Genomic DNA, 60948 nt, shown 5'->3' with positions numbered 1-60948 from the left:
TGTAGCCATTAACCTACTTTGAGTCCCCATGGGATTTCCAGCCCCAGCTTAGACACGGGGTTTATTTGTTAACCTCATAGCATTAAAATCAATATGAAGCCAGTAGGAAGGTTCATCAAATGGATTAGCAGCATGTCATTGAGGTGCGTGGCTGTGTTGGTTTAGAGATAACCTGAATAATAGAGTGGAAATTCAAGTTGTCTGTCCAGCACTGATAAAGACTTTATGGTGTTTCTCTGTCCAAAAGGACATTTTGGTTCTTTGCTGTAACCCTAAATTCAATATGTATGCTAGATAATATCAGATTAATAGGGAGCCAGCGACATACTGCGAAAAACGTATTAAAACGTGTCCTTTGTAAATCAGTGCACAGTTGATAATCTGCATCTGTATGTGATGCTCATGAACACTTTTTGGTGCTTGGAGTTTTCTGAGAAGTGATGACAAAAAGACACAAAAACAATGCGTAATATATTTCGATGCTTTGTATAACACATGGGAACGTCTTTTTGGAGAAAAAAAAACAACACAATTCCAAAGAGGCGCAAAGTGTCAAGATGAACCCTCAGTGTCTCTGGGTAAGAATCTGCTCAAGGAAGGATTTGACATGTTGCTTGTCTTGAGGCAGTGAACACCTGATGAGAGCATTTATGACTCCTTTTCCTGCTGCTCTCTGAGGGGGCTGCCATGAGGAAATCCACTTTCACAGTTCCAGAGTGAGGCTCTGGGAAGAGTCTGGTGTTTGTGTTATAAGGGAATAATTTTTTTTTTTACCCTTTGATAAATTTAACTGTTTACAGTTGAGATGATTGAATAAAGCATCATGAAGAGACTGTGAAAAATGACACACTTCCTTCACTGCAACTGACAGGCACAGAATCCATGCCTTCTTTGCTAGACTGTCTGGCACATAAGCTGCACTTTATTTACTGAGACTGACGTAACAAGGCCACACCTCTTTCAGTAAGACTTAAAGACACAAAGGCCCATCTCCATTTCTGAAAGTGAAAGGCACAAAGGCCAGGCCTCCTTTACTGGGGCTCCTTTACAAGCACAGAGGACATGTCTCCTTCCTGGAGTGACAGGCAAACTTTAATTGGACTTTGCCATGAATATTACATAAAATCTAACATTATCACTTTTAATTGCTGTTAATTAAGTATTATTTCAGTGACAGTCATATAAAACACTTTCTTATACTTATGGTGAACACAAAACACCTGCATACTCCCACCTGCATAATCCTTTTGATTAGTCATTTTTCCAGCAGCTATGTTTATTGCCCTAGTCTTTTTTCCCAAGTTGTGTGTGTAATATTTATGGGGCCAGTTGGTATAAATGGGCTAGCAGAGCTAAATGCCTTTTTTCAACAATCTTAAATAAAAGATACAGAATAATATGAAGTAGACGGTGAGTTTCCTTTCTGTAGATTCACAGACTATAGATTCACACAGCCTATTGCTGACAGTCATGTCAAGTGATTATACTTGGTGAAACACCCTCTGGATTGTTCCTGTATTAGGGCACATTCTGTTTCACCTTCCCATCCATAACACATTATCAGAAGTGATTCAGATGGCACAAGTGCAATACAATAGCACAGGCCCGGATTGGCCACTGGGAGAGTCGGGAGAAACTGGCCTGGCCAGTTTTGTGACTTATTTTAGCCTGTGCACTTTTTTGCCTTTGATGACACCAAGTGGCTGGGAAATCCTGCACCTCAGAGACCCCACTAGTAATGCAACGCTATTGGTTATCTCTGTTTGGCTCCTGTAAATAAAAGCAATGTGAAACAGAAATAACACAGCAAAATAAACAAACAGACAAAATGTAGCAAAGGTGATGAAATTTGGCTGCATTAGCCACAATATCCATATCTAACAAGTTAAACCACAACTGGCTACATAAATGACATTATTAGGCGATACAGTTGCATATTTTTTTGTTACAATTCATTCTGAAAGTCACTGAATATTTTCATGAAACCTCACTATAAAACTGAAGCTTTTCATAAGCAGTAAGCGCTGTCATGCCCCCATTTAGCCTCAGGCTATCTAGCTAGCAGCTATAACTTAATGTAAGCTGTAAGTAGTAGCCACTGATAGTCAGTGACTAGTACTGAAAGTGAAAGACTAGTAGCTGGTTTGCATTTAGCTAGCCATGACAGAAAGTGAGCCTATACAGCAGAGAACAAGGAGTGAAATGGCATCTTTTGTAAAGAATGGTTAATTAAGTTACTGTAACCTTCCTGTCTGACCATTCTCCACTAATTAACAAGGTTTTTCCACTTATAGAACTGACAGAACTGACAGTTAATTGGTTTTTGTTTTCCCCCACCATTCTGCATAAATGCTTGAGTCTTTTGTGCATGAAAATCCAAGGAAATCATCAGTTTCTGAACTACTCAAATCACCCTGTCTGGCACCAACAACCATGCCATGGTCAAAGTCACTGAGATCATATTTTCCCCCATCCTGATGTTTGATGTGAGCATTAACTACATGATTTTATGCATGTTTCATTACTGATTGAATAGATACATATTTGCATGAATGAGCAGATGTACTAGGGTCCCTAATAAATTGGTTGGTGAGTGTACATTACTGTAAGTGGTCGGTGGTCTCGAAATTTGTTTTCGGTGTATATGGTGGAATTTGAATGTTATTTAATATTACATCATTTGACCTTAAATACCATTGTTTTTTGGTACCATGGAGTACAGAAATGTCCCTGTACAGCAGTATTTACCAATGCAATATATGTATGCTATCATTTTATCCCCAGAAATATCAAACAATATTTGTTGATGAACCTAATTCATGGTCTCCTGTAGGAGCAAAGGTGGAGGAGCTATCAGAAGACCTAAGAAACTCTTCACCAGAACTCACCTACCAGATCATCAATGCAGATCATTTCTTTCTGAAAGACACCAGTCAGGCCTTGATGGCAAACTTTACCCAACAGTCACAGAAACAACCCTTCATCATCACTGGGCTCACTGGGAAGCCTACCATCAAGATCAGTTTTGGGCCTATATCTGTAGAACAGGCTATCCCTCTAGAGTTGATTAACACTGGTCCCAGGGTCAGAGCTTTCATAATGGCTCGTCAGGTGCGTTCTGCATCCCCCATTATACAATTGTTGTTTTATGCGACAAACAAGATAGATGACATGATGGATTTGCCAGGTCAAGTCAGTCCAGGGCAGAGTGACAAGGGGTACATATGTGTTACAGCACACGCCTTCTGGAAATCTCAAGAGATCAGAGGTACCTGCTCCATTTCTGAAAATGGAGGCTTCTGTTTAGCCCAGTTAAGGCCTGAGCCAACGTGGTTCAGCCCAAGGAGTGCCAGATCCATCAAGGAGCACAGAGCTTCTTCACAAGGGACTGTTGTGGAGCTTTACTATCAGACCACGCCCAGTCCCACCAACCAGTGTATCCCTCAAGACAGCAAGCAGTGGCATAGTCCAACTCAGGAGGAGATCAGTGGACAGCAATCTGGATCCATCCTGAAGAAAGTTGGCTACATAAATCTCTTGCGGTCACCTCCAGGGAACCCTATGTTCATGCGCCTGCGTCTGGGTGGTGCTGTGATCATCCAGACCTCTTCTAAACCTCTGAAGACCACAGACACAGCCACATTCTATGTCTTTTTGTCCAGTACTTCCCAGGTAGATCGTTTCATTCTCAGGTGAGAACTTTTTACTACAAGACAGCTGTTGGTTGATACTGCTGGCTGGTTGGGGAATGTTTTTCAACTCAGCGGTGACACTGAGGTGCTTACAAACCTCAAATAGTTGTTCAAACACCACACAAACTATTATATCAGTGCCACTGCTGTGCTGAGAATGGTGCACCCTCCAGAGCTGGCCTGACGTGCTCCTATCATGGTCACTTTTCATTGATGTTCTGGGTAGGATGGGGACAATACACTGAGCATAGAAACCAAGGTAAAAAAAAAAGAAGCTCTATATAGATAGTGGACCTGATACCTGCTTTAGCAATGTAGTACAGAATCAAGGAAATATGTGGATTCTTTTAGTTCAAGTTTGTCCATATGCTGCACAGTGATGATCTTAAATCCGTTACAATTAAACAATTGTCACGAATGATGGAAAAGAGTGGCAGATCTGGTCGGGAGCAGCAGTGTTGTGGTCACTGTACCGGTCTGTGGTGGAGAAGCAGAAGCTTAGTTTTCAGATTAATCACTCGGTTTAACAATCAATCTATGTCCTTATCCTCACCTTTGGTCATGCCCTAATGAATTGTACAGGTGGCAAAAACTAGATTCCTCTGCAAGGTTGCTGGGTTAACTCAATGTGGTAGGGTGAGCACTAAAACAACCTGGGAGAGCCTCAGAGTAGAGGCTCTGTTCCTCTGAATTGAGATGAGCCAGTTGACATGGTTATAAAAGGGGCATTTTGGAGCCCATAAAACTCTCCAGGCATTTCCCACTGGACAGAGACCCTGAGGGAGACCCAGTACCTGCTGTAAATCTTTATGTCTCACATTTGGCTTGGGAATGTCTGGGGACCCCTCAGAAATCTGGGCTGAATTTCTCAGCCGGTTGGCATGGTAACCCCTACCAGTGGAATGACACTACTGGTTCCCATGGTGATAAAAGCTATGTGCTTGTGTTTTGGTCTCTACCCCTGTCCCGCCATTCATTTGGTCTTCTATTATGTACACTTGTTCTAGCTCATTTATTACTTTGTCTATATATACCCCACTGTTTCATTATTTCCATGGAAAGTCTTGTTCATTGTTGTTGTGCATTTCTTTGCCTTGTTTTCTGAGCTCTGTTTGTCTACAGTACATACTTCCTGGTTTTGACCATCACCTATTTCTCTCATTTGCATTATGGATAATCCCTGTTCAGCTCTGCCTGTATTCTGACCTCTACTATGGCACTGATAATCCATGGATTGCCCTTAATAAAACATTCGCCGGTCACCCGCACTTGTGTTCTGCCTAATTCACCTGCACATTACATAATGATTAATTAATTAGAATATTTTATCAAATAGAACATACCATGTGTAGTATTTCTGAAAGTGTTACTAGCTGTATTTTGGGAAAGGTTTGGTCAGGCCTGAATGATATTATTAAGTAGTAATAGTGATTTACAATCCCCTCCGAAAGTACTGGAACACCAAGGTCAATTCTTTTGTTTTGCTATACACTGAAGTCATTTGGGTTTGAGATCAAAAAGGCACCTTTTGTTTGACCCCACCCATTTTTCAAGTGATCAGAAATATTGTAACATGGGACTGACAGGTGTTTCTTGTTGCCCAGGTGTGCCATATTAAATTGATCGTTTAAACTTTAATAGCTCTGAATGTCTACTCTTGATTTGAACCAGGGGTTTTATCTGTGAATAATGCATTTGTTGTTAAAAATGATAAATCAACATCAAGATCAGAGAGCTGTCCATGGGAGAAAGGCAAGCAATTTTGAAGCTGAGAAAAGAGGGAAAATCAATCAGAGCCATTCCACAAGCATTGGGCATATACAACAATTTGGAATGTCCTGAAAAAGAAAGAAACCACTGGTATACTAACAACCAAACACTGAACAGATCAGCTAAGGAAAACAACAGCAGTGGATGACAGAAATATTGTGAGAGCGGTGAAGAAAAACCCAAAAACAAAAATCATTGGTATCATCAAAAGCCTCCATAGTGCATTGGTGATGGTATCACAATCCACCATTTGAAGAAGACTTCAAAGAGCAGAAATATAGATGACATACCACCAGATGCAAACCACTCATCAGCAGTAAGAATCGGAAAGCCAGACTGGGATTCACAAAGAAATACAGAGATGAGCCACAGAAGTTCTGTAAGATTAGCTTCTAGCAAAGTGTGGAGAAAGAAAGAATCTGCTCATGATCCAAAACATACAAGTTCATCAGTCAAGCATGGTGGAGGTTGTGTGATAGCTTAGGCTTGCATGGATGTTTCTGGTACAGGCTCACTAAACTTTATTGATGACATAACTCATGATGGTAGCAGCATAATGAATTCATAAGTCTATAGAAACATTCTGTCTGCCAGTTTACAGAGAAATGCATCCAATCTTATTGGGAGGAACTTTCCATTGGGAAGGAACTTTTGGGAGGAACTTCATCATGCAGCAAGACAATGACCTAAACACACTGCTAATACAACAAACTTCATTGGGGGGAAAAGTGGAAGGTTTTAGACTAGCCAAGTCCTTAACCGAGGAGACTGAAGACAGAAACCCTTCAAAACAAACAACAACTGAAAGAAGCTGTGGTACAAGCCTGGAAAAGCATTTTGGTGATTGGTCAGTGGGTCAACAGCTTTACATAGTTATTGCAAGCAAGGGATATTCAACCAAATATTAATTGTTTTTTGCTTTAATTTACTTTAAGACTATTGGTTCCAATACTTTTGCTCACCAAAGGCGCCATGTTCTAAGCACTGTACATGTAAATATCAAGAAATGAAAGCTGAAATGCCGATCTATCGTCGCATAGAAGTTTTCCTGTTCGACGTGATGATGTTTAATGTACCCGACAAACTCTGTAGTCTCATTTAGCCACTTGTTAGCGACTATCTTTTTCAAGACATGTGAATACTTAACAAAATCATGAGTGGGATATTACTGATGTATTTTATGTCATAGTATAAAATGTGAACATATCTTGAGATTGTGTTAACCACAGACCTTATTTCAGTCATTTAACCAAAAACCCATTCAATAAGGACATTGACTTTGGGATGATGGATGTCGAGTACATGGAAAAATTCGAGATCACAAGAACACAACTTTTGTTATGTCGAGATCATGAGAAAATGAAGTCGAGATCACGAGAAAATAAGAAAGAAAAAATTAATAATGCATGGCCGCTTAGGGCTTCCATAATTCCGATACTTTCAGAGGGGACTGTATGTCCTAAATATGGCTTCTACAGCCACTCCACTTTATAACAGAGAGCATCTTTTGTTTCCATCCTAAACACAAATCTCAACACATTAATTCCGGCCCAATTAATTTTTATAACAAAAAATTTTAAAAGTCACCATTCCATACAAAGGAAAATAATGGAGAAAATTATTTGGCAGCACTTTATTTCATAACATTTCATTAATCTCGCTGTGTGGGTGTGGGTTGTGTGCATAAATAATGCATTAACTTAATGGAGCAAGGAAACAAATAGCCAATAATTGCTCGACTCCTTTGGGCAGAGATGACTTGGGGCAGAGATTGGGTTCTGTTCCCTGAACCCCAGCACACAGACACTGATGAGTGCAAACCGTTTTATTTTTATGGATTAAAACAAATAAAAACAGTTGTTGGTTTATGAGGATCTTTCTAGTCTATTTAATAACAAGAACTTGTAATTAATTTCCATGTTCTACCTCACGTCCCATAATGTCCCTTATTCCTCAAATGCAGTTGATCAGCCAAAGCATATTTGGTAACTGAAGTGCTTCTTAAGTTTTGCCCCGGAGCTATGAGGTTAATGTATATAAATTCTGTAATCTAATTTTTAATTACACCCCAGTGTTGTTGAATTCTCTAGTCTGATTGGTCAGAAGGTGTTTAATTTTCTATAACAGCAGCTCTGACATAATGCGTTAATAATGCATTACCATTTTTAATAGCAGTGACTTACACAGGGACTTGTATGACAGATGCTCCATTTAAATGATGAATTGTTTTTAATTGTAATTAATTGTAGAGGTTGATATGGTGAAGCTTTCAGTAAGTAATCAGCATCGGGGTGGTAACAGTAACTCCACTTCATCACGACACCCCGTCACTCAGTATTTTACTACAACAGCAGCAAACAGAGTAGTTTATTACTTACATGGGACTGTGTTATAATCACTTAAAAGAGAAAAAAGAAGCAGAGAGGCTTTTAAAGTCAATGTAGAAGTTTGTCCATGGACTGATCTTCCAAAACAGTACAGGAATAATCCAAGTTTGCACTCTCTTCCTAAAAACACTTGACTGATTTGAGGCACTGTTTGTTACCAACAGTGTTATAAAGTTACCAACAGTGTTATAAAGCTATGAAGCCCACTTATTTGCCAGATATGAATCTGAGAAGGACTGAAACTCTAGCCTCAATATCCCTCTTCCCTCTTCAATGGACATCAATGTTCAGAGTGGGGTTAAGCATGAGTGCAACCCAGTTTCTCACCAAGATTGATTTGATCCTGGGAAAACTCTCTGGTCCACTTCACTCCTCTCTCCAAGATTGAGTCCAGACCTCCGGGGTTATGATGGATAATCTGAGGGCTGGTTGAAAATTTGTTGAGCTCTTAATACTTGCCGAACTTTTTCTCCTCAGCTGGGACTAAGGCAAGATGCTGCGAGATGGCAGTTGTAGACTTGTGACCGTTTAAAAATATACCAAAAATGCAACAAAATATAGTGGTTACTTTAGTAGTTGATCATATTAGACTTGAGCATACCTATTTGAATATCTTCAGCATGGTAAATGTAGTCATGTCAGTAAAGAAATGCACACAACCTGAGCATTTCTAGAAATAGAACTCACCTTTAGAAGACAGTTTTTAGATGGCGCTTTAACACCACAGAGATCCGGAATTTGATAGCTTTATCAAGGATGCCCATTCTCTCCATCCCTGTTTGCCATTTTTATAGAATCATTAGCCACAGCAATAAGACAAAATGTAAACATCCATGGGATCCAGACAGCAAACAAAGGACACAAAATCAGCTTAAATGCTTATATGCTATACTCTTCTTACAAAAACCTATAACCTAGAATCAGTACAAGAAACTATTCACACAATCGAAAAATATTCCAAACTTTCAAATTACTCAATTAACTGGAACAAATCATCGATGCTCCCTCTCAACATGAAACTCCCCGAAACTACAATACAATCTCTACCTATCCCCTTAAGCACAAAATATCCACCAAGCAGTCAGACTGGCATGAACTCAATTATAACCCTTTATTGAACACCATAAATAATGATATCCAATGCTGGATAAACCTCCCCCTTTCTCTCATTGTCAGAATAGTATCCATAAAAATGACGATACTACCCAAAATTAATTACTTATTTTCAGTTCAACCTCCCCCCTCTTGGTTCAAATCCCTCAACTCCTGTGGCACTAAATTTTACTGGAAAAACAAACCTCAAAGAATCAAACTAACCCCTTTGCAACGACGCAAATATCAGGGAGGACTTGATGCACCGAACTTTCAACAATATTACCTCACTAACGTACACCAACATATAATCAAAGGGATAAAGCCCAGTCAGATAAATGAGATTTGGCTAGATACGGAACAGGCACTGTGCAATAAAATCTCAGGCATAACCTTCATCAGTACAACTCTCAAATGCCATCCCTACTTCAAAAGTCCAACAACTGCAGCAATTTTAACAGCTTAATAATCTCTCCATGTTCTGCACCCACCACTCACCTGTACTAACCTTTAAATACAAAGTACAACACATCTAAAAACATGAATAAAATATAATAAATAAAGTCTTAATTCTTCCCCAAAGTGGCAGGTGGTTTATTTTTAATACAGCTTTTAATTTAAATTTTTAATAACAGGTTATTATTATTATTATTATTAATAATAATAATAATAATAATAATAATAATAATAATAATAATAATAATAATACACAGAGAAGCTGTACAACCAAGTAGTAAAGTAAATGAATAAATAGTAATATAATACCATAAACTGAAGAATTAGAGCAAAATGTATTTTATTAAAATGATCATTTATCAATATTTTTCAACAGCTATCCTCAGACTTCATGCGTTTGGTGTAAACAGGATTTCTGTGTTTTTTTTCTCATTGCAGGAAAACAAGTTAAAATTCTAATCTGTGGTAATCACACACTACATATTCAGTAGGGAGAAATTAGGTGGAAAAAAACACCGGAGTACAACTTTAAACAGTGTGTGCATCACCATGTTAAGATGGTGAATATGTATGCAAATTAACTAAATAAGAAACACACCTACTACACAAAGTGCATTGGGAAACAAATGTATGTTTAATTTGGTTAAGATCATCCTGGTTGCTTGGGAACAGTGTGAGGTCCTGAATAGATCGTGTAAGTGACTTTACTCCTACACAAATCACAGCAGAGAAAGCAGACTGTATATTTATAAAGCTATAATTACACCACAACTCTGTTGAATTCTGGATTCTGATTGGTCAGTAGATGTTGATTCATTTTCTGTAACTGGAATTCAGTTACAGTTCTGAGAGTAATTCTGAGAGTAATTTTCCTTGATGCAGACTTTATTGTGTTGTGGATTTGATTTTGAATGGATATAATTGTAATTTTTAAACATCACACTACATTTAATCGCCCATAATGACGATTCAGGCCCCTTATTCAAAACATTTTAGAAACCCCTTTGGCAGCAATTACAGCTACAAGTATTCTTGGATACGTCTCCACAAGCTTTGCACACCTGTATATGTGCAGCTTATCTCATTCTTGATTGCAGATCCTCTCAAGCTCTGTCAGATTGGATAGCGAGCATCTGTGAACTGCCATCATCAGGTCTTTTCACAGATGTTCGATGGGCTTTAAGTCTCAGCTTTTCCTGGGCCACTCAAGGACATTCAGAGATTTGCCCCAAAGCCACTCCAGTGTTGTTTTGGCTGCATGCTTAGCGTCATTGTCGTGTTGTAAGGTGAACTATTGCCCCAATCTGCATTTACGTGCACTCTGGAGGAGGTTTTTTTTCTCAAGGATGTTCCTGTATTTGGCTGCATTCATCCATCCCTCACTTGTTACCAGTCTCCCTGTATGGAGTGCTGCAGAGAAATGAATGAAAGCTGAAATTCTGATCTGTCGTCTCATATTCATTTTTTCATCTCAAGCCCATATATCTTCAGTGTATAGAAAAAAACAAAAGAATTGGCCTTACTGTTCCAATACTTGTATGATTGTATGATAACAGGAACTTATTTCCTGGACGTTCCACAAAATCTAATATAACTATAAACACATAAAATGTATGACATATAAATAATAAATTGTAATTCTTGGCAAATTGCTGTGGTGTACGACAAATAAAACACTTGGGAACATGATGTTATGGGAAAATAATCTTAAACTTAAAATAATCTTAAACCTCAAGGTGGTAACAATATCTCTGCTTCATCAAACCACAACATTACTCAGTATTTTACTAGAACAGCAACACACACAATGGTCTATTACTTACAAGGAATGATGTTATCATCGGCATCAATTCCACCTTGTGTGTAATACCATCCCTCCATTTATGCTTTCTTGGACTCCCAGTCACAAACAGCTGTGTCATCTTTGGGATTTGAACTCACAATCTACTGACAATAATGAAATGGTTTTTGATTGCATCACTCTGGAGCCCCAATGCAATAATGATAACCCTGTTTAGTCAAGCATACAAAATGTATAAATTACTATTTTCCCTGATAATGCCTAGTATACTTTAGTGCAGAATTACAGCGTAATAAGGAAATAATGGAATTAAAAACTCATTGAAAGTATTAAGAATTAAACTCACACAAAGCTCAAGTGGTGGCGGTGACTGAATAAAAAATTTTTTTTTTATTATTTATAAATTATATACTTTTTGATTGAAAGCAGCTCAATAGTTAGGTTTAAACAGGAGAATTGATTTCTTTCTCTCCCCCCCCCTCTCCCCCCCAAAGACTGCAATGACGTCCTTGGATTTCCCGCTTGAGTTCAATTAGAAAAGTACAAAGTCTTAATTTTATTTAAATTATGCAAGTAAATGTACAAGAAAGATTAACAAAAGAAAAAGACATCTGCCTCAATTAGTGCTGCTTTCACCAACATTAAATAAAGCTAACTAACAACAATTTTAATACTAATAACTCAAAGGTTAGCTAGCAAAGTGGATTTTTTTTTGCAACATAAACACCAATTTTCTGTTTTGTTCAGTATTTATTGATTTATTTTTACTTCTTTTCAGTGCCGGAGTAGGGTTTGTGATGATACAGAATGTTATCCCTTAATGTAAATACACATAATATAATACTTAATCAAAATGAATGTATCCGTTATGAATTCTTTTCTAGTTTATTCTAGTCTAGATCCACCAGCAGTACCATCACGGTTCCACTGTAATTGTAGTAGTTGTTGATTTATATTGGGGATTTCTTCCATCACGATCCTCATTTCCCATTCAGCCAAAGCCTCACTCGACTTATCATCCGAGGCTTGTTCTTTGGGCTGAAAATAAGCCACACGTACAGATGCACTCCCTCACTCTTTCTCCCTCTCTCTCTCTTTGTCTCTAGTCCTCCCGGCTTCCCTTGCTCTATTCCGGCTTGTCTAACTGAGTAACTCATCAGTGTGACTGCAAAAAAATTCACTCTATAGCAGAATGTGTGCGTGTACAGACTGCAAAGTGAACACATGCTGAGTGTGGCGACGTGACCATTTGGATGATGTTGCAATTATAAGCTCTTTTGATTCCGATCTGTTGCTGAGAAACAGTGGATAGGTCCTTATCCTCTGACAGCATGTTGAAGTTCAGAATCTTGATTTATAATCTATAAGCTTTATAAAATAATGCTTTATTACTTTAAAGTCAGAAACTGAATATTCACATTAAAAAGTTGACATGATTTCTTCATTTCTCTCATAGAGTGTGTGATTGTTCCAATTGAACATAAATTTGCTTGTAAGTCAGGATGTAAAGTCAGTCCTAAATCACTGATGAGAGGAGTTTAAAACTAGCACAGTGTAGAATTTCGGTAGCACCACAGACACAGAAGGTATTTCGTAACTTGTAGTGCGTAAAGCGATCACTGATCAAATCTCTGTTGCACAGAGTGATTTATTTCACCATCACCAGGCAATCAGAAACATGATATGACATCTACATTCATGATTAAGACATAAAATTGACATTTTGTGGTAATTTTCACAATTTAAATGAACAAAAAAACAGATCAGTCACATGGAAAAAGTAAGTACACCCCCACATTCATCACACATTCAAATCCATAAAATTAGAATCAGATGTTGAAGATTGGGTACCAGTGATTAGAACCTGCTTAGGGAGTGCAGGTGGAGCCTGTGTTATTTACACCCCTCTCATTCGCCTCACACCTCCAGGGTCGGGGGTTCGATTCCCGCCGGGGCCCTGTGTGTGCGGAGTTTGCATGTTCTCCCCGTGCTGCGGGGGGTTTCCTCCGGGTACTCCGGTTTCCTCCCCCAGTCCAAAGACATGCATGGTAGGTTGATCGGAGAGTCTAAAGTGTCCGTAGTGTATGAATGGGTGTGTGAGTGTGTACGTGATTGTGGACTGGCACCCTGTCCAGGGTGTACCCCGCCTTGTGCCCGATGCTCCCTGGGATTGGCTCCAGGTTCCCACGCGACCCTGAAGAAGGAGTAAGCGGTAGAAGATGAATGGATGGATGGATGGTATCATCATGCCAAAATCTAAAGAGTTCTGTAAGGCCTTCAGAAAAGAGGTTGTGGATGCCTATGAGTCTGTCAAGGGGTTTTAAAAGATCCCCAAATGATTTGAAATACATCATTCCACTGTAAGGAAAATAATCTACAAATGGCGCAGATTTAAAATGACTGTCAATTTGTCAAGGACTGGCTGTCCCAGCAAATTCAGCCCAAGAGCAGACTGTCTGATGCAAAAAGAAGTCTCCAAGAACCCCAAAATTTCATCACAGGATCTGCTAGTAAGTCTTGCAACTGTTTGTGTCAAAGTGCATGCTTCTACATTCAGAAAGAGATTGCACAAATTTGACCTGCATGGGAGGCGTGCCAGGAAAAAGACTTTGCTATCTAAAAAGAACATTAGAGCAAGACTACAGTTTACCAATGAGCATATAGGCAAAGACCCGGCCTTTTGGAATAATGTGCTCTGGACAGACGAATCAAAGATAGAGTCGTTTGGCCACAGTGACAGCAGACATGTTTGGCATAGACCAAAGACAGCTTTTTAGGAGAAACACCTCATACCTCATGCGAAGGACGGTGGTGGAATGGTTATGGTTTGGGGTTGCTTCACTGCCTCAGGGACTGGACAGCGTGCGTTCATTGATTCAACTATGAATTCTGCATGATATCAAAGAGTGCTTGAAGATAATGTGAGGCCATCAACCGAAAGCAGACATTTAAACATTATAATGATCCTAAGCACACTAGCACATCCACAAGGAATAGCTCAAAAAGAAGAAATGGAAGGTTATGAAATGGCCTACTCAAAGTCCAGAATTGAATCCCATTGTGGGGGATTTGAAATGGGCAGTACATGCAAGAAAACCCTCAGATATCTTGTAGATGAAAGAATATTGCATGGTCAACAATTATTTCTGACTAAGGGGGCAATAATAGCTTCTGAGGCCAAGGGTGTATTTAATTTTTCCACAGAAGAATATCACATCTATTGATAGTTCTTTTAAATGCACAATTTTAAAAAAGCTATTTTTCATTGTATTTTTTGTTCATGTATATAAACTCCATTAATAGGCACTGTTTCAAAGATGATCAAATGTTTGCATGTCCAAATATGACAAAAATTTCCACAGGGTGTACTTATTTTTTCACCTGACTGTATATAATAAAAATTTCGTTTTAGCCTAAATTCACTGCCCAGATGAAGAGCTGGTATTCTGAATGCAGAACATAAATGGAATGCTTATAAAGAGATCTAAATCTTCCCAAATCAGATTACCAAACCAATCTCACATTATATCGCATTATAAAACCAAAATCATCAGCTTCTGCTTCACTCCAAAAATCTGCAGTCTTTACAGGAAGCATAATCTTGACTGCAAGCTTTCTTTCAGGAAGGTGTGGCCTGTGATCACCAATTCCTTTTGAATCAAAAACATCTCCTCTGCCTTCCTGACATTCAAAGTAAGATGGCTTGTGTCGCACCATTCAACAAACCTTTTCTATCTCAGAATAGTCACTGGACAGACAGCAGTTTCAGTGGAAGATTTTATCACATAATTGTCAGAATGCATTGTACGTTTCTGCCAAAACGCTGAACAGTGGAGACTTGAACAGATAATTTCTGTAGGTCTTGTCCTGTTTCTCTTGGGGCCTATAATTCTCCTTCTAAGGCCCTCTGTAGATTGTATTTACTCCTGTTCACATCTCATTAACTGGAACACCAGTTGGCCAATGATTCATTAACAAGAGGTTAATATAAATGTTATATTCAGTTTTAACAAGAACAAGTTTGTCAATACTTTAAGCATATAGTGTTTGTCTCTAATTGTATCTTAAAATTAAGATCGGATCACATTTAATCCTGTTAGTATTGCTCACCTTGTGCGTCCAGAACAGTATCAGCGAGCAGAGCTATAAGAAATGAGCACAAGGTCCCATGAAATACACACACAAAGGCATTCACAAGTGAAGCGTACCAGTGAAGAAAGCATGCAGAGAAACTGTATCACGTGAGAGCACTTCAGTTCTCTGAGCACCGAGCACTCAGACACATGCACTTCCTTTCCCACTGCTCGTCAACGTCTACACCTGGGGTTCCCAGACTTCTTGGGCAAACAACCTCAAATCGACATTTCAAATTTTCTAACACAGCAAGCTTTGCCTATTTATTAGTCAGGCATGTAAATCCATATTCAATATTTTGGCAAATTTTGGCAAATATTTCTGTGCATTTTCTGATGCTCCAGTGAGTCAGAGTCATTGTGTTGTCTAGGAACTAGCAGAAGCAGTAAATGAATGGAGAAATGTGTATATTTTTCTCCTACATTAGTGTAGCTTATCAGGATAGCAAAAAAGACTAAAATAACACGTACACTCTATATTTAACATTTACATTTACAGCATTTAGCAGACTTAACCAAAGTGACTTGCAGAAAAACATATCCTTATGTTAGTTTACTAAGTCAGGGACTAAGAGTACCATTGGGGGGGCGGTGGTGACTTGGTGTTTAAAGCTCTGGGTTACTGATTGGAAGGTCAAGGGTTCAAGCCTGAGCACTGCCAAGCTGCCACTCTTGGGCCATTGAGAAAGGCCCTTAACCCTCTCTGCTCAAGGGGGCGCTGTATCATGGCTGACCCTGCGCTCTCACCCCAGCTCCCTGACATGCTGGGGTGTGTGAAGAAAAGAATTTCACTGTGCTGAAATGTATGTGATTAATAAAGACTCATTATCATTATTAGTCTAAAAACTTGAGGACGTTCGTACAGTATGAACACAAAACAGGAATGATTTTTAGATATAGCTTAGCAAAATGCTCATTACAAATGTGGTTTCTTCACAGTAACATTTCAAAATAGTAACACACAAAATAAATAAATGAATAAAACGTAACCTTTTCTCGCAGTACATAGGCCTTCCATTCTGCCAGTGGAATGGAAACTGACTTATCAGACAATTTCAATCAGTATAAACAAATTAATTTTTTTATAGCCGCAAGTCTATTTTAACAGACTTGATACTCACCGATACTGCTCTGCTGTACTACTCCCTATTATAAATACTGTTTAAATGCCATAACATCTTAGACGTAAAACTCAGCACGAGGAGTTCATTGCTAGCAGCACATGGCAGCAATCAATACACTGTACACAGCGCTAAATAAAATGATCTGTGACTGTTGTGATTGCTCAATAATAAGTAGGTTACTCATTTTGGTATCAGAACCAGCATCAAGTCCCAAAAAAAAAACCATACACTAATACTCGGCCTGAAAGAAGTGGTTTTGATCATTTTTTTTGTTTAATAGCTGAACATCGAATTTGGTGCAAGTATAAACAAAATGGGAAGGTTATAAAAGGAAAACATACGAGTCGACCAAGGAAGACGTCAAAGCGGCAGGATAGAAAACAAACGCAATATGCATTGAAAATAGAAAATGCACAACAAAAGAAAAGAAAATCAGATGGGTGGAAACAGGAGTCAATGTTTGTGATAGTAACTGTAAGAAATCGCCGAATGAAATGGGATTTACGTTTAGAAAAGCCAAACAAAAAGCAGCACTAACAGCTAAACAGAAGAAAAGAAGGTTCGAGTAGGCTAAAAAGAGGCAATCATGGAGTATGGGTGATTGGATAAAAGTGATATCCAGTGATGAATCACGAAGCTTCATTGGCCAAGGAGATGATACTGGAACTTTTTTCTGGTGCTGTTCTAATGAAACATATAAAGATGACTGCGTGAAGAAAACAATCACTCACTCATTTATGATATTCAATTCAATTCATTTTTATTTGTATAGCACTTTTTACAATGGTCATTGTCTCAAAGCAGCTTTACAGAAATATATAAACACGGGATACAGATTTTAAATGTGTGAATTTATCCCAATTGCCAGTGGCGACTGTGGCGAGGAAAAACTCCCAAGATGTTAAGAGGAAGAAACCTTGAGAGGAACCAGACTCAGAAGGGAACCCGTCCTCATCTGGGCAACAACGGATCGTGTAAAAGTAAAAGAAAGTTCATTATGGTTTTATATGAAGTCTGTTTGTTGAACTAGGAGATCCAAGTACAAAACTGCATATGGGTTTTATGTGATGTAAAGGACCAGGAGAGACCTCAACAGTCAATGAACAGGTGTACGTTGAAATTTTGGACACTTTTCTCATTCTATCAACAGAAAATAGGTTTGGAGATGATGAAGTCATTGTTCAGGATGATAATGTATCTTGCCACAGAGCAAAAAGTTTTAAAGCTTATCTTCAGGACAGGCAGATCAACTCAGTGACATGGCCAGCAAACAGTCCGGATAGAAATCCATGACAAGGCTCCATACTGCAAAGCAGATCTGTCAACCGCTAGTCGAGAAAGTTGGAACCAGCTTGATGGAGAATTTTGTTTTTCATTAGTGCATACATCAGTGAGTTCAAGCCATCATAAAAGCCTGAAGAGAAGCAACAAAGTTCTAATTGTGATTTTTGTTGTTGTTGATGATTCCATCATTTTTTCCTCTATTTTATCTGGAAAAAAAATAATTAAAACAATTTACTTTAATTTGTTTGAGGTATTTTTCATGAAGCCAGAATGTTCAGCTATTAAACACAAATTGTTTTGTGTCATATCTGTGATTTGTTTATCTGCTACGAAGTAAAAAAGCCGGGTGAGCAATCTCTAAGTGTGCTGATTCCATAATGGTTGCCAGGGGTTATATTTGTTGCTCATCAATGTGTGTAGAGCCACATTGCAAAAAATAAAGAAAGAAAGAAATAAACAGCATGACTGTGTAGATGATTTTAATGAAGTGGTATGGACAGAGAGAGAGACAGAGCGGAAGAGAGATGATAGCAGAGCTTGTCAGAGTGCTGTTGGCTGTGCTCGTTCCTCCTTCCCACTTTAGCCGTTTCGCTGTCTGCTCTCCTGCTGCACTCCATAAGTTCCGGAGGAGTTTTCATGCTGGCACACGTCTCACTTTCCATTTCTGTGCACTGGACAGCGGGTACAGGCAAAGTGTCTGGCTGGTTGGTGGATAAAGCTAAAAAAAGTGCATGTTAAGACTGGAGAGGAGGCTGAGGCTGTGAGGCACAGTCAGATTAATGCTCCTCTGAGCTGCACGGCCCACAGCGATTACGGCTCTGAGTGAAATGGTGCATGAACACAATCTCATTCTCTCACTACCACACGCTGAGAGGAGAAACTCAGTGTACCCATGAGCACCCAGTGCTCAAAAACGCTGGGGAAACAGATGTGTTTGACTAAACTTCTAGAAAACTCTGGATTCCTGAGTGTGTGTGTGTGTGTGTGTGTGTGTGTGTGTGTATATGTGGATGTGTCTAAAGCAGCCGAGTAAATGGTAAAGGTTTCTCAGAGTCATGATACACTGATGGAAATAAATAAGACACGTCAACTGTCGGAGGCTAACATCTTTCACTTGTCTCTGAGACATCATCCTTACCTCACCGAACTCACTATAACACTACACACGTTTTTCACGCTGTCAATAAACACTCTCATCAATATAAATCAAAAGTGTACGTTCATTTACAAAGACGTCTGAAACTAATCAAAGTTTTCTGCAAATATATTTATGTGTGGATTCAGAAAACAAACGCTTCTGGTGGCAAGAAACAGAATTAGACACGCCCCCAACATGGAGAACTAAATATAAATATAAATATAACATGAGAGGGTGTGTTGTTACAGTAAATGAATAAGTAATCTGATTATTTCCCTATAGCACATCCCCAAATGATTTATTCCTTTTAAACAACAGCAATTTTATCAGCATTTACAATTGTTATTATGAAAGATCGAATGTATGATGTATTTATAGTTCCTTTTAATGTTGTGGAATGTCTGCAATACAAGTTAATTCCTGTTATCTATTATGTTATAGCAGCTATAAACAGTCGTTCCTTCACCAGCTTCCCTTTGTTTCTCTCTCTTGAAGTTACTCATCCTGAAGACTTTCCTATGTAGGGAAACGTATACATTCGGGATTCTGATTAGTCCGAATTTGTTGATTGATTACGTTATAGCTGTACCTCTGGCTGTTACAAAGCGCTGACACTGGAGATTCCTTCCATAAGTGATCAATAAATTGCTTCATAGAAAATGTCACTATATCAAAGATTACACACAATTTTGAATTAGTTTTGTGGTGCATCAACCCTACAAGCCCCTTTGAATGAACTGTACTATGCAGCTGTACTATAGTCTGAACTTCTGTTGTGGAAAATGAATCAACATCTTTGGGCCAGAATCCAACATGATGCGTGATAATGCATAATATACTGTATATAATGTATTGTATTCTGTGGTGTGTATAATACACCAGGACAAAAGATGAATTAAATAGAACAAATAAGAAAATAAAATCAATCAATAAAATAATAAGTTTGAAGGTTCAATCTAGTTTAAAACAAACAAACAAACAAACAAACAAACAAACAAACGACAAAGCATAGAGAAGAAGCTAAAGGCCAAGTCCGATGGGGGGGGGGGGGGGGGGGTTAAAAACATTATTGTAATAATGTAATAATAATAATAATAATGTAAAAACATTATTATTACATGTGCATTTATGGAAGTTTCTTCTTGCTAAGCATAAAATAACTGCTAGGACAGTCGACCTGATATGCGCAGAGCAGTATCAGCAAGTGTGGACATTAAAAATGAATGCAAGGTGCCAGGAAAGTGAGGGGAAAGTGCAGGAAGCATATCTCAGAGCTTGCAGAACTGAAGTGCTAACTCGGAATGTTACTTGTATTGTAGGAAGATGCTGGAGTTCCTCCTCTTGATATTTTCTCGGAGCACAGTTTGCATTTGCAGTCTGCTTTGCTTTGATCGCCATAATTAAACATGAAATACATGCAGATCGCGGGCATTTCGTGCGGTTTGTTCATTGACATACTGTATATCACATGCAATTACATGCTTTCACATTATTTTTAATGAAAACGATTAAATGAGCAAGGTATCGGACCGATCCCGATCCCGAGACAACTATCAGCATCAGTGTATCCTACTCATAAATCCCCTTTGCAAATATTTTGCATTTAATTAAGAGTAACACGTTTAGCATAAACCAATATGCTCACAGTGTAACTCTAATTCTTTCCGGCCTCAGCTATTATGATGATATGCAAATAAGAGTCCCAAATCCCCATCTAATCAAGCTGTTGTCTCAAAGCACTAAAGCGCCCAATCAGATTTCACCATCGTCAGCCTTCTAATTACCCAACACCTGCTTTTTGTGGCTACTAGTTCCTATACCATACTGTCGCTCTCATCCGGTGAATTCTTACCATTCCCTTGTCTTGCTGTCAGACGATTTTTTTTTTTTTTGTCCTGTGTTTATTATTAAGTGTGTAATTGCCTCAGCGTATCATGCGGCCTGCAGAGAGAGGATCGCTGCCTGCAGCTGATGTGTGTGATGATTTAGACATATAGTTTACATGTTGCTAAATTGGAGGTCTTTCTTCCATTACTTGTTTCCTACATTAGCCGTGTAGCTCCAGTGCAAATCTGAAGAAGCAAACTGTACAATGAGATCTACAAATCTGTTTTGAGAAAATCTGTATTTGTTACAATCTCGGTTTCTCAATCTCAGCTAATTTTACTGAGCATCTTGGAGATTCTATCTCAGTTCTTCTGGAGACTTTGGTTTTTCACTTGCTTCTTTTTTTCATGTTGTTTTCTTTACTGACATACAAGCATTTGTCTGTAACACTTCATTTTTGTTGTATTGGTTGGAAATACAAAGTGTTTTTGTACTGACTCAGTGATGAAAAAGTCATAAAACAAATATCTATAAGAAAAGTTCTAATAAAAGAATTTGGCACATAAGACTTTTGTACAAAATAGAACATGAGATTTCTACATAATCTCCATTTGGCTCAATGCAAGGGTTCCAGCACTTAACAAGTGTCTGGATTCCTCTAGAAAAAATGGTTTCGTTTGCGTGTGCACTGATGTACCATCTGTTACACTTCTTTATCCGAGCAGAAGGTCTTTCTGCCTAATGCCTTCTTTAGTAGTCTAAAAACAAGGAAATCACTCCGAGCGTTGTTGTGCTGCAACAAGACCCCAGCACGCAGAAGTCCAGCCGTTCTGACCCGGATTCAGGATGTTTCTCTAACTGATGTCCCACTTTTAAAGTTTAAAGATTTTAAGATAAGTTTAAAGATTCCAGCACTTACAGAACAAAATCACACAGACTTGTCATGTGACATGATGCAATGATGTCAAATTTTCACGTGGTTTTAGACACTTGCAAGACCATGTGCTTTTAATTTCTGCTTGTTTATTTTACACATAATTCCTTTATTTTCACATGATTTTTATACATGGTTCATTCTTTCTCACTTGATTATTATTATTATTATTTACACGAGTCATTTTCACGTTATTTATTTATATGATTCATTTTCAGGTGGTTTATTTACACGATTCATTTATTTTCATATGTGATTTTTACATGATTTATTTATTTTCACATCATTTTGTTTGCATGATTCCTTTATTTTCACCTTTTTTTATGTTGTTTTTTTAAAAAAAAAAGATTCATTTATTTTCACATGCTTTTTTGTTGTTGTTGGGGTTTTTTTTTTTACACATGATTCATTTTTCATTTGATTTTTACACGATTCATTTTTTATTTGATCATTTATACACGATCAACTTATTTACACTTCTGATTTTTTTTTTTTTTTTTTTTTACAATATTTGATTTCTTTACACATGATTCATTTTCCACTTGATTATTTACAGACAATTCATTTCTTTTCACATGGGATTTAAAAAATATTATTAATTTCTTTTCACATCAGATTTTTACACATGATTCATTTTCAGATGATTTTTACACATGAATCATTTATTTTCATATATCACATACTCTATTACTAATTTATTTTCAACTGTGATTTTTCTTAAATGATTCGTTTATTTTCACATGCAATTTTTTTTCCCTTTCAAAACTCAACGTTGTGCGAGCTTCACGCTCTGGGAAGCGCCCTCGCACGTGACCAGTATCTGAAGTCTGTGTAAAATCATGCCTATTTATAGGCCTGCCGTGGTCAGGGGACGTGACATTTTGTGTGTCGCGTGGCTATAAAACGGAGCCTGTAAACCACGTCAGCAGCTCATTTGTCTTCAGCGAAGCCGCATGTCGGTTGTCTGTATGAACAACAACCTAAGAGATACCGATAGACAGATACCGGTCGTTCCATTCTCAGGGAAGAGGCTTACGTGCATAACCCAGACGTTTTCAGATGGAGGACCTGTGGTTTTAGTGATCACGTATTATTCACCTGGCAATGTCAGGGTATAACATATACACTTTCATGTTTTTTATGTCTGAAGTAATGTCGTTATTTATGACATTTCTGTGCTAGCTAGCTGAATCATTAACCTCTATTCCAGCAAATAAATTTCCAGTTTTCTTAGGAACAGTGTTCTCATGACGTTGACCACTTAAAGCAAACTTAAAGTCCTTTTTTGAACACACCACTGGAGCATACTGCATATGCAGGTCACTTTTTGAGACTTGTAACACTACTGTTTAAAAATAATGATTGTGTATGTGTGTGTGTGTGTGTGTGTGTGTATGTGTGTGTTACAGAGCCACAGTACATAGAGGTTTGTCTTTCAGTACCGCGAGACCCAGTGATACTCAGCTATGGGACATCACCTTGGATCCTGGAAAACCAGACAAGACCCAAATTGTGTTTGTGACCTGTCAAAGGAAGAGCACCATCACTGCAAAAAGGCAAGACTTCACTTTTCTCTAGACTGTTTTCATTGTTCTTCCTTTATTGATTTTTTCCACAATGTGACATAAAGTGTGAACACAGCGCTGTTAATGGAGATGACTGCTGCTAAACTTTAAAATCTGATTTTGAGACTTACTTTGTGCATTACAAATTACATGTGACCAAACCTGATGAGTTTTTTTTTTAAAGAAAAATTTAACATGGAGATATTGCTGTGGATTGTGTTTTACATAAGACCAAGGTCCCGTCACTGTTATGAATGTATTGGATGCAGACAACAGTAGTAAAAAATGAAAAGTTTTTAAATAAAGAAAGGAGAGGCTGGCCATGTTTTCATTCCTCCAGACTCCTCCTTCCTTTTTTCTTTATTTATGCCAGTCTTGTTTTTATGTTGCTGTTACAGTTTTATGGTTAGTCACACTATATTTCATTTACATTTATGGCATTTGGCATAAACCCTTATCCAGAGCGACTTACAGAAGTGCTTTGTAGTCTCTATAAATAAATACATTCTGATACTGGTTCACTAGGTCACAGACTAAGAATACCATCAGTCTGAAAACTCTGTTGGGGATGTGATATAGTCAGAAGAGCACACAGACAACACAATGTTTTTTGTTTTTTTTTAAAGGGCTACGTCTGCAAGAGGTAGGTCTTTAGACTTTGTTTGAAGACTGCCAGTGACTCAGTTATTTGGATATCTAGGGGAAGTTCATTCCACAACCTAGGTGCCAGAATATGGAATTAAATTTGTGCCAAAAGTATTGGACTTAATTTTTCAAGAAATGAACCAACAATGGGAAAGAAGAAAAACACTGAAAATGAAAACTGTGAACTCAGAGGCAATTTTGTTTTGTTTTGTTTACACTCCACAAGTTTATGTTCGCCAAACTGGCACAAACCTCTTGTGTGGGCGGGCTTAACAGTGATTTATTCTCATTGGCTAGTGCATGGGATACTTGGTATGCTTGGGATCATTGTGCTGTTTTAATGTCCGATGATGCCCAAGCTTCAGCTTCCTCACAGACAGCATGACGTTTTCTTTTAGGATTTCCTGATACTTCAATGAATCCATCTTGCCTTCCACACGTTGCAGGTTTCTAGTGCCAGAGGATGCAAAGCAGCCCCAGAGCATCACCGAGCCACCACCATGCTTGACTGTGAACAGAGTGTTCTTTCTTCATTCTTCTTCCTCCAGACATACCGCAGATCCATCTTGCCGAAAAGTTACAGTTTTGTTTCATCACTCCACAGAACAGCATCCTAAAACTTCTGTGGCTTATTTATATGAGTTTGAGCCGAATTTTCTTGTTCTTTTGGGACAGTAGTGGTGTACGTCTTGGCGTTCTGGCATGGAAACCTTTTGCGTTTAGTACGCGCCTTACTGTGTTCACTGAAATCTCAGTGCCACCAAGTCTTGCTGCAGGTCTTTTGCAGTCCCACTACACAACTTTTTCACAACCTGCCTTCTCAGAAATCTGGTTGCAGCCGTTGATAGCTTCCTTTTTCTGCCCAGTCCAGGTATTTCATACATTTTCTACCCCTAGCCAGTTCAGGTATTTCATGTGTTCCAGCTCAAGCACACCTGGTGCAACTAATGCATATTTGTGCTGTTGTGAGGGATTCTATTCAGGGGGTTGAATAATTTTGAGACTGGAGAAGTCATTCTAAGCTGCATTTTCAGTTGAATTTGGAGAAACCACTTGAAGCATTCATTGTGTTGAACTATATCAACTGCTTTTGTTTGATTTGTTCGTCATAACAAAGCTGAAAGTCTATAAATTTGACAATAAACCTGTTTTTATTACAAATGGGGGTTAAATAACATTGATCGCAACTGTACATGCACCTGAAGTCTACAGAAGAAAAATGGGGAGAAACGAACATGAGAAAGCTGTGAGTGAATTTTAAAATGACCCAAACATCAGCTTGAAGTGAGAAAGAAGAAACTTATCCTAAACAAATGTTTCACATTGTGTACTGAATATTAGTAAATAAATCCAAATCACTCAACCACTAAATTTATTCACTAAACTGAATAAATCCAAATCAGTAAACCAACGATGACTGACTTTAACCGGCTCTAATTTGTTATGCTCAATATGGTCATTGTACCAACGACTCAGTTGTTTATAAGATTTACTGGATTATTTGGACTCTTGATTACAGTCTGCTGTTAACAGCATTACACAACTATGAATACTGAATACTGATCAGTGAAAGCATCACTCGATCCATTTCTCTTGACTCTTCAGAAATGTGAGTCAGATCTCCGAGGTCACTAAAATACGCCGTCTCGAAGAGTCAACTAGTTTATGCACTAATTGGCATGAAAGATGAAAATGAATCATTCAGGAAATTAAACAAACTCAGTTTTAGATAGCTAATGCAATTAAATTCCACTGGTAGTGAAACTGGCAGTTCATTATTTAAAAATATTTTTTTCATCATTAGGACTTAGAGAGAGAAATTTTTCTCTGTGTTCGTAATAAAGTGCTCTATGCTAACATGGCCACATAAGTCCACATGAGTTTGTTAAAGATTTGTAAGAGAATCTGCAGAGAGAATAGTGCTGGCAGTTCATTTCAGCAGTGAAACCAGTCTGATTTTACATCGTAATGATGACTAATTCCACTAGTGACTCTGTAGGCTTCCAAAAGGACTCGAATTCGCAGTTTTATCGAACCAGTGGAGTGAGATCTCTCCTTGAGCTTAAGAACACTGCTGCCATAAGAGTGTTCTTCTGTAGTCGAGTGAACTGAGTAATAGACTGTAAAACAGAGTAAAATAATAATAATGAAAGAAAAATGCTCCACATTTCTGTTTGATAAAGCTTGATAATGCATCTTATTGGACCCAATGTTGGGGAAACCTGTTTTCTCCATGACAGCTCAGAGCGTGAGTTCTGCATGAAGACTATGTGATGGGGGTAAATAAGTTCTATATAACTATATCAAGCAAGCTTTTTTGTTACGTGTCATAAATAACATTAATTAGCATTACATATTCATAATACAGTCTCCTCGGTCTGTTATCACTTGAAGAAATATCTCAAAAAACATGCTAATCCATCCTATTAGTAATGTATAATCTTGTTCTCATTCATCATAAAGCAAAATGTCTTTATTTAGGTTGATATGAACATCATAGCTGAGGACAAAGACAGAGAAATAAAACATGACAGAGTTACTGTTACCACACCAAAGTTATTTTCCTATAGCTAAACATCCCCAAGTGTTTTATTCCTCTTATACCCTAGGAAAATTTAGCATGTTCTCTCGTTCTTCAGACGTTACCTCCAGGTACTCTGGATTCCTCCCCGAGTCCAAAGACATATATTGTAAGCTGATTGGCATTTGTAAATTGTCTGTAGTGTGTAAGTGTGTGCAATTGTGTCCTGCATTGGTTTTGCATCCCATCTAGGATGTCCCATGCCTCACGCCCCGAGTTCCCTGGGCTAGCCTCCAGGCTCCCCAGTGACCCTGTGTAGGATATGCGGTACAGGAAATGGATGGGTGGACTCCTTTTCTCTCAGAACTTTTTCGTGTCTTATTTGTGTCTATTTTTATATTTTATTTCATATTTTATTTTAGGCTAAACATGTGAAGACAAAATTGATATCTGAATGAGGCACATACTGTAAGAGAATCACAACTTCGTATCCTGAGCTTTGAAAGAGCAACCTCTGAGCAATAGGATGTTCCTATCATGGAGTCTTGAAAGAGACAGCAAGACAATAAAGAAATCGCCCATGTTTCTCACAACACATTCTCAGTTTTGACTACTTTTCTCTCAGAATTTTTTCTCATGTCTCATCTGTGTCTACTTTTATTGCTCCTAAGGAATTTTAGGAGAAATATCTGAGACGTGTTGATACTAACATGAGAGATATCTGAGAATCACCATTAAGACTAAGAAAAGCAACCTCTGAGCAATACCTTTTTTGTGAGTTGCAAAAATGTTGGCAGCCCCATAATAATAATAACATGTCCACTGGAAAGAACAACAGCACTGAGTTTGGAGAGGCTCTTGGACCCTCTTCGATGCACAACATTGAATCCTGGATATTTATCACATCTTTACACACCTCATTCAGTCTTTGGCACCGGTTACCCATCAGTCCCTGCACTATCCTCTCCCCCATCCCCCCACCTCGCAGGATGACCCACTTCTCTCTAATCGTCCCTGATATATCTGTGCATTTACCCGGTACATTTAGCATGAGATTAGAGCCAAGATCTCATGTCTTAACCCTGATATTAACCACCGAACAGGAAACCTGGGAGGATTCATCATAACACATGGCAGAAGATGATGGGATGAGAGAAAGGATGAAAAATACTCCAATGATAAGCAAAATACTTATTTTCAGTTTCTTATACTTAATTGCAGACTTGGACGTGCTGATATATTGCGATAAATAACATCGCAATAAATTTGTATCGCACATGTTGTTAGTCGTTATAAACCCTTCAATTGTTTAAATGTAACATAAAAACATATTTGCACGGATTAAAATAACAAGTGATGTCACATCATCCTAATCTGAACTGTATAACAAGATGTTGCTAATGAATCTTAGCCTGTTATGCTACTATTTTAAAAAAATAATAATAAAATTGTCAGCACATCATAGAGCATTGGGTGTGTGTGTGTGTGTGTGTGTGTGTGTGTGTGAAAGCGAGAGAGAGAGAGAAACAGAGAGAGTCTGTGTTTTGTAAGTTAATGTGAAGTTAATGTTTTTATCAGTGTTGAGATCATAAAATGAATAATTTAGTGTGAAAGATTAGTGAAATCTGTTTTTTTTTCTCTTAATGTAAATGAAGGACTGCACAAATATGACTAACAAAATTATAAATTGTCAGGGCATCATAGAGCAGCTAGTGTGCACGTGTGTGTGTGTGCATGTGTGTGTGTGTGTGTGCGTGTGTGTGTGTTTATGTGTTAACCTTTCGTTCAGTGCTTTAGTTTTTTAAATATATTTTATATAAAAATGTTATTTTATATATTATTTATTTGTAGTTTTTACTGTTCATAAGCTATTTTGTAGATAACACTATTGCTTTACATTTTGATCTCTTCAAGTATTGTGATGTATTATATTTGCCTTGTTATCCAGTCCTAGATGTATACTGTGTTGCCTAAAGTATGTGCACTCCTGTCCAATCACACTCATACAGTATGTGCTTGTGGACCAAAGCATTATACATTTAGTCCCCTTTTGCTGTTATAATAACCTCCACTCTTTTGGGAAGGCTTTCCACTAGATTTTGGAGGATGGATGTGGGGATTTACCCATACAGCTATAAGAGGATTAGTGAGATCAGGCACTGATGTTGGGTGAGGAGGCATAGTGCACATTCGGTGTTCCAGTTCATCCCAAAGGTATTTTCACTGAGGTTGAGGTCAGGGCTCTGTGCAGTTCACTCACACAACTGTGTGCTTCCAACTTTGTGACAGCTGTTTGGGGAAAACCCACATACTGTATGGGTGTGATGGTCAGGTGTCCACAAACATTTGGCCAGATGTATATTATATATTAGACTCTCATATAGGACGTTCGCCTCACGCCTCCAGGGTCCGGGGTTCGATTCCCGGCGGGGCTGTGTGTGTGGAGTTTGCATGTTCTCCCTATGCTGTGGGGGTTTCCTCCGGGTACTCCAGTTTCCTCCCCCAAAGACATGCATGGTAGGCTGATTGGTGAAGGAGTAAGCGGTAGAAGATGGATGGACTCTCATATAATGATATAGAGACACTAACATCCATCCATCTTCTATACCACTTTATCCTTTTCAGGGTAAAGGGAAAGGAGACACTAACATCCATCCATCTTCTATACCGATTATACTTTTTCAGGGCCACAGGGTACCTGGAGCCTATCCCAGGGAGCATGGGGCACAAGGCGGGGTACACCCTGGACAGGGTGCCAATCCATCTCAGGGAACAATCACACACACATTCATACACTACGGACACTTTGGACATGCCAATCAGCCTACCATGCATGTCTTTGGACTGGGGAGGAAACCGGAGCACACGGAGGACCCCCCCAGCACAGGGGGCATGCAAACTCTGCACACACAGGGCCACGGTGGGAATCAAACCCCCAACCCTGGAGGTGTGAGGCGAACGTGCTAACCACTAAGCCACCGTGCACCACGGACACTAACATACAAATCAATAATACCTTTCTATGATATTTTTTTGTCTTTTATAAAGTAATGTAACAGATGTAATAATAAACGTGTCTCTGTAAGTCAACTAAAGCTGTAAACAGTGATGGTGAATGTGGTGCATGAACATAAGCATCAACATCAACATTCATTATAACATTGTCACTGTTGTCTGATGTTTGTCCTGATTTGTGTGGCTTTTATTATTTGTGTTATGTCTCTCTATTGACTCACTCTCATTATCTTTCTGTAAACACTGGTATTAAACTGCCTGGTTTGTTCGAGTTAATGTGTGTGTGTGTGTGTGTGTGTGTGTGTGCTGTGTGAATCTAGGCCATATTGATTATGATGATGATGATGCTGGTGTTTGGTTCTCAGGGGCCTGCTGGAGGTCCTGCAGCTGGACTTTGACGCACGTGAGCAGGATGACCCGGCACAGATCCAGACAATCACGTGGCGTCTGGAACGGCCTGGAAATCCGATCAGGGATGAAGGAACGATGAGGATTTACATGCTGCAGAGAGACTATGTGGGCATTGCACCACTTATTATGGTGAGCTGTGTGTGTGTGTGTGTGTGTATGTGTGTGTGTGTGAGAGAGAGAGAGAGAGGGAGAGAGAGAGAGAGAGAGAGAGAGAGAGAGAGAGTGAGTGAAAGGCAGAGAGAGAGGAAATATGCATGTCTATTAGTTTTGTCCTATAAAGTTCATCCGTGTATCTTCACTGCACCGCAATATGCTTAAATGCTTAAAGTGGAAATTTGTACTTGGAATATACAAAGCCCAGATGTTTTCATTTTCATTTTGAACCTCTGAAAAGATGCCTTGACCTCTAAAAGTACAATAACCACATCAATGATTCATAGCTCTCAGTGAAGCATGCGTTTGTGTGTGTGTGTGTGTGTGTGTGTGTGTGTGTGTGTGTGTTTATATCATGGTGAAGACTACACAGTGCCCTCCACTATCAGCAACGAAGACTGTGAAACATTGTCTTTGTTGTTTAACCGTTTGATCTTTTGTTTAAAAAATTCAGAAAAATGTTCACTCTGCTCTCATGGATATAAAAAAATTGCGAACACAATACAGGTTTAAATATATCTTTAAAAAATATCTTTCTTAAAAATAGGCATGCAATAATTATTGACACCCTTTTAGTCAATACTTTGTGCTACCTCCCTTTGCCAAGATAACAGCTCTGAGTTTTCTCCTATAATGCCTGATGAAGTTGGAGAATACATGGCAAGGGATCTGAGACCGTTCCTCCATACAGAATCTCTCCAGATCCAGATTTTGATGTATTGTTTGGATCATTGTCCTGCTGGAAGATCCAACCACGGCCCATTTTAAGCTTTCTGGCAGAGACAGTCAGGTTTTCATTTAATATCTGTTGATATTTGATAGAGTCCATGATACCATTTATACTAACAAAATGTCCAGGTTCTCTGGCAGAAAAACATCCCCAAAACATTAAAGAGCCACCACCATATTTAACCGTGGGCATGAGGTACTTTTCCATATGGCTACCTCTCTGTGTGCACCAAAACCTCCTATAGTATTTATTGCCAAAAAGCTCTATTTTGGTTTCATCTGACCATAGAACCCGACTCCATTTGAAGTTCCAGTAGTGTCTCGCAAACTGAAGACGCTTGAGTTTGTTTTTGGATGAGAGTAGAGGCTTTTTTCTTGAAATCCTTCCAAACAACTTGTGGTGATGTAGGTGACTTCGGATTGTAGTTTTGCAGACTTTCTGACCCCAAGACGCAACTAACTTCTGCAAATCTCCAGCTGTGATCCTTGGAGATTTTTTGGCCTCTCGAACCGTCCTCCCTACAGTGCGTTGAGACGATATAGACACATGTCCAATTCCAGGTTGATTCATAACATTTCCAGTTGACTGGAACTTCTTAATTATTGTCCTGATGGTGGAAATGGGCATTTTCAATGCTTGTGCTACTTTCTTATAGCTACTTCCTGTTTTGTGAAGCTCAACCTTTTGCCACACATCACAGCAGTATTCTTTGGTCTAACCCATTGTTATGAATGACTAAGGGAATTTGACCTATGTGTTACCTCATTTATACCACTGTGAAACAGGAAGTTGTGGTTGAAAAATTTCCTGTTCCTAGTCACCAATGTAAAATATCAATAGGAATATACTTCAAATATATTTTTCTCATATGAATTCATAGGAGTGCCAATAGTTGTTGCACACCTACATTTAACAAAGATATTTTTTTTTTTTTGATAAACCTGTGTTGTGTTGGCAATTGTTTGATATCCATGAGAGTATTTTTGTGAATTTTGTTAACAAAGGATCAAAAGGTTAAACAATAAAGACAATTTTTCCCAGCCATCTTTGCTCATATTTACCAAGGGTGCCAGTATTAGTGGAGGGCTCTGTATATACAACTAGTCTCATGGAAAAGAAAAAGAAAAAAAAAAACGGTAACACTTTATTAATATATGCTATGTCGAAAATGTCATGTTCAGCTAGACTGGAGAAGAACAACTAAATCGAATTAGGCTGATACTGACCCCCCCAAAAAAACTTTCCTCTGGTTAAGCAGGACCTTCCTTTGGCCAAACCATTCAGGGGCTTCCTCTGGCCCAGCAATTGCTTCCTTTATCTTCCTTCATACTTTTTTGTAGTTAAACAATATGTAGAACATTTTTACCTATGCTCATATAAAGCATTACCCACTCCTCCACCCAACCTTGGGCTTCACATTGTTAATCTGTCGTTAATAAGCATTCCTTTATATAGTTTTGTGTTTATTCCTGCCCAGAACTCGAACCTCCTCAACACGGCGGTGCTGAATGGTAAGATGGTGTCCGTGCCGGTGAAGGTGTTGGGAGTGGAGACAGACGGCTCCATCAGTGACATTACAAACTCAACTCGCTGCTCATCCACAGACGAAGACACTCTTAAGGTCCTACATCACTGCTGCCCACTGCTCCGGCAATTACACTCTCCACCATGCCCTACTTGTTACCGGCCAAACACTCGCACTTGGTGACATCTCCATTACACATGGCAGTGCTGAGAACACAGAGAGCAGGATAAGTGACAAGACCTGCTGCTGCCCGGCTGCTTTTTACAGATTAGAGAGCTGAAAAGCTCACACCAGACCTGAGAGAGAGAGAGAGAGAGAGAGAGAGAGAGAGAGAGAGAGAGAGAGAATATTGGGAGACTGACACAGAGTATATAGCTGGGCTTTTATCACACCCAGAATACACACTTGCTGTCTTTTGTGCATTTACTATCAAGAGTTGAGACCTTTATCCAGTTATTATTGGATCATTCTCCTGAGCTGCTCTTTAGCTAAAGGTTTAAAGCGACTTACTGGGTCAGGGCTAAAGAAGAATCTATTCTTTGCAGATTATTTCAGCTCTAACTGAGAAACTAAAAACCACAGAGTCAGTGATAGAGGTCAACCGACCAGCGATGATAACTCAACTATATTATGAAGACACACACCCGCTGTACAGTGCTCTCCTATAGGGAGTGAGTGATGATTTTTTAATGACTATTATGACTGGAGAGAGACATAGTGCACTGACTTGTTTGAGAATTTGACACTCGCTGAAGCATGGAGCTGAGACCGCCAGCTAACTGCACTCATACATTTCCTAAATGAGACACTGCAGCCATACAGAGCTATTCTCACTCCATTACAGCACCTTTCACTGATATATTATATTATATTATATTATGTAAAACTGTCACAATCTTTGTCTGTGATGAGTTTCAGGCTACGTTTTTGGCTACACGTTTATTAGTGTGATTTCAGAATAATTCTCCAATTTACCGGCTGCTTAAAAGCATCATAGTCACCTTTATGAAGCATCTTTAAAAAACCTTTTTATTCCTCTTAAGATATATTCAGAGAGAAAATAAAATGAGTTGATGGGCTGAGACATGTTTGCTGTCTGAAGTTTAGTTTTCCATTGAAGTTACTGATTTAACGATATAGTATCTCACTCAAATGCGTTACAAACTTTCCTCAAATGACATTTGTAGATAGAACAACGGGGGATGACATCACTACACTCCAAACTAAAACGAATAATTAATTATTATTCATAATAATTGATAATAAATCATATATAGTTGAGGCCAAAAGCTTATATACACCTAGGCTAAAGACATTCAAACTCAATTTTTCTCCACACATTTCCTATTACCATTTAATTTGGTAAGTCAATTATGGTATCTACTTTATTTCCATAAGAGGTCATTTTTTAAAAAAATAGTTAAGACAGATTTATTTTAGCTTTTATTTACTATATAAGATTTTCAGTGGGTCAAATGTTTACATACACTTTGATAGTATTTGGTGGCCTTTTAATTGCTTGAACTTTTGGGGTAGCTTTCCAGAAGATTCTCACAATACTGGTGTAATTTTTGCTCATTCCTCCTGACAAAACTGATGTAACTCAGTCAGGTTTCAGGTCAGAGCTTTGTGATGTCCACGCCATTGCTTCCACTTTGTAATCATTAAGCCATTTTGTTACAATGTTGGAGGTATGTTTAGGATCATTGTCCTGCTGGAAGATCCATTTGTGATCAAGTTTCAAGTTTCTGGATGATGTCTTGAGGTTTTACTTCAGAATTTCTAGACAGTTCTCCGTCCTCATGATGGCATCTCTTTTCTGAAGTGCACCAGTCCCCTTTCCAGAAAAAAAAAACACACCCACATCATAATGCTACCATCCCCATGCTTCACAGTTGGAATGGATTAAAAGCCTCAATCCTTTTCTTATACATATAGCACTGATCATTATGGTCAAACAGTTACATTGTTGTTTCATCTGAACAGTGAACACAGTAAAAGCCATTATGAAAGCCATTATATATATATATATATATATATATATATATATATATATATATATATATATATATATATATATAAAAGTCTAATATCCCAATCATGCTAATTATTTTTTTCCTTCTGTAATTCACACACACACATACACACACACAGGTGTCTGAGAGCTGCGACTATGTGTATGTGAATGGGAAGGAGACAAGAGGGAGGATGAGGATGATGCTGAACTTCACTTACAGCTACCTGAGCGCCCAGCTGGAGGTGAGTGTGTGGATGCCACGCCTGCCACTGCAGATCAACATGGCCGACCCCAAGCTCAGCCAAATCAAGGGATGGAGGGTCCCCATCTCCGGAGGCAACCATAGGTTAGACAATACTCGGATCAAATTATTCCCAATCCTGAGGTATACACTCCGACTGCCTGACTGTCTACGAGTCTTTTATCTACAGGCTTAACAGTATTACCCTCAAGTTTGTTTTCAGTTTCCTTTAATAAAGCTCTCATTTAGAATTCCATTAGGATATGAGAGTGAGTTAATAAGTTCCACCACGATTTTGCTTTCCTTTAGTTTCTTTAATTTAATGACTATTCTATACCATTGTGTTTGGTCTGTGGCTATAATAGTCATTAAACTATAATAAAACACACACAAAAAAAAAAAAACTCCACAGGCTCAAAAACTTTTGACTGGCAGGGTGTATTTAAGTTCTTAATTAAGTAATACAAATTTAATTAATTTGATGTCATGCCAAATTATGCAAAGACACATACAGATATTTTCTTTTCAGAATGACAGCAAAGTGTCAGTAAAAAAAAAAAAAAAGTTTAGAGATATTCTTATAGAACTCTTGTCTTTTTGGCTTCATTGTAATTATGGAATAATGCCATTAGACCTGTTGTCATAATGTCAAGGTTTTATTTAATAAATCATTATTCTTTACAAAATTGAGCTACTTGATTAAAGAACATCCTTTTTCCTTGGAGTCCAGCAGTGAGTGCTGCTTGGTTTACTTTTACTGAATGAACACATACTTGTTTCCTATGTTTGTTTACACTCGCACACACACAAAATAGAACTAAACTGTACCTTACCTTGTCACGGGAAGGTTTCTTTTTTTGCTCACCACAGTTTTTTTTTTTTTTTAAATTAAAAATGAAAGAAAAAATTAAAAATAAGATACATATCCTATCTTTATTAGGCTATATGTCTTCTATAAAGGTACATGTATAATACTTTTATATATTTATTCTACAAACTAATTAGTAATCCATGTACCCTAAATCATTTAAAGATGTTACTGTATGAACATTTACAGGTGAAACACATAAAAGGTACAAAAGATGTACACTAGTGATAGTACAGTATAATATCCTTTTCTTCTGACAGTGCGTAGAGCAGAAGGACTGCAGGAAAGAGGAGAGCTGAAAGTTCATTGTATTGAATTCATTTTCTTTGTGTATCTCGAAGACTGAGTTGGGAGAGTGAGGAGGATAATGAGAAGAAAGGCAGAGGCTGCATGGTGCAGTATCAACACAGCCAGATCCAAGTACTCACAGCCTTCATGGCAGAGGTGTCGGACTCAAGCGCTTCCTCTCCTGTGTACTTCCTGGGTCCTGAGTGGCTGGTGGATGTGACTCGGCTGGTCCGCTACTCTCTGAAGGTTGTGGACACAAGCATCGCTCAGCTGCACAGAGAAACCGTGCTCAGTGGCAGAGCTCCTGGAGTCACCACTGTCCAGGTCCAACTCTCACTAATTTGCCTCCTTTATTCATTTACAACGATGCACATCACTGAAATAAAGCTCTTAATTAAATAGAAAACATGTGTAGGTACATTTATAGATGGTAGCAAATATGTGATAATGAGTCTTTATTAATCACATATACATTACAGCGAAATTCTTTTCTTCACATACCCCAGCATGTCAGGAAGCTGGGGTCAGAGTGCAGGGTCAGCCATGATACAATGACCCTGGAGCAGAGAGGGTTGCTCAAGGGCCCAACAGTGGTAGTTTGGCAGTGCTGGGGCTTGAACCCCCGACCTTCCAATCATTAACCCAGAGCCTTAACCGCCAAGCCTCCAATGCCACCCCCAAGTATATCAAATATAGTTACACCACAGCGCTGTTGAGTTCTGGATTCTGGACGTTATCGTTTCTATAGTAACAGCTAATTCACAAGGACTTGTATTGCAGACACACCACATAGAGCTTTTTAAAAATGTGTGTAATCATTGATATGCTGAACTTTTCTGTAAAGAGACATTTATGTAACATCTATGAAAGGAGTCTCTAGTGTCAGCACTTTGTAATGGTCAGTGGTAAAGCTTTCATTTGAAGTTTTCCTTTAAGGGAAAGTCTTCAGGATAGAAAAGTTTACAGTTTGTGGTTTGAAGAAGTCTCATTAACTTCAAGAGAAAAAAGAGAAGCTGATGAAGGAAAGACTGAGTAAAGCTGCTGTATTTTTATAGCTACAGTAGTATAGCTACATTGTACTGTAAAATTAGCAGTAAACAACTGTAAAACATATTTACAGGAATGTATTATTATATCTTACATAGTAAAATAACACATAATCCAGTACATTTCCTCATTTGGCTGATGTTTTTAAATAAAAGTGACAATTGATGTGTGATACTACTGAGCTAAAGGTTACGGGTCTTGCTCAAGGACCCAAGCATGGCAGTTTGGCGGTGCTGGGATTTGAATACACAACCTTACAATCTGTAAGGTTAGATCTGATCTGCTAACATTAAATATAAGGGTAAAAAAAAAAATAAATATATATATATATATATATATATATATATATATATATATATATATATATATATATATACATTAAATCACAGACTAGTCTACATAAATTAATATTAGCAAGTGAAAACATCTTGTACGTAAATCAGTAAAACAAGTCCTACATAGTGGCTGTGGCACTCAAATGATGCTTGATTGGTATCAAGCGTCCCAACGTGTGGCAAGAAAACCTTCTCCACACGATTATACCACCACTACTTGGTGGCCTAGGTTCTTTTGATTTCAGCTGATAACATGAAAGTATTAAGTTCCTAAGCTGGCTGAAGAATTCAGTGAAATAAGTATGATTACCATTTAAGTCATTATTATGTAGCCATAATAAATACAAAAAAAACAAAAAAACCCAACCCTTTTTCATCCATGTTTTTATTCCCTCTCACTCAGGTGATGTCCCCCCTGTCTGACTTGGTCCTGGGGGAGAGGACGGTGCAAGTGCTAGATGATAAAGTGAGCATCACAGATCTCAGTGTGCAGCTGGTGTCAGGTCTCTCGCTGTCACTGCAGCTCAGTCCGGGCAGCAACGGGGCCATCGCAGCCATAGCCACCACTCAGGACACCATGCACAGCCCCAAACAGGTCATCATCAAGTGGCAGAGAAATAAGCTGTTTTTATTTCTTCATATTTCTTCATATATACATAACAGAACACTTTGGGAATGCAATAACATTCAAAGATTAATAGCATTTGTGCATTACGTGCTGTTATACAAAAGGTTTAGGCATTAGATAATCTAAGTTAATTAGGATGACAGCCAGTTCAGCATCTGTGCATTTATGTTTGCTTAACCGAATCAATATTGGGCTATTAGATCTCAGTGAGAGGCTTCATCCACTAAGCTGGTGGTGTATCTCCACAGGCTATGCATAATATAGGGTAGCCTGTGGTGGTGATTGCTCAACAAGCAGATGTGGGTGTTCACTTAACATCTCGTTACTCTGATTACTCTTCTCGCTGTCCTCTGGAGCTCAGATGGATTTTATTGTACATAAATATTGATCCTTCTGGTTATGTGGAGCTCACTGCTGACATCCAGACTCCGCTAATTACTAAATGTTTTTCATGGATTTGAAGCTAGAGAACCTCCGGGTTATGATTCTTAAGAAGAGAGAAAGTGAAAATACACAAGAAAGAAGGCGCCCTCGCCTCACTAAACACTTCCCGCACCAAGAGTTTGGAAGAGTTTGCCAAATGACACACAGACACACAAAGGTCAAATTGCAAGATGTCTGATTTATTCAAAGAAAGGCAGAGTATATATCAGGCTTGACACACGACAGGGACAATGGGTTAACTATTGATTGGTTAAGTGGAAGGGTATAATTGCATGAAACAGGAAGGTATGTAAATGCACAAATGGTGAGGGGACAAAGGAATGCACAAATGGTGAGGGAAATTCACATTTCCAAGAAGCTTTAAAAATGAGTTTATCTGTGTTGTATTGCAGGAGGCAGTGGTTGCATGTTGGCTGCACTTCAGTGACGGCTCACAGGCTCATCTCAACTTGTTTGATCCCAGCAGCTACAAGCTCATAGTCTCCTCGCTGGATAACAGGGTGGTGTCCATAAGAAAAGTCCCAGGCCCTGTTATGGTGGCCGAGTCAGAGGGATGGGGCTTGCTGTTCAGAGCTGAGCTTGCCATCTGTGAAGCCTGTCAGAAGTCGAAACGCAAGAGTAAGCTCGCTGTTGGTGCCGGCAACGTGAGGGTCAAATTCCTTTCGTCTGAGCATAAAAGGACTCAAACTGAAGCCAAATTGACCCCCTTTCAAGGTCTACTCTGGAGGGACTCAACTACTGGCATGCAAGAGAACACCACAAGAGATATCTCTACAACGTCAGCCAAGTCCGGGCTGCAAGAGGCAATGGGAGGGGCTCTCTCCACCATCAGGGTGATCAACAGCATCAAGGGTATGATTGCTACAAAGCCTGACACTGAAAAATTTCTTACTACAGTCAATCCAGCTAAAGTTTTGATTAACATCTCAGACTTCCCATCCCATCCCAAACAGGAAGTGCCTATACATGAGCAAGATTTGGTGTGGACATTTGGTATCTTTACACATGTTGAGGTCTGCATCTACTTGTTACTGGGACTCTCCTGCTTGGCGATCATCATCTTCTTGATTAACTGTGGCACACAGAATGCTAGATTGCGTGGTAGGAATTCGTTCATGCAGTGCCAAGGCCCTGATGAGCACACGCATCACTGGGTGCGCCTGGGCATGGCTGTGGAACAATCCAGTGCTGTACCAATCACCACTACAAGCAACCAGAAGCAAAAGGTGCCAAGCATAGAAGTGGAAGGACCAAGCCCTGCTATGGAGAACCCCACAGAAAAGACTGCAACCCTGGGGAGAAGGTGCAGCACTCTGCCTCTGAGAACAAACCCTACTTTGCTACTCAAATCAGCCGGTCCACTGGCAAAGCCAGCACGGAATGAACCACTTCACTCCCCGACCAGCAAGAGGAACCAGGTCCAGTTCACGACCTTCACCACTCTCGACATCAAGCACTTAGCAGCGCTCAAGCGGAACTGGTTGGATTTTAGCTGGACCAACCAAGGAGCAAATCAAGCAACTAATCAGGGAGATCCGTTCAGTGTGAATGGGGCAGCCAGTCAAAGTGTAGAGCGTCCTGAGACTGAAGGTCTTTCTGAAATTCCATGGCCAGTGGTAAAACCAGTGGTACAGGGGAAATGAGCATATATGTGTGCATATATTTCTCTACGATCAGAACTTATTTAAAAGATTCAAAGAATCAGAGTTGGGTGTAACGCATTACTGTAATCTAATGAGTTTTTCTGATAACACAGTAATGTAATGCTTTACATTTTAACTTTATGTAATTTGATTAGTCAACAAAATTACGTTACTTGTGTTACAAATTTATTGTTAAGAAAACAATATTAAGTAAAATAAATCACGTTTTGCCCCGAAGATTTTTTCTTTAGCCGCGATTAATTCTTCACTTGGAGCCGTTTGTCACTACGTAACTGACGTAAAAGAACATCACCTGTAATTTTATATCTTCAGTGAACGGAGGCGAGACCAATCAGACAGGGTTTACAGGAAAATATGTGGAAACACTCATGTCTTATTGGCTGACAGTCTCTCGATTCCGCCAAACGATAGCTCACAGTCAGTGTGAGGAAAAATGTATATACGGCGATTTTTTATTTAGTTATTTATTTTTAAACCAGTAAAGGGGAAACTGAAACACTAACATCCTCTGATGCTGAGCAGGAAAACAGGTGTGTACATGTCTATATGAGTTCCAGTTTACGTGAACATGATATGAGCAGAGCATAAGGAAAGATAATGCACTTTGCAACCCATACAATAATAGCTAAGCTGTGCCTCCCCTTGGCAAGCAACACCAAACTTGCCTAGTTAGAAACGTTTTATATTTTATTGGTCTGGTAGTCCTACAAACACCTGAGGCATGTTTGATGATAAGTCCAACTTTTTCTGATCATGTCATACATTGACGCACACTAAAAGTACTGAATGAACTATGAGTTTCACTTTGTAGTGTATTTTTGTAGGTTTGATAGGTTTTGAAAGTAACGTGAAAGTAAAGTAATTAGTAATCTGATTACTTTTTACGTGCAGTAATCAGTAACGTAATCAGATTACAATTTTAAAGTAGTAATTAGTAATCTGTAGTGGATTACTGTTTTTTTGACTATCTTACCCAACAGTGGTTATGATATTACACTGTTTTTAATTTTATGATGACCTTTATGCCATTACAATGTTATATTTACTGTTACATTTATGCCGTTAAAACATGACATTATTACATTTACTGTTAGTTCAAAATAAGAAGACTACAGCCCCCAAACACTTCTTGGCTGAAGGACTCAGGGCCTACTTCTGAGAAACAATATCATCTTAAGAGTAACATTTTATTGTCACAACATTAAATAAACTATGTTTCAGCACTTATATCCATGTTGTTATTTTTCTTTCAATAAATTCTGATTCGTTTCAGATTTTGTGGGGCATGTCGAAATCCTGGCTTTAAAAACAAGAGCTCTTTGCTTCACACCTCATGTCTGTTGATTGCATCCCAGTGTTGAGGAGTTTATCTCACCTTGCTACGTTTTTTGCTTCTTCTCTGATGTCTGCGAATGGAAGGAGAGCAATCTCTACTGCACACACTTCTCCATTATCCTGATAGTATGAGAATCCCAGGATGGGGAAAGGCAGCTTCTGTCGTCCACAGGAGAGGAGTAAAGATAACTCTCCTCCAGTTGGAGATGCAGTGTTGTCGCATTGTTAAATTGCATTCCAGCAGTATGGGTAAAAAACAGCGGCGGTTTCAGTCAAGCACCCATTCAGTCAAGGTAATCTGATGTGCTGGATCTGTGGATTTAATACAGGAAGAAATAGCATCTTCTCTGGAGAGATCTCCTGAGTTCCTCAAAGTAGTCAGGCTATCCAAAAAGTTTCTCCTGTTTGTGGCAAACTCACAGCAATATGTGAAGTGGACCCCACACTTAACTATAAAGTCAGAACACTTTTGACTGCATTATGGGCATTTATACAGCTATGATGTGGAATTCTGGATTCTGACTGGCCAGAATGTGTTAATTAATATTCTATAACAGCAGCTCTGACAGTGGTGCAGCTGCAAATCACAGGTTTATATTAATGCACTCGCTGTAATACACTATTGTTCCTATAGTAGCAGATCATTCACAGGGACCTTTATTGTGTATCTTCCACATATATGGATTAAAAAATTTGCGTAATTGTTGATGTGTTTAAGATTTCCATAAGAACGTTCATGAACCCTTTAGAATTTTCTACATTTCTGCATAAATATGACCAAAAACATCGTCAGTCCTAAAAGTAGATAAAGAGAACCCAATGAAACAAATGAGACAAAAATATTATACGTGGTCATTTATTTATTGAGGAAAATGATATAATATTAGATATCTGTGAGTGGCAAAAGTATGTGAACCTTGGTACCTTTGCTTTCAGTATCTGGTGTGACCCCCTTGTGCAGAAATAACTGTAACTAAACATTTGCGGTAACTGTTGATCAGTCCTGGACATCGGATTGGAGGAATTTTAGCCCGTTCCTCAGTACAGAACAGCTTAAAATCTGGGATATTGGTGGGTTTCCTCACATGAACTGCCTCCTTCAGGTCCTTCCACAACATTTCTACTGGATTAAGGTCAGGACCTTGACTTGACCATTCCAAAATATTAACTTCACTCTTCTTTACCTATTCTTTGGTAGAACGACTTGTGTGCTTAGGGTCACTGTCGTGATGCATGACCCACTTTTTTCTTGAGATTCAGTTCATGTTCCAGCTTATTCAAAGGGACTTGTATGGTAGGCGCTCCATACAAGTCTAATAGCCTAATACATGGAATAAAACATGTTAAACATGTTGTTCAACAAAGAAAAGTGTATAATCATTAATATGTCATCGTTTTCTTTTAGGTAGTTTGTTAAAAATTTAGGCAATGGAAGTGGGAGTCTAAAATGTAGGAGTTTTGTACAAGTCAGTAAGTTTCTGACACAGAAGCAAGCTGCTGTTATACAGTCGTTGCCTCATCTGCCTCTTTTTTGAGACAAGAAAACACAGCTTGTCATGTTATTGAGAAATCGGAAAGCACAAACTCCTCTGTCCCTAAGATTTGAGTCTTGTGTACTTTCCATAACACAATATGTTGTTCATAATTAAAAAATTGTAATTATTGGCAAATTACTGTGGTATAAGAAGAACTATACTATACTATCTCTGACATACAAACTACTCAAAATACAAAATGTAAAAGTTTGCTTCTTTCTTTTTTTGTTGATCTATATGTTATTATTATTATTCCGCACTCCCACTTCAAGGGTCCTTGTATAAAGAGACTCACTAAAGTGAACCTTGGGGGATTGATCAGCTTTAAATCATATGCGTAGCATGGGTTACTGCAAGCTTATATACGGATTATACTGTCAAGCTTATTTATTTCAATTGCACATATGGATTTAATAAAACAAAATTTGTGCAACTCAGTCATTTCATATTAATGCAATTAATTAATTCAATGTTAAATATGGAAAAATATGAATAAATAAAGAAACCATGCCAGAACAAATCCATTAATTAAGACAAATAAAACCACCATTAATTCAGGTATATAACAATCGTGTGACATTCCTGTGCATGTCCAAGTTTTGTCAGTGCTTGGATTTCTTGTTACAAGCATGCTTCAAAGAGAGATGTCTCAACCTACCATGAGCCATAATAATCCCTAGCCTGTTAACTGGTATGCTAGTTCATGATTTAGCTGGTTTACTATACATTTGTATATGAACCTCCCAACACACACACACACATGCATTTGAGATTTCTCAAGGGAAAGAAGTGCCCAGTATATCTGTTTCTATTTATATTCCTGGTTAAAAATATTTTTTTTATTTGTCTGAAGTTTTAATCGAAGCATTGCTGCATCAGAGGTTGTGCTAACAGCAGTGACACTGCAGGCGTTCTTCCATGTCTACAACACAAAGCAGTGTAGAACAAAGAGAAGCCGGGAGGCAAATATCACAGTGTGGAGCTCCGAGGCGAGATGAAGGACCACACGCAGTCCCGACGGACAGAAAACACAAACATCAGTGGATGTACACACGGCTCGATGTGGACTCCCTGTGCAGTGCTGCGCTACATCCCCCACCCATGAAGCTTTGATCGAGAGAAAAGAAGAACCTTGAGGAGAAAACTTTAAAACTGAGACATGCAGAAGAAACTTCACAAATTCAGCAATTTGTCACCTTAACGATGAGCTCATCAGTCCAGGAAATGACATCACTTGGTCTACCAAAGATTAAGCATTTAATTCAGCACATTAATTAATACATTAATAATAAAATAATGAAATGTTTACGCCCTGCGATGGATTGGCACCCCGTCCAGGGTGTGGAAAGGCTCCAGGTTCCCCGCGACCCAGTAAGGATAATGGATGGATGGATGAAATATTTATTTAAGCTTACACAAGTGTAAAGACAAGTGACCTAACAGTTTACTTTTAGATGTACTAGTAATAATATGGTTATGAGTCTTATGTGAGTATACTAAATATTCACAAAAAATATCTCGAATACAGGTGAATTTATCAGATTTTTCTGATTGACATTACTATAACACAAATATAAAATGACTATTTATACTTACAGGCATGTATTTCTTAAATGCTATTTTAATTTTTTTTTATCAGCTTGAAATAGTCTTAACTGGTATATATTTTTTAAAATACAAATACATCATTTTGCTTAAAAACAAGCAAAGTTATATAAGAAAAATGCCAATAACATAAAACTATTTCAAACTTGAAATTCATCTAGAAATAATCTGGTTATAGAATAATCTCAATGTGAAGAATTAGATAAATTGACCTATATTAAATTACCTGCAGTATATTAGACACAGCATGTTCCCTGAGTGAGGTGCCTGGTGTCCATGAACACCTGGGTTTAATGTAGATATACTTTTCTCCCCAGGTTTCTCCCCAAGTGCCCAAGTTTTGTCAGTGCTGGGATTTCTTGCTACTGGCACATTTCAAAGAGAAATAAGTGACTGATTTGGTATGTTTCAACCTGCTATGAGCGGTATACACTCTAGTGTGGTGAATGCCATCATCAGGCTACTTCTTGAATACATCAGGTTGTCTTTTGGCACATGCCCTCTGGCGTTTTTAGGACAGAATTGTGGAAGGTGGTGAAAGACTGAAGAAAGCTGCAGCACTTGAGACTTATGATTAACAGTCGCCAAGACACCAAGCACCAAGGTGCTTGGTGTCCATGGTCAACTGGGGTCAGTGCAGATATCTTCTTCTCCAGTTCCATGTCAAACCATTTTCATCTCACCTCACTTAACGCACACCTAACTCACATTTTCTCTAATTTCTTGCTAGATTTGGGCGGATTTTTCAAGTGCTGGTATACTGCAAAACAATATTATATATATATATATATATATATATATATATATATATATATATATATATATATATACACACACACACAGTGTACACACAGTGACACCAAAAAATGGTGAAGAAACGTATCTTTATATGAGTATCCATATAATGATACAATACAATACAATCCTCCAAATAGAGATAACGTGCCACTTCAGCAGGCCAGAAATCATGAGATTGAGGGGTAGCATATTTCCCCTTAAGTAAAATAAGACATCTGGCTAAGAGCATGCAGAAAGCTATAATACTGAATTATGAGGCAGAGAGTGAGACAGCCCTAAAATGTAAAGCAAATAATGCAACTAAAACACAAGACTTAGGGGTTTTGTTTAAAATGCTGATAAAAAAAAGAACTTAAATCCATTTCCTGGTGAACTGTGGCTAGTCTGGTCTTACTCCAATATATTCAGTGCATGTCATAAAACATAAAGTTACAGCTTTACTTCTGACTGTTCCAAAATGCTGACACTGGAGTCTCCTTCCTTAAATGTTAAATAAATGTATCAACAATTACACATGTTTTTTAAAATATCTGTTTATGTGTACTGTTCACTATACAAGTCCCTGTGACCAGACTCTTTGCTCACAAATCAGTCCAGGGTTAAAGGTAAGTGGTGAACATGGAGGAAGACGAAAACCATTGATTTTTTTAAGAGGAAGCAGTGAAACAGTATTGAGTAAAGGCGGTGAGTGAGAATAATGAACAAGCAAACGTGTCCTGTGAGGAGAAGAGGGGTCAGAGGTCACTGACCAGAACCAGCACGTCCTCTTGAAGATCAATGCCAGGTGCTGCAGGGGAAAAGCAGATCAGAACACATTCTGTAAAGCTCATTGTTTTTAGGACTGCTATGTTAGCAAGATGTTTATGGTTGAGTCAAATGCATGAATACTGCAAACACACTGTACAGTACATACTCAAGCTGTACTGTCTAATCACAATCTTCCAGCATACAGACCTGCTGTTCAATCAAAACAATTTGCATGCTGAAGCATGAAACCCTTCAATAAATTCTTCAGTATATCTATTAAATAAATGTAATTGATTTTAAATAGAAGATAGATTCTAAATAGATTTTTACTATAGGGCTAAATTTATCTAACAGCATTTTTGAAAGTAGCTCGCTTACTACGGGCTATAAAATTTTTATTTTGGTCCACATTTTGGACGTACTGCTCTAAGCTATCAATTAATTGGTGTTTTCAATTGGGTTTCAACACTTTCATGCAACCATGTTTAAAATCGATGTAGCATTTGAATACTTTTACATCAGCCTGAAACCAATCTGCTTTTATACTGGGCTGTTCTGAGGATGTTCTTTGTTTGACTTGGCCACTTTAGCGGATTAATCTATTTAATCCTTTTCAACTACACTAGTCAGAAATATTCAACCAATTGCAGAGACACCGTGAGGAAAATATGACCTCTCTCCATTTTTACTTCACTACCACTATCATTTATTACCCACTAATGGCACACCAGGAATATTGAGTAGAGAAAAATCAATATTCCAGAAGCTTCCAGTCTGTATCTAATCTTGTCTGTATTTTATCCACAGTTTTTGCCATGTGTATACTACTAGCTTATAACAGCTTTCTTGACAGGACAAAGATAAAGCGTCTTGGAGCTCATACACTAATCTCAAAAAGGCCATGTTATTTATTTATTTATCATGTCTGGATGAAACACATTTTATTCAAACTATGTATGGCACCTTGTTTCTTTCCTTATGCACAGGCTCACACATGAACTCATGTTATAGTAAACTAACTAACTTAAACTAGAAGATATAGGAAGCAGGCTAACATATGAAATCGCATTGTATTACACAAGCTAACACCTGACCTAGCATTATAATAAACAAGCTAAATCAAGAGCTAGCATTAAAATAACTCATAAACTAGCATTATAGTAAACAGGTTAAATCAGGAAGTAGCATGATAGTAAACAGGCTAAAAAGGAGAAATTGTATACACTGTATGTTTCTATCATTTTGAACCACATAGAGCAGAATGCATTTAAGATCACACAGTGACCTTAGAAAAAAAATGGTGAAGAAACATATCTTTCTTTGAGGATCCATATAATGATACAATACAATACAATCCTCCAAATAGAGAAAACGTGCCACTTCAGCACTCCAGAAATTATAAGACTGAGGAGTAGCATATTTCCCCTTAAGTAAAATAAGACATCTGGCTTATATAAACTAACTAACTCAGACTAGCAGTATAAGAAGAAGGCTAACATATGAAATCACATTGTATTACACCAGCTAGCTCATGAACTAGCATAGTAAACAAGCTAACACCTGACCTAGCATTATAATAAACAAGCTAAATCAAGAGCTAGCATTAAAATAACTCATAAACTAGCATTATGGTAAACAGGTTAAATCAGGAAGTAGCATGACAGTAACAAGGCTAAAAAGGAGAAATTGTATACACTGTATTTTTCTATCATTTTATCATTTTGAGCCACACACAGCAGAATGCATTTAATGTGATTAAAATGTCTGAAACAGATTTAGAGCAGAATCTCCTTCTCTTTTAATCACATCAGATGAAAAATGGATGGTTAAGGGATTAGCACAGGAGATTTCAGCTGTCTGTCAGAAACAGCAGAACAAAATGAACAAACAGATGTGTAAAGGACTGGAATAGAGCACTGGAACTTCTCTGTAAAAAACAACAACAACAACAACAACAATATTTGGACAAATCTTCTCCTTTGGTCTAGTCAATTTATTTGGAGCCCATCTCCTATTTCAAGTGGCAAGTGCAGATTGTGTTCTTTGTTCCTTTGCACTTTGACAGCCTGTTATTTCTTTCCGCTCTCTATTGCTCCTGTCACGCTGACTGATGCCCTCAACATGCAACTACAAACACACATCTGTCTGAGTCATTCAGGAACTGTGCTTTAAAACACACAACGTATAATCAACACACATGGAAAATCTGCAAAATATGTATCACCTGTCACTGTGATGTTTCTTTGTCACATTTTAATGTAACCTAAAGCCCAAAAATTGTAGGGCAAAGTGGCACCAGGGGCGTGGAGAGAAAGTCAGGAAGGAAGGGGGGAAAAAATCCATTTTGAAAAGGTGCACACTATTCACAGAGGAGTGCAGTTCCTTCTATGTGCATGTCTCTTTTTTTCCTCACTAAAAACTACAATACAGTGCAGTGTTTGAATATCAAAGTTACAGTCAGTAACTGAAGGAAAAAACTAAAGGAAAGAATGAAGAAAAATATCTGAGGAAGACAACCAAGAATAATGATTGGATCAACATAAATAGAGAACGCAAGAAAAAAAGGGGGGGGGGGGGGTGAAATGAAGAATGAATTAAGAAAGGCAAGATGACAGAGGAAATAAATAATGGAAGAAACCCATGTAAATAATGGGGGGAAATGAGAATTTATTAAAGGGAGGGCCAATTCAGGAAAACAAAAAAAAAGAAACTAAACACTAAGATGAAAGAATAGGAGAGAAATAAGGAAGAAAAAGATAATAATTGGATAGGGTATGAAGGAAAGAAGAACAAAGAAGCTAATGGAAAGAAGGAAGGAGCAATCTGGTAATAAAGAAATAGGAAGGAAGGAAGGAAGGAAGGAAGGTGCCCTATTTTGAAGGAAGTAAGAAACAATTTGAGCAAAAAAAAAAGAAAAAGAAAGAAAAGTGAGAATCCAAGAGAATGAGTGCGAAGGAAGGAAAGAAGTAAGGAAAAGGCTGAGAAAAAAGAGACTGAATAAAGGAAGGAAGAAGCCATTCTGGGGACTAAATATGTGAAAAGATTGAAAAGGAGTAAGAAATGGAAGAAAGAAAAAGAAACGAGAGAAAGCAAGACTTTAGCAGATAAGTATGTACAAATCCTCTATTGAAAACTTTTGTCCTTTCAGAAACCTTGTGACATTTATCCTCCTCCAGCAAATCTGCCATAATCGGACTAAAGGCTACTTCGCTTTTACACTTTTAATTGAAGAGCGTGAATGAGAGTCATTCTTCTCCCTGCACGAGTGTGCTCTCGGGAGCGTTCAGGAAGGAGAAGTGATGATGTGACTGTGCAGATCATGCGCCGTATTAAAGAGCTGTCACATAAAATGGGATCTGGTGCTGCTTGAGGATGTTTGTGATGGTGGGAAGCCTGCAGGGGTGGGGCTGCGAAGACGACGGTATTCGCCATGTTGACACAAGCAATCATGAAGAATTCGGTTCTTTGTGAACGGGAAACGGGGGTAACAACATGGTGACAGCCAATTTATCACTCAAGTTAGATTACACCATAAATTACATCTGATTTCTCCAGTTACTGAAAAGTTATTGATGCATTTATTGAGGTATTTAAATGATGGGCTATGACTCCATTCACTGGGGAAAAACTCAGGGACATTCGTTCATCCTCCATTCTCTCTGGAGGCTATTATCTGTTAAAAGGAGCTGGTGATTTATCGCCCGTCTCTAAGACACATCCGTTCACTGATAGTCCTATTACGGCTGTTTCCTCAACCAAAGAAATATGATTCCGTGGATCTTTAGCTTCTCGTCAGTAATGATGCTGAGGGCCAAGTGCTAGGCATTTTGCATAGGAGGTTGGCATTTTAATATCACTGTAATATCCAGTACACTGGTACGGGTTTTCACTTAAAATATGCAAAAAAGGGACTTCTTCTTTCCTTAATAAAAGCAACTGATGAGCCAGTCGACATTTGAATCTGGAATGATTGACATGTACACAGGTGCTATTGAACTCTCTGATGTTAACTGACTCCCACAGAAGCCCCTTCCCCGAGTAATCTTTTGTCTGGTCCTCTTTTCTTAAACTGATTTTCCTATTTGAAAGATGTGCTGATATGTAGTCATGTAGCATTACTGGTACCACCCCAAGTGTTTTATTCCTTTTATACGACATGTCAACAATAACAATTTGTCGTTTATTAATCAATGACATATCAACATTTTATAGACATTTCAACTGTTTATAGTTACATTTCATATACATTTAACATCTGTAAAACAGACAAACAAACAACACTTAATGTTATAGCAGCAATAAACAATTGTTCCCTCACCAGCTTCTCATTTTTCTCTTCTATGAAGTAAAAACAAACAAAAAAACAAACCAAAAAAAAAAAAAACATGTATCATGTCATGTTACAGAAAAACTGCAAAATGTAAAATCTTTCCTATATCCAGTGTTATAGCTTTACCTTTGACTGTGCTGACATTGGAGACTCCTTATATAAATGTTAAATAAGCATGTCCTTCCCGTAAACATCACCATATCAACAATAACACATTTTTTACTCTGTTTATATAGAGTGTCCGTCATACAAGTCCCTGTAAATGAGTTTTTCCTATAGAAACAATAACATATTGGAATGAGTGTATCGATATACAGTAATCCTGTGGTTTCCAGCTTCACTACTGTCAGATGAAAATGAATCAACACTTTCTGACCAATCAGAACATACTATACTGTAGAATGCACAGAAATTTCAGCCATAGAACGTTTTTGGGCAGAATGGTCAATATGGACATTTTGAGAAAGATTCACTAAATCTACAATAAAGTGTCAAAACTACAAACAGTTTGAGCAGGAGTGTCACGGTTTCCCCTTGCACTGAATCCCAGAGCCTTGAGAACACGTGAACTGCTCGAAGCGCGACAGCGAGCGCTTTTGGGTTGTCATGTTTTGTTTATGTTTCCACATGTGCTTTTGTTATGGTTTCTGTCCTGTCTCCTCCCCGTATTGTGATTGGTTGTTTCCCTTATGTGTCATCATAGTCTCAGCTATTCCGTGTTACACTTTAATTTGTATATTTAAACCCCCGTGTGTCTTTGTTCAGAGCAAAGTATACGTTCAGTTTCCTTGAGATCTGTCGTTGCCAAGCCTTGTTTATTCTCATGTTTTGTTTCCACGGTTTTGACCTTGTTATTGCCTATTGTTTACCGTGTTTCAGTGTAAAGCCTAGCCTAATTTAACCTGTTTGTTCATCGCCTAACCCTGTGCCGGTTTTTGATTCTGCACTGCAATTTGGATTTGTCCGCCTGCCTTTCATTAAACTTTAGCTGCAGTTTCATCCGTCATCCCCTCTATTACATGACAAGCTGACAACTAATGAAAATGTCAGCCAATTCACAGCATTTCATAAGATTCCATGAGAGACAATATGAAAAAAGGACTATATTGAAATGATATTGAAACGGTTCCTACTGTGGTTCTACTGTTTGATGCATTTTTACTACCCCACCACCTCCAGAAGGACTATGCATTACTTCTCTTCAGGGTTGGCAGGTTCAGGAATCGATGGACGGCTCTTCTTCTGTGTACTGACCTATCAAACCAGTCTGTTTTGGCCCTTGAGGGCTGCAGTCTATCACTGGTCATCTCTAAGCCATCAGCGCTGCGATTTCCTTAGTGACCAAGAGCCTATTTGTTCCGCCATGGCGCCTTAAACCGGGGAGACCCTCAGTGCCGATCGATGCCGACAAAATCCCTGCGAAACATGAGTCTAACCCCAGGGATTAGATTTCTTTGCGGCATTAACTTCTTCCTATGAACTCTTTTTTCACCACTCTCTTATACTTTCTTTCAGATATGGTTATTGACATTTTACTCTGCAGATGTGTTGAAGAGCGCCACAAGGCACCAGAGAATGATGTTAGACGTGCATGCTTGATCACTTCAGCACAGCAGGAATCATGCCATTTGAGCTGACAAGACAATCGTCCAATATACAGTAAGCAGGACAGCCTTTTGAAATGAAATCTCCAATAAAGCACCATGTTAAGCACGCTTCATGGATAGTGTGTGGGTTTGCGGTGCTACTCAGACACACGTTATTGATTAGATGATGTGCACGAGTATGTAGTGAGCTTGAAGACAGCAACAGCGTGGCAGCAACACGGTGGCAGGGAGAATGATGATGAACTCAGATGGCGAACGTAAAGCACACATCCGCGGCTCACATCACAGCGGTGCGGGACGGGAATTGTGGCAAGATGTGTTTGCTGATCAGAAGCGAGGCTGAGGGAGAGGGTACAGCGGGGGGTCCTGCAAATGGAAGCAAGTAAAGTAATGACAGCTGTCTAACTGCTACATGAAGCATCACCAGGGAGTGTGTGTGTATGTGGCTCCACTCCTACTGTGCCAAAGACACTTGGCACTAGGAGGCTTGACTTGATGAAAGTTGTTCAAGTCAAATAAAAGTGTGTTCTTACTGCTGTTGCACAGCACTGTTCATTGGCACCTCGCTATCCTGTCCATCAATGGAAGTAGACCAACACGGGCGCACCACAGAGCAGATATGATTTGGGGAGGGTGGTTGATTCTCAACAGATGGCCTAGAAGATCTGTGTGGTTTCTGCTTTGTGTTACAGACAGGCCCCACTAGAGATTCTCAGGTCTTAATACTGAAATTGCTCACATAAGTATTCAGACATCAGACACAACCCCAGAATTAAGACGTTTTGCATGCAGGGCAGAGTTTTCCTAAAACAAAGCTGAACTATGCACAATTCTGATCTTTGTCTTAATCCAAGTTTAATCGTGCATGATATTGGCTCAAGCGAGGAGTCCAGTGCCGATGTCTGACAGCCTGATATGTCATGCTGAAATGTACATGCTGGCTATAAAAATATGAGTGTATATGTATGTATGGAGTATGTGTGTATGTGTGAGTGTTTTATAAGTGTATATGTACGCACGGAGTGTGTGTGTATGTGTGAATGTTTTATAAGTGTATATGTACGTACGGAGTGTGTGTGTATGTGCGAGTGTTTCATAAGTGTATATGTATGTATGGAGTGTGTGTGTATGTGTGAGTGTTTTATAAGTGTATATGTATGTATAGAGTTTGTGTGTATGTGTGAGTGTTTCATAAGTGTATATGTATGTATGGAGTGTGTGTGTGTGTGTATGTGTGAGTGTTTTATAAGTGTATATGTATGTATGGAGTGTGTGTGTATGCGTGAGTGTTTTATAAGTGTATATGTATGTATGGAGTGTGTGTGTATGTGTGAGTGTTTTATAAGTGTATATGTATGTATGGAGTTTGTGTGTATGTGCGAGTGTTTTATTAGTGTATATGTATGTATGGAGTGTGTGTGTATGTGTGAGTGTTTTATAAGTGTATATGTATGTATGGAGTGTGTGTGTATGTGTGAGTGTTTTATAAGTGATCAGATAACATCAGTGCACTTCTTTAAAATTCAGATGGTAAGCCTTGACAACTGTAAAATACTTTCCTCATGCAGCACTTATGAATGCATCCAATCCTTTTTTCTGCACATGAATAATTCTTTATCTTTTTGCATGCCCCAGAATCTCTCTCCGTCATACTGTATATAGAGCTTTGCTGTTTTTTTGTTTCATTTTCTATCTCATGTTTCTGCCGCTCTAAACTCGCCCAGCACAGTGATTTGCTATGAAGTAGTTTTCAGCCATGCATCTTATATTCCCTCAGTCTGCACCACACTAATCAGTTAGCATTGTTAGCACAATGGACTGAATGGGAAAACCAGCATGGCAGCAGTTGACCAGTCAGTCAGACAATTACTCCATCTAAGGAGGCAGTGTGGCAAATTGCACCATGCAGAGAAGCACTCAGGCATGGATCAGATGGGGAAATGTTGATGATAATTAAAATATAACAGATTTATTTGGTGGCTGTTGTTGAGATGGTGGATTATGATTGGTTAGTGGAGATGGTGGATTATGATTGGTTAGTGGAGATGGTGGATTATGATTGGTTAGTGGAGATGTGGATTATGATTGGTTAGTGGAGATGGTGGATTATGATTGGTTAGTGGAGATGGTGGATTGTGAATGGTTAGTGGAGATGGTGGATTATGATTGGTTAATGGAGATGGTGGATTATGATTGGTTAGTGGAGATGGTGGATTATGATTGGTTAGTGGAGATGGTGGATTGTGAATGGTTAGTGGAGATGGTGGATTATGATTGGTTAATGGAGATGGTGGATTATGATTGGTTAGTGGAGATGGTGGATTATGATTGATTAGTGGAGATGGTGGATTATGATTGGTTAGTGGAGATGGTGGATTGTGAATGGTTAGTGGAGATGATGATATAAAGGTATATAGTCATGTGAAAAAATAAGTACACCCCATGGAAATTGTTGGCTATTTTATGGATTTTAAGATGTAATGTTAAAAAACACTATAAAATGTCAATTTTATGTGTCATTTGATAGAATGTAGCCACTATGTTAATAGCCACTGTTTCAAAGAGGATCAAATGCTTGCTTGTCCAAATATGTCAAAAAAGCCAACAATTTCCATGGGGCATACTTATTTTTTCACATGACTGTTTAATGATTACTCCCTGGAGTTGCCAGAGCCAAATCACCCTGCAGCTCTCTCCTGGTTTCCCACTGAAGCTAAGTTGAGTGTGCCAGTACCTGGGTGGTAGACCTCCTGGGGAAAACTAAGGTTGCTGCTGGAAGTTGTATTAGTAAGGCCAGCAGGGGGTGCTCACCCTGTGGTCTGAGTGGGGCCTAACACACCAGTATAGTGATGGCGACACTACACTGTAAAAACAGCACAGACTTTCAGGTGACACGTTAAACCGAGGTCTCCGTGGTCATTAAAAACCCTGAATTGGCTACATCACTTTCCTCTCCTCTCCACCAATAGCTGGTGTGTGGTGGGCGTTCTGGTGCACTATGGCTGCCATTGCATCATCCAGGTGGATCCTACACACTGGTGGTGGTTGAGGAGATTTCCCCCATACAATGAAAGGTGCTATATAAAATGAATTATTATTATTATTATTAAAGTAGATAATGTTTGGATAGTGGAGGTAGTGATAATACATTCCATTATGATTGGTTAGTGGAGCTGGTGAATTATGATTGGTTGGTGGAGAAGGTGATAATATGGTGGATTGTGGTTAGTTGTGGTTAGAGATGGTGGATTCTGATTTGCTAGTGGTGAGGCTGATAATACATATGGCTGATTATGACTGAGTAGTGGAGCTGGTGGATGGTGATTGGTTGTTGGAGATGGTGGATTGTGATTAGATGTTGGAGATGGCGGATTAGCAAGGTAGCATTCTAGTTATTGTCAGTCCTGTTAAATTTGAGCAGTGTTTGAACATTTTGACAGAATTTAGAGATGCTTTGGGAGGAACTGATGGCAGTTGGTCACCAACATGATATTTTTTTTTAAATGAAAGTCTCTTAGGGTATTTTGGTATTTGTCCAAAAGAAATCTTGATTTCAGTGTGAACAATGCACTAATAAACAGCATGTCATGACCATGCATCTTCCACTGGGGATGGTCTGGGGCAGGGCATTAGTCATTCACATTGATTAGTTATAGCTAGCTATAACATAATGCTAAAATTGTCTTGCTAACATTTAGCACTATAGGATGTTAAAGGTTAGCAAAATGAATAAAAAATAATCCGTACTTTGATTGTTCTTGGGTATATGAAGCACTTTGTGATCATGCCTACATAAATGACACTTACAAGAAACCAGCAATACACATCATTACACTTTCTAATGCCAAAATGCCCACATGAACCAGCCTGTTATGATCCAGCCATGCCCTGTGGCATTGCTCCAACCTCCAGGAGGGGCTTAGTAATGATTATCCTCAGGAGTCAAAGCCTGAATCTGCCCCTTCTCTATTCCCACCTACCAATAACAATCTGCACACACACACACACACACACACACACACACACACACACACACACACACACACACACACACACACACCTCACCAGAAGCAGCTGCTTATCATATCAAAATGCCATTGGCAATAATTTTCCCATCAAGCAGTGAGTGGCTGACAGGTAGCATACAAACAAACAAGCATAAACATGCAGTAACAAATTTACAGGTTGTCATATCGCAGAAGTGTGCTTATAAATAAACTACAATTTGAGGGCGAATTGAGTACACACTGAAATACACAGGAGAACCGAGTAGCATCTGAGGAAGCTCTGTGTACTAAAGAATGATAATGCTATGAATTGATTTTTAACTGAATTGTCTGCATGATGTCAGAGACTTTAATGCATTCTGTATTTCTGGCACCTATGTAGGAATTTATCCAACAGAGCTGTTCAATTCTTACAGGAATTCCGGTTGGTCAATATTTTCTATCACTGCACAGCGATGATGTAGTAATGGCTGCAAATCATGCATTTATATTAATGCACTTGTTGTAATTACTGCATGTCATTGTTTCTATAGTATCAGCTCATTAACGGGGAGGAGGAGTTTATTCAGCATTTATGGAAGGACTCTCCAGTGTCTAGACATTGTAACAGACAGAGGTACAGCTATAACTTGAAGTTTTCCAACATGGGAAAACCTTCAGGATAAAGGAGGTTATATTTTGTTTTTTTTTTGGTAACATGACAATAGAGAAAATAGCGACGCTGGGGAGGGAATGACTGTTTATAGCTGCTATAGCATAGGTGATAACAGGAACAAACTTGTTTTGTGTAAAGTAAATGTAACTAAAAATAGATCAAAGCTTTGTCGGTTACAGTGCTGTGGTTCTTGGCAAATTGCTGTGGTATAAGAGGAATAAAACACTGGGGGACATGCTGTAGTAAAAGTAACTCCACTTCATCACACCACTCAGTATTTAATATAACAGCATCACACAGTGTTTTAAGAAGTCATAAGTCCTATCTGGATGGGATTCAATTTACATGAGGTCCTGTGGTAATTTCCAATTTTACAGATGCTCCACTATAACTTTATTACTGTCCAGATCAGCCATGTCAATGTTTTTAGCCTCCTCTGAGAAAATGACAGGCTGAATTACCTGTTTTTCACCTCAACTCAGTGGTCTGATCATCCAGATGCATATGTCCATGGTTTTCTATGCAGATGTCACCTCGCATTGGAAAAAAGGAAGTTTGACTTCTGCTACTTGCCGTATTTAATCTCGTAGAGTGTGTATCAGTGACCCTCATACCAGATATTAAACACTTCCAGAGTTGCGAAACAAAAAATGGATGCTTCTTGTATACTGTACCATATGATTATTATTTTATTGTATTTTTGCTGGAACTTTAGTTAACCCTAAAGTGAAATAAGAGCCAGTGTCTCTTCTCCATTCCAATGCTTCTTCGACCACCTGGACTCGGTTTTGTGAATGGAGCATGATCATACGACCGCGTGACATCCGGGTTCATAGAAAATATGAAAAAGAAAAAACGCCTCCTGTGGTAATTTTATTGCTGTCCCAATGTGAGATTTATTTTTTTTTAAAATCATTTTGGACATATGTGAAAAATGTATTACTGACATGGGCATTAAGACAGGGCACAGAATTGTGAAAGCTCTCTTACTGTTCAGACGAAGTCATTTGAACATTTGAAGTCATGGTGGTCCAGTAAATAGATCCTAATCAAGTTAAACTGATGATATTTAGAGAGGACGTTACACTTGACGAGTGTAATCAAAATAGACAGTGCTGTCAAAGGTTGAGAGCGAGTGTTGAAACTACAACACATTGAGCTTTTCGGAGCAAGATATTTCCACAGGATTGAAAAGACTTTACTCCATTTTGTCTTTTAAACTCTGTTGAGTGATCACGTGGGTAGTATCAGTCAATGCATACTTCATGTTGTTAAAACAAAAGGGCAGAATATGTGATACACACATATAAGCTGTCTTCCATATATGGATTCAAAGACACACCCACATTCCCATCTATGGCCTTTGATGCATGCCCATTCAGAGCCACTCTGATTTGCATGGATGAACTCATAACTCTGGCCTTCTACCATGTGCTATGATCTAAACTCTACGAGCAAATAGACACAAACTGTAGCCCCATAAAATACTTTTTCTAAGAATGCGGCGAATAAAAATATGACAATTGGAAAACTCATTTCAGTCCATTGCTTTTGGCTCAAAGCAAATAAATGTCATGCAGTATTTTCATGAAAAAAGAGAGAAAGCATTAAAATGTAACACAACAACAGGGCAGCCTGTTATGGAGTGTGTGTTGGAGTGTTTAGCGTCCATCCTCTGTGGAGATGACCTTCTGGAGCAGCTCGGTGCTCCACGGTCCAGCGGGATGTCTGTTTCGCCACACATTAACATTCTCTGTATGGGATCGTTCTCTGGCCTGCCGCACTGCCATCACACAGATTTGAAAGAGCAAAGGGGCTTTTTGTTTCCAAAGTCTCAGCTGGGGACAGACGAACAGAGAGTCCCCCGCTGCCTCCTGTTCTGTTTGATAGAGACTTACGAGCTGTCAGATATCTGCTTCTACACCTTCTGATAGGACGATATCAAGCTGTCCTTCCTTCCATCCATCCTTGTAAAGGTTTCAGGTTTTATCAAATAGAGACTTCGTCATGTGAGGAGAATGGGAGAATAAAAGAAACATTCATGAGCACAAAAAGAAGATATAATAGTATTGATAATGACGGTGTCAGGGAAGCTAAATTACACTTAAAGCTCTTCAAGCAAATCATGATTTTAAATAGTTAAGCAACAGCCAAACTACCCTTTTGATAAAATCGTTAGCTCCTAAGTAGAAATTATTAAGAAAAAGGAGTTGACTACACAGAAGCTACTTCGTCAAATTAAAGAAAAAAACTGTGACACTTTCCTTTTATTCTACAGTTAATTTATTGCACTAAATAAAAATGTACAGGACATGCTTTAACAGATTTTACTTTAATTTTACTTTTCTATTTGAAAACCCCACTGAGTAAGAAGCAGTTAACATTACTTATAACTGTATGATACAGATACAGGCTCACTCACTCACTACTTTGGGTTCAGTTTGTTTCTGGAAATATTTAACTAGCTAACAGGTGGAGTTTGGTGATTGAGAAAGTATTGAGTGACGGTTTCTGGGAAGCATAGTCCAAGGCGGCCATGTCTGTAGGCCGTGGTGTGTTCTGGGAAACTGACTTCATGGATCTGACACTAATGCTACCACTCTTGATCACCCTCGTAAATTAAGCAGCTAGCTAATCAAGAACAAGAACAAAGCATACACTGCTACTTGGTGAAAAGTATCTTGATACTGGAAAAGCTAGATTTAGAATATTAAATAAAACCAAAAACATTTAGAAAATATCTTAGTACTGGTACTAAATGTTTTTGTTAATTTGTCACTCACTACTTGTATTTAACAACTCCCAAACACAGAATGATAACCCATAGACTATATGGATAAACATTTGTGGAGCACAATATGCATTCCAGTTAATCCCAAAGGTGTTCAGTGTGGTTGACGTGAGGACTTTGTGCTGGCCAATCGATTTCTTCCACACCAACGTTGGCAAACCATGTCTTCATGGAGCTTGCTTTGTGCACAGGGGCACTGTCATGCTGGAACATGTTTGAGCTTGACCCCTGTGAAGTGAAACTGTAATAATACAGAATACATCCGATACATTTGTGAGCATCCAACTGCGTGGCAACAGTTTGGGGAAGACCCACATATGGTCAGGTGTGTACAAAGTTTTGTCCATATACAGTAGTGTATTTAGATTTGAGCTTTCCAAGTTTCTTGGTTATTGTTAGTTTTCAAGCATTAGGAATGTTTGTCATATCACTGCAAACCAGTGACTACCTGTCCCATCCTGCACTGCGGCCTATAAACATGGCCGCCATGGACTGCAATTCCCAGAAACACTCACATTCATTCTAATCACGCACACCTGCATCAAATTCACAGCACTCACAACCACAGTATAAAGAGACTGTTTGAACACAATGATTTTGTGAAGTATTAAGCGTTATCACTGTACCAAACGTTTGTACCCTGTTCCTCGTTTTATTTCATGTTCTTTGATCTTGTTTCTGGTTTCTCGATCTCGATTCTTGCCTTACCTCGTTTATGCCAGTTTGCTGATCGCCTGACCCATTGCTCGTTTTTGACCATGCTATTGTCTCATGATTTGGATTTATCTGCCTGTCTCTCTTTATTAAAAGCTCTTATCTGCACTTGCATCCATCCTAACCTCCATTACTTTAATATCGTGACAATGTTAAAGTAATTTGCAAACACAAACAGGTTGGTGAATGCTAGAGACAGACCATGTGGAACATCTGACTGCTAAAGGGGGTAAAAAAATTTACTCTGGACGATTTATGTCTCAAAATTAACATTTACAAAATATATTTTGTAATAAACCTCTTTGGTGTATTTTCCCTTCAGTTAACAGTGATCGTAAGACTGGAAAATATTAGCATGTTTTATAATTGTCTTATGAGTAAACCCATCTTATATTTTATTTACTGTACAACTAGCCTTCCAGACAGTGATTGACCAGTGTCCTGGATTTAAATAGTTTTTCTGTGTGGAATCTTCACTGACAGTGTAATTTTGCCCAAGATTGGTTTTAATCAGTGCCGGGAAATCTTGTCCTGGAAGGCTTCAGATGGGTTAAATTGTACTCTGTAAGACATGTGGCTCCAGTGCAGAACTTTAAACCAGAGCTGAAATGGCAAAGCGTCCTCAGATACAAACAAGAGAAGCCAAGAAAAAAAATGCATTCAGGGAGTCTAAAAGAAAATGATGGCAACCCAGCTGAGCACAGTGGGAAAGCAATGAAACAAAAGCAGCACGTTTATTTTCTCCCACAGGCCTGCGTTGAAAATCCACTCACGCAGCAGTGCTTGGTCTCGGTTAAGGGACCATCTGCCATTTTCACCTTGTCTGACTCCACTGGTAATTGCATGCTGTTTATTTCTGTACCTACACTGCTGCCATTCCATCCCACCTCCACTGCCTTAGTCTGAATAGTTTTGCATGATGATTATGATGATGATTATGATGAGGATGATGATGGTGGAGTCCCTCATGCTTAAAACTGATAAACATGAGAGCATATTGGTGCGCTCACGGTAATTGGGCCACACTCTCACCTTCAACCATCACTGAGATCATCAGCACTGGCTTGAGAACCCACACAAGCCTAGGTT

At 38.7% G+C, this 60948-nt stretch overlaps 1 protein-coding gene across 1 annotated transcript; it reads left to right on the top strand.

The window, feature by feature from the left end:
* The first annotated feature begins 2160 nt into the window (after positions 1 to 2160).
* si:dkey-1d7.3 (transmembrane protein 132D) lies at positions 2161 to 39714 on the top strand. The gene is made up of 9 exons (XM_053649434.1): positions 2161 to 2170; positions 2834 to 3692; positions 23048 to 23194; positions 29750 to 29924; positions 32156 to 32299; positions 34358 to 34566; positions 35671 to 35941; positions 37403 to 37594; positions 38464 to 39714. The coding sequence occupies exons 1-9, from the start codon at positions 2161 to 2163 to the stop codon at positions 39712 to 39714; spliced, it is 3258 nt and encodes a 1085-aa protein (XP_053505409.1).
* The last annotated feature ends 21234 nt before the right edge of the window (positions 39715 to 60948 follow it).

This window comes from Ictalurus furcatus, chromosome 18, assembly GCF_023375685.1.
Source record: "Ictalurus furcatus strain D&B chromosome 18, Billie_1.0, whole genome shotgun sequence".
Classification (NCBI taxonomy): Eukaryota; Metazoa; Chordata; class Actinopteri; order Siluriformes; family Ictaluridae; genus Ictalurus; species Ictalurus furcatus.
Note: the sequence above shows the minus strand (reverse complement) of the source record. Positions and strands in the feature narration are given on the sequence as shown.

Bases quoted from the DNA above. Each gene is read 5' to 3' on its own strand.
- si:dkey-1d7.3 (XM_053649434.1), top strand. The intron at 29,925-32,155 runs GTGAGCTGTGTG...ATTCCTGCCCAG, and splicing joins GCATTGCACCACTTATTATG to AACTCGAACCTCCTCAACAC. The intron at 37,595-38,463 runs GTCATCATCAAG...GTTGTATTGCAG, and splicing joins CCATGCACAGCCCCAAACAG to GAGGCAGTGGTTGCATGTTG.